Source organism: Gouania willdenowi, chromosome 12 (assembly GCF_900634775.1).
Source record: "Gouania willdenowi chromosome 12, fGouWil2.1, whole genome shotgun sequence".
Classification (NCBI taxonomy): domain Eukaryota; kingdom Metazoa; phylum Chordata; class Actinopteri; order Blenniiformes; family Gobiesocidae; genus Gouania; species Gouania willdenowi.
The window spans coordinates 21831509-21903597 of NC_041055.1; the positions used below are offsets into that span (position 1 = coordinate 21831509).

Genomic DNA, 72089 nt, shown 5'->3' on the forward strand with positions numbered 1-72089 from the left:
TGGGATGGATGCATTTCCGAGAAGGTACTGGTACATTTGTCCAGATGTGCACTAAAAAAGGCGGTGGAACACGAAAGGAAAGTGTCTCAAAGGACTGTAACAAAAAGGACCTGATAGAAAAAGCGGTTTTATTGTTTTTTCCAGGAGGTAAAAATGCAGAGGGGAGCCTCTCTGATTTTGACATTGATATAACTGACTTCCAGCAGCATCCTCTCGATGACAATATCTCAGTTGGGGAATGATACGAAAAGGTTAAGTTACCTTTGTTACGTTGCTACTTAACCACCAAGAAGAGAGAGGCAGTTGTAAACATATACATAAACATATAACACATTAATAAAGAGCTCAAACAGAGCATTGGTTAGAACAAGCAGGCAGTGAATGTGAATGGTAGGACTGTGTCAGGTGTGAAGGGCATCACAGTGGTTCACTGTGCACTAACAGGAACCTGTAAAGTACAACTAGAACAAGTTGTTCCACTGAATGAACTTAAGAAACATGGAAAAGAAAAAGGCCCTAATTATTTTTAGGCTATTTTTGAAGGATAATTTATTAACACTGTTGCCAGTGTTTAAAATGTTTGTGTTAATTTTAAGATATATTAAATAGGGATGTCCCGATACAACTTTTCCACTTCCGATACCGATACTGCAGCCTTGAGTGATGGCCGATAGTGATACGATACAATACCAGCACGAATCATGCATTCTTTTATGACTTATTTTGTAGCGTGGAATGTTTGAAAAGGCTTGATCAAGTGATGTTACTCAAACAGAGAACAATAGTCAACAATTCAAGTTCACTTCAGTTATTTTTCACTTTCAGTATGTGGTGGGGACAAAAACAACAAAAACTTATCGGAGAGCTTATATTGGAAATTTTAGATGCAGTCCGATTAAATCCGATATACGTTTTCTGGCTCATTTCTAGACTGATCTAAAAAATATTTTTTTGGAGTAATTTTGTGCATTGTCGTTTGTGGGTTTTTAGTATTATTTAGTTGTTTTTTTCTTCCACCTTCTGTGTGTACGTTGTAATTTTGTGTATTTTTGTTGTTTCTGTGCCTTTGATATAATTTACTATTCCCTTATTTTGTGCGTCTTTGTTGTTTGTGTGTTAACTTTTTTGGTATCATTTGGTATATTTTTTTTATTTGATCTTGTGCATGTTTGTTGTGATTTCGGTTTGGTTTATTTTCTCATTTTGTGTATTTTTGTTGTTGTTTTGGAGTAATTTTGTCAGTCACAATTCCGTTTAGCCAACATTTTTGGTACATCCATCTGTACCCATGGCACTGACCAGAAATCTCCATTTGATGTTCAATAAACTGAGCTACTTCAGCCACATCAGTTTTATTCTTTCGACGCCAGAGCCTCTTTTTGCTTAGTATCCTTTCAATGGTGCGTTTACTCAGCACAATTCCATGTGAATTTGCAAACAAACAAAGTATTTCATCATTTGAAAATCCCTGTATAAAGTAGTCTTTAATAGTCTTATCAGCCATCTCTCTGTGTCAGCTACTCACCACATGAACAAGCTGCTGTAAATGTGTTAAAGTATCTCATAATTATGACTTTACTAACTCATAATTATGACTTTCTTTCTCATAATTATGACTTTCTATCTCATAATTATGACTTTCTTAACTCATAATTATGACTTTCTATCTCATAATTATGACTTTCTTTCTTCATAATTATGACTTTCTAAACTCATAATTATGACTTTCTATCTCATAATTATGACCTTCTTTCTCATAATTATGACTTTCTAACTCATAATTATGACTTTCCTTGGTGATTTTTTTTTTTTTTAGTGGCGGAAACGGGCTTCCATAGAAGGGACATAATGGCTACAGAAGCTTAATTATTTTCATTGGTAGTCCCTTGGTGTGTCACTCACAAGAACACAACACCTGTACAGTGAGAAACAATTGTTGCCTGATGTGCTATTTTAAAATAATAAAGTGCTATTAAAAAGGTTGATTAAGAGTTGGGCCTATGAGCATGATATGTGACACCATAGTTTAGATTAAGCTAATTCTGGTCCAAAATTTAAAATCCGATATTTGTTTTCTGGCTGATATCGGATCGATGTCCGATATTAATATCGGATCGGGACACCTCTAGGACTATACAGTGAAGTACATTAGGCTACTAGGCAGGTAGTGTTTGTTCACACAATAACATTGCTAAAGTAGATTCCATATAAATGAACCTGTATTTAAAAGCTTTGCAGCCAGTGACTCGTTCAATAGAAATACTTTTTACTAATAAAAGTACTTTTGAGTACATTTCACTCTTGAGTAGATATTTGGATCAGTACTTTTTACTTTTACTCAAGTCATTTTTTTACACGGGTATTTTAAATCTACTGAAGTGAGGAATCTGGGTACTTTTGCCATCTCTGATGATGATGAGATATGAACAGCACTTCTTCTTTACAACCACAAGGGGGCAGAGCAATATTATGGAATAGAATTATGCCCCAATTGACAATATAACGTGAATGTTTTATGTGTTTTTGGAATTTGTAACAATTAAATAGAGTGGGGAAAAAAACACATGAATAGAATAAGAAAATCATGTTAAAACTGCAATAGAATAAAGTGATTTTTACAGTAAATCACCAGAAGGCGTCATCACTTAATGTCAGCTATTAAATGGAAGTTCATCTTTATGGAATGTCACCAGTCTGACGTGTGCACTGTCAGGAAGCATGCCATCAAACTTGTCATACATGTCATTAAATCATCTAGACGTGTTACTCACTGATATGTTTCTATCACTGCTGCCAATGCTGCAACTTAAAAATGACTCAAAATTGACAATAAATAAATAAATAAATAAATAAATTATGTATAGCTTGCCACGGTTCCCTTCATACAGTAAACATCTCATGTACAAACTTAAAAAGGAAGAGATCAAATCTTGCACAATTTTTATTTTCCGAAAATGCATCTGTATAAAATAAAAGGTTGAAAATTCTCAGGCTCTGACCTGAGGTCAGCAGTTTATGAAACTGAAATAAAAAGAATAATCACAATAAAATAAGAGTTTACTCAGTTAGGGCTAAAATAAAAGAGTTAGCGGGGTAGCTAAAAATAAAACTGACGGAGCTTTATGTCACGTGATGAACCTTATCACATGACCTAAGCTGGCCAATGAGGGGCGTTGTATGCATAGACTGGCCGTGGCTATTGATACGTTTCCGTATTATCAATAGCGACGGCCAGATTTATTACCAAAAATAAATGTTGGGTGGGTGGGTAAATTATAATTTGAGTACTATTTAATTGAGCAGAGCTACTTTTTACTTGTACTTGAGGACAATTTCAGTTGAGGACCAGTACTTCTACTTGAGTATGATATATTAGTACTCATTACACCTCTGGTTGAGGCCTTTTAAATGTTGTTTTAATTGACGTATGTTAGTTATTGTGGTGTGAATGAATACACTCACTCATCAGGGCGTAGTGGGACACGCCCATGCCTGCTGGTAGCACTGGTTGGGACGGTGTAGGGAGGAGGAGGAGGAGGTGGAGGTGGAGGTGGAGGTGTCGGTGTGTCGCCCCCAGTGGGCAGCTTCAGCTTCTTCCCACGCCTGCTATGAGCCCTCCTACCGGCGCAGACCGACCGGGGCTGGCTTATATGCGGAAGTCTCAGTTCCGTTCAGTCCATTATTTCTCCCACACGGAGACCACACGAGCTGAGGAAAGTGACGCTTCTTCCCCGTTAGACCTCTATAAACCCGGCTTCACACGGCGAGGTGAGTACCACGAACCACATATTAGAAATGCACCCCATTAAAGCACTTAGAAACACTGACACGGACGTTCAAATAATCCTGTTAATGATGCATTGAGGGACACATCGGAAATTGTAATTGTACTAATGTGCACGTGTGAACCTTTCCTTGTGATAGAATATACTTTTCACTGCGTTGTTGATAGAGCAACAGGTGATGTTTACAGGTACATATGTGATGTAAATCATTTACAAATACTGTTAGGCTAATGTTTGTGTCACACCCACTCAGTGAGCTTTAATCCCTTTCTAAAATAGACGCACTGCGAGTGTAACGGCGAAGGTCATGTTTACAATTTCCTAATGTCCGAGTGACAACAAACATGCTACGTTAGTGACGCTCTACGTGTTTTATTGAATTTACCTTCTGCCTCTTTAAAAAGCCTTTAAACCCCTACTGTGACAATAAAAGTCAACTTAAACAACACATTGTACAGTAATAACGTTTTTAAAGTGTTTTTTAAAAAGAGATGGATTTAATAAAGAGCTCAAACAGAGCATTGGTTAGAACAAGCAGGCAGTGAATGTGAATGGTAGGACTGTGTCAGGTGTGAAGGGCATCACAATGGTTCACTGTGCACTAACAGGAACCTGTAAAGTACAACGAGAACAAGTTGTTCCACTGAATGAACTTAAGAAACATGGAAAAGAAAAAAGGCCCTAGTTATTTTTAGGCTATTTTTTGAAGGATAATTTATTAACACTGTGTTGCCAATGTTTAAAATGTTTGTGTTAATTTTAAGATATATTAAATAGGGATGTCCCGATACAACTTTTCCACTTCCGATACTGATACCGCAGCCTTGAGTGATGGCCGATAGTGATACGATACAATACCAGCACGAATCATGCATTCTTTTATGACTTATTTTGTAGCGTGGAATGTTTGAAAAGGCTTGATCAAGTGATGTTACTCAAACAGAGAACAATAGTCAACAATTCAAGTTCACTTCAGTTATTTTTCACTTTCAGTATGTGGTGGGGACAAAAACAACAAAAACTTATCGGAGAGCTTATATTGGAAATTTTAGATGCAGTCCGATTAAATCCGATATACGTTTTCTGGCTCATTTCTAGACTGATCTAAAAAATATTTTTTTGGAGTAATTTTGTGCATTGTCGTTTGTGGGTTTTTAGTATTATTTAGTTGTTTTTTTTCTTACACCTTCTGTGTGTACGTTGTAATTTTGTGTATTTTTGTTGTTTCTGTGCCTTTGATATAATTTACTATTCCCTTATTTTGTGCGTCTTTGTTGTTTGTGTGTTAACTTTTTTGGTATCATTTGGTATATTTTTTTTCTTTGATCTTGTGCATGTTTGTTGTGATTTTGGTTTGGTTTATTTTCTCATTTTGTGTATTTTTGTTGTTGTTTTGGAGTAATTTTGTGTGCTTTATAATTGTCACGTGTTTTTTTTTTTTTTTTTTTTTTTTTTTGGAGCCATCTTGTTTTGTATATATTTTTATTTTGGTGTATTTTATGTAATCATCTTGTGTATCTTTCTGTCCTTTTCATTGTTGACTTTCGGGGGCTGCACAAATTTAGATCGAGGGCCACATGTGGCCCGCAGGCCTCCAGTTGCCCAACCATTCAAATCCTGTTTAACATAGCTTGACAACGTAGCCTGTATTGACTTTTCCAGGACAATGACGGACCCGGTACACACCCTGGACTTGTTTCCAGTCAATTGAATGGCGACAATCACAGTTAATACATAGTTACTCCTAATATTATTATTATTAACTCAATTTGACTCACTCTACACGTTTTTAAACTGTCTGCATGAACCACAGCGCTGCCTCCTCTCCCTCATACAGCCAGTTTTAACATCTATTTAAAACACTTTATATTACTTAATGACACCTTTTACGATGAATGAGTCAACACAAGTTGCAGTGACATCACTTGGTGACCGTTTCCCCTGAAACACCATGGGATGATGACGTGATAAGGAAATCTTTCAGGCTGTCGTCACCATGACTAGGTGGAGTTGTTTCATTTCCCAGCAGTCACGGATGAAGAAATCATGACTTCAGAGCAGTAATTTGACGTATGCAGTATAAAAGGGTGGAGGTCAGGGAGCGAATGCACACTAAAGCTGTGATCAATGCAGGCGCCTGAAGTAATAATATGTACAGTTATGAAACGTCGTTTTTTTACCAATCTTTCCTTCAATACTTTAGATTTGTTGGTTAAAAAGTAACAATTTCTCAGTTTTTTTGTGAGTTGTTAGTAATTACAATCTAATTCAGGGATGTCAAACTCATTTTAGTTCAGGGGCCAAATATGGAGTAGTTTGATCTCAAGAGGGCCACAGATTTTAAGCCGGAAAATGGGTAATTTCAACATTATTGTGCCTTAGTCTGCATTGGTACGCATACATAAAATACAAAATATGTAAGAAATTGACTATATTCAAGCAATAAGTGACAGATATCAGCCCCAACAAGGTTTTCACTTTAAATATCCTCGATTTGTGACCAATTTCTATTTAATTAAAGGAAATGTTACGTAATAATTTGAAGAAAATTAAAAGATTTTGTAAGAATTTGAAAGTTTTTTTTTTTTTTTTTTTTCACAGTTTAACATTAAAAATGACTGCAACCAGGCGATATGAGCACAAGGAAAACTGTGAGCCCCTACAAATGTTTTCTCTGTCATTTTTACTTTCTTCTGTGGACTGAATTGGATGTTCCTAAGGGCCAAATTTGGCCCCCGGGCCTTGAGTTTGACACATGTGGTCTAATTTACAGTTTACAAACAGTTATTTTATGCACACATTTTTATCCCACGAATCCATTCCACTTGCAATGGGCACATTGATACACATATACACAAATGAGTTTAATACACATAGAAATCAATCCCTTAAACAATAAATACATAATAGTAATAATAATTAAATAAAAACAAGAAAAGGAAAAAAAAAAAAACCTTGTCCCAATTCCCGCAACAAAGCAGATGCTGATTTTCTCCGCCAAAGACATCCACAGAAATATCAATATATACATAATAGCTATGTACAGTACACAGTAGTTGGCAAGGTATATGGTTATGTAATTAACTTTCTCCATTTTTCCTACAGTTTAAGGGCAAAATATATCAGCTGTTACACTGTGATTTAAATTAGTCTAATCAAGTACAGTTTTATTTAATAAATTAGACCAACAAGAGATATTTTCAGTCCTCCATTATGTTGATGAGAATATTTAACATGATTTTATGTTTTACCATGCTCTATTTTCATTTCTGCCTCGTCAGCGGGTTTTTAAAACCTCATAAGACATAACAGATGTCGGTCTATTTTTTTTTTACTGTTAAGCGGGCGTCGATCTCTTTAATACCAGTGGCTCGAGAACTCAAACCATATGTTTGTAAAACACATCAAGAAAGATTTTTAAAATGATCAACTCTAACCTTTTATTAAGCCACATGCTTTAGAGTGCGTGTGAAATAGGGGTGTGCTAAAATATCGATACGACGATATATCGCGAGGTTTCATCTTGTGATACGTTATCGATTCACAAACATGCTTTTTTTTTTAAATTCAAATTTTTTTTTATTTCATTTATTTTTTACATTTTTTTATTGCAACATACAAGACATGACGAAAACGATATATATGTACATGATACACAGTGATAATGCAGTACATACACAATGAGACAATAGGTGGATATTTACAAATGTACTGTGTGTGTAGAACAGCCACTGTGCAGTATACACTTTGTTCTACTTGGCTGTCATTCATGTGAAATTGACAATTTTTTGTAATTCCTTTGAATTTCGTCAGTGACACCGACATGGTGATGTATTGTGGATGAAATTCCCTGCGATATATTGATAATTGCGATAATATTGTTATCGTGGAAAAATAATAATAATAAAAAATATTGTGATATATTGTATCGTGAGATACCTGGCGATACCCAGGCCTAGTGTGAAATATCATTTACGTACTCGGGGAAAGTTGCTCTCCTGTTTTCCTCAGTGTGAGAACATTAAAAGGTGTGTCTGCTTGAGTCAATGCATGATATCATGGATTGCAAAACAAGCATTGACAAGAGATGAGTCGCAGTTTGCTTTCTCCATATTAGGAAATTTGACTGATCAGTTTGTCTTGCATGACTTGAATCTGTGAGAAGCATAATTTATCCATTTGTTATTCCCAATCCCAACACAAAAAATGGAGTTTGTTTTTCATCTTTTTTTTTCTTAAACTGTAGCTTTTATTTTATTATTAGTTTTGAGCCCTAGTTTGATATGAAGCACAAATGAGCTTCTCACTGTTTGTTTTCCCCACAGGGCTGTTTAACAAAGGCTGGTAAACCTTCAATGGAGACATTTTTTTTTGCTTGAGGACGTCTGCATGAAACCTGCTGTAATTCTATGTTTGCGTTATGTTTTAATCTATAAGAATCGCACATCTTAAAATGTTTTATTTCAGAATACCATCCTTGCTTTTGCATGAGTTATTATTATTATTATTATTATTATTATTACTAATAATAATAATAATCATGCTGGTAACGTATGAGAGCTTTCTCCGGTCACACTGAAAAAATAGCTCTTTCATATGGTCATAATTTAGTATTAAAATAGTCGGTTATACTGTCAAATAAATGAAGGTGATACAACTGTGTGCATGAACATGAAATTTGAAAACTTTGAGTCAAAATCTACATCTATAAACATTCATTCTGTTTATTGATTTATTAATGGTTTTTTGCAGATGAAAAGAAAACAGTTATAATGCTTAATGCAGAGCCCATAAAAGTATGACATGACTGTCATTATTAAAATGTTTTAGATCAAATGCTGTTTATTATTTATCTAACAAGATGTTCTGCTTTAACTCACCCCAAGGTGATCTTGCAAAGGCACGCAGCTGTCTCCTTTTTTTAAAGGGTGGTGACAGTGAACAAAGCCACACTACTTGGACATTATTACAGAAGGATTTCCGGACACTGATAATGTAGTCGTATGGTATATTTGGGCCTTCGCTTTCTCATTGTGATCATGGAAAATGGACGGAAAAAATGGAATTCACAAATTTCTCTCTTATTTATTTAAAATAGGTGCCCAACATGACATGAAAATCCCTCACATGCATGTTTTCATACAATATCCTATCACTCATTTGCGCAACATTTTTCACTGGAAAACGATTGACGAAAAATGTCTAAAAAGTGTGATAAATGGACAAACATGCCAATTTCTAATTAAAATCTTGTGCTATGTGTTAAGGTTAGAGTGATTAAAAAGAAACTTCAGATAAAGCTCTGCACACATTTTAAATGTGTTCTGATATCAGTTCAGATTATTATGACTTTATTCAAATCTTAAAAGGCATTAGTATAAATACAGGTTTAACCTTATTAGTTGAACTGGTGATGAGTCTCTCTTTGCGCTACATGACAGCATAACATCCTAATTTTGAAAAATCATCTCAAGCATATACAATGTAGAACTATTAATAACATGACCGGAGGTTGACTTTAATTATGCTATTTATTATGTTTACTATGATTTCAGGATGTTTAACAGCCAGTAGAGTCATCTGAACAAAGAAAGATGATGAAATGAAACTGTGGGAAAATGTGAAGTGACGCGGAAATGGTTAAACCCTGAAACAAAATTTGAGAAATTTTTAAATTGCCTTTCAGTTGTAGAAATAAAACAAACACATTCACATGGTTACATGTTTTTAGGCTCCATTTATCCTCACTTACCAGCTTGTGTGAGGAAAACAAAAAAGCGCGACTAAAAAAAACAAGTATTTGACCAAAATATGCATAAAAGAAAGTTGTGAGTGGTTGTGAGAATTTTATGCATTTCACTTAATAAATGACCTTAAATGTTCAGGCATGGACTGCTGAAGACAGAGCACACTGTGACCAGGTGTTCGTTCGCTCTCCATCAGCTTCATGTGTGATTCACATCTTCTCTCCACAACCTCGCTTTGTGACTCCTGCTTTGAAAGAACTTTTTTCTCTTCCAGACGCGAGGAAGAACTTCAAGGTGTTCACCAGAGTTTGTGATGGCAGCATGACTTACAGCCTTTAAAATGAAAAGGCATTCTTACTGTGAAAAAAAAACCCTCTTTCAGTTGTTTCATACTGTTAGTGATGTAATATTTAATTATACAAGGTCACTTTGTAAATGATTGCTAGTCACGGAGTTAGAGCAGATAGTGATCTCTCTCTTTCCTGCCAAATGCCAGACTTCTACTTGAATGTTTCAGACCTTATGTTGTTTCAAATTGGTTCAGATTCAGACACTCTTCTGAGTTACTGTAATAAAATGCCTCATGGATGGCATTTAAAGCCCATGGTATAGCTTTTAATGCCAAGTTTTCATATCATTCAACTCGTGTGTCAGGCCGCTCAAAGTTTAAATCACATTTTTAGTTTCTCCCTTGAAGCTGCCAGACATGTTGATGACAACCGATACGGCACCCTGTCCACACACACACACACCCACACAAAAGTATATTTTACAGACTTGTAATTGTATTTACTTAGCGGTAGCATATTGCTCAGTTTAACCTCATTCTTAGTTTCTTGAGAATGATTTCGAGTTTCAGGCTTCAAGGAATGCACAAAAATGCAGGTTTTTATCCAGTGAAACCCAATAATCCATGAAAGATTTGACTGCGGCCTGCAGCAAATAATCAGCACAGCATCTCCTCACTCCCGCTATCCTCACATATGCATATGATTTGGATATCATACATGTTTCAGTGCATTGGAGTTGCATTTTGCTTCTTACAGTGTCTAAAAAAATTGTGTATCTGCATCTTTCGTTGGTTTCTGGAGTTTTTCCACTTGTCCCTGAAGAGGCTACATTGTTGATCAGTCTGGGTTTCTTGAAGATTACAATGCATATCTCACAATTGCCAGTTCTAAACCCAAGGAATGAGCACTTCTGTTAAGCACGTCTTACTGGGCTAAAAGATAATAGGGCTTGGCTGGGGAAAAAAAGACATAATAATGCCTTTGAGTTGTTTTGTGAAAAAGCTTTGCTCGCCACAGAACTTTCAGATAAAAGCAGTTTGATTATATTATATTAATTTTGTTTGGTGCTACTGAATTAACTAACTTTCCTGTTTGGAGATTTTTCAGATTTTTCTTTCTTTATTTAAACTCTTAGAGGTGAACTGTGTGTGGGAAAGTTGTTATGGGGCTTTGTGGACTTCCCTTGGTAGCAGGAGGATAAAACCTGGTAATTAAAACTAAACAGGAGTAATTTTAGTTACCAAAACCCTTAACAACAGATTTAGTTGACTGTCATTGTAACTTTACTACTAGCAGTTAACTAATATTGAACTTGGAATCGATAAATAAAAAAAACTAAAATTAGGGATGTACGTAATTGAAATGTGGTGTCTAAACTAACACTCGTGGTGATGTTCTTCACTACATCTACCCATTGCAAAAATAAACACAAAACAATAACTCAGTGGCAGAATATCAAATCATGTGACAAAATGGATACATTTTATGAATAAAGTACTACTACTAGTAGTAGTGTGCATTGCCATGAATCTGATGATACGATTTGCACGTCACAGTACAATATATGCTGCTACTAAACAATGCGATATACATCGCGATAAAATGCAACATCAATGAATTTCACGTTTACAAGTACGAAATGGTATGGAATACAGTTTATTTCTTTTTTTCTTAAACTTGAGACTAAATGGAAACTGTAATTGGTACGATAATCGTGTGGTGAAATATTGCGATATATAGCCAAATCGATTTTTTCTTACACCCTTAACTACTAGACCTCACTGGTATATAGGTAGTAAGATTTTCTCGACAAAATCCACAGATAAGTCATTTGGGCCAACAAGTCACATGGCTTTAGCCAATATATAGAGTATCTTTTTTTTTTTTTTTTAAATTACGGTACTTGCTAAACATCTCCAATCAGGTCATGTCTGGGGGCGTGCTTTAGTTCCAGTTGTATTTTCTCTTGAAAAATAGATTTTCAATGCATTCTGTTACACCATTGTCCGCTTTATATATCGTCTTTTCACCATTTTAAGTTTGTTTTTTTGGATATTATGGTTTTTCTCTTCCTAAAGAAAATGTTTTTTTTTTTTTTTTTTTTTGTACAATATTGTGTAAACAATGTGTGACTCTCTGCAGGTGCATCATGAACAGCAACTACAGTGTTTCCCTGACTGGCCCCGCCCCCTGGGGCTTCAGATTACAAGGAGGCAAAGATTTCTGCATGCCCCTCACCATCTCACGAGTGAGTAGAACACACACACACACACACACACCCCGGTACCCTTCCCCCCCCCATTTGACCGTCACCTTTGAGGAATGCGTTCGTGCTCATCGTGCCGTCAGTCTTGGTGGTGATGAAAGCTCAAGTGTACATTGTCTCGTGTGTTTGACACTCGTGGCTAGTTTTAGACTGTTTTTAACAGTTCATGACCCTGTCTCTAAGCCCTCCCCCCAGTGGCCCTTAAAATATCTCCTGTCAAGGCTAAGCACATTGTCATTATATTGTTACATCACTTATATTTTGACCACAGTGCACAATCAGTGTATATAAATCCCTGTAATAGCCCGTCACCGTCGGGATAGATTTCTAGAAAGCAGTTGACGGCTGTTAATGGCTGGGGTCAGATGATATAGATATTGCCCTGTGTTCTGGCAGTTTTAAGTATTTAAAACACAAAAGAAACACAGTGGGTTTGGCCACAAGTTGAAGCATTAGGAACTGTCTCTGAAACTCTAGAAACGTGTAGCTCTGTAAAATCTTTTAGGTTTAGATAATTATTTGCTTCCTGTATTTGAAGCAATACTTCACATGTTTTACCCCACATTATCATACACCCGTTGTCACAACGGTGCTTTGCAATGGTCAAGGAAGTTTAGCTTCAGGTTGTTATCACCACATCCTGTTATGAACTGATTATCCCATGCCAAGGTCATGACTTTGGAAACCCATGTTTGTTGTTTGTTGGATTCCACTGACAGAAATCATGGTGGGAGTGTTTTTTTTCATGTGGTATCAGGACATCATATCTCAGATAGTATTAAAAGGCCAGCATAGTGTCCTTGACTATTTTGGTCTGTTACTATGTTAATTATGATGTCCGTTATGTGATGTTCTCTGAGGACCTCTTGCCAATGATTTTCAAAAGCAGTACATAAATGAAACTTAACACCCTTGTGACCTGATAAGTGATGACTACATTCTGTTCTCCCAGTGGAACTAATTTATCAAGTGCTTTGACTTTGCCTCTCGTCTATTACTAACACGTACTTGTTGGCACAGAATGTCTTTCAAGAGCTGGCAGTCAAGCTAAAGTAGTAGATAACTCTTACTTTAGCTACTTGTGTCAATCACATTGAGTGATTTCCTTACCTATGTCAACAGCTAGAGGTTAGTTATGGTGATTAGCGGTTCTTCTCATCAGGCGGCTGCCAAATCCATTCCTACCTATCACTGTCTGTGTGTTAGAATATCATTTTGCAGGAGGCATGGTAGCCAATGTTGTATGAATGTTACCTGACAGTTTAGGACTTTGAAACCACTCCAGAGGCAATAAAAGCACGAGGGGTGTCCCGTGACAACGTATTCCCCTTTAGATACGATTCAGATATTACAACCTTGAGTATTGGTTGACATATCAGTATTGACTTGATTTAATATCGGCAAGAATCATACATACTTTTATTACTTTTTTTTTCTGTCTTGTTATTGGCGTGTTAAAACCTACTTTAATAGGTACATATTGCCACCTACTGTACATGTTTTATTACATTACTTTTCACATTGAGGATTTACACTCAATATGCTTATATTGTCCTTTTAACTTTTATTACGTGTTTTGTATTGTGTAATGTTGGAAAATACTTGATCAAGTGAGGACAATAGTCAGCAATATTAAGTATGAGGAAAAAAACTGACCCATTTATCATTGACCAATGGGTTACATAAAATAAATACATTGGAAGACCCTGAACCTCAATAAATCAAATAAAAACACTATATATTATATCAGAGATTTTTGATGCAGGCTGATAGATCACCCCAAAAAATGTCTTGAATTGTGTGTGCTGATAATCAGGTCCATAATCTGACATCAATATGGAATCGGGATACTCTTAAAAAATTGTTTAAGTAGAATCATTGACATTCATGTGCAATAATATTTCAGGAGGTATTTTTTCTTCAGGTGCCTGTCAACTTTTTTATTTGTATCTTATCAACCGTAAAGTTTTTAATTTCTTCAGTATCATAAAGAATAAGAAAAAAAACACTTGTAAATGCATCGGGGGATTCTGTACTGTGTTGGAATAAAGTAACTAAAATTTGATTGCACGTCTGATACAACAAATTCATATAGTTCAGATTTATTTTCCAGTTTTGTTGTTCACATATCTTCAGTAGCCTTTTTTTATACTAATGTAATAATGTACCCGTAATACACAATGTATCGGTAATGTGCATCACAAAGGAAAAAGTCCGTCAATGGCCCGTCTGTGAAAACATCTGTCAACAGTTTTACTACGATTGTAGAAAAATGCGGTTGACCAGAATTCAGGCCTATTTTACGCCTCATTAGAGGCCAGCAATGCTAAAGACTCTTAATTTGGAGTAAAGAGTAAAGCATTTGTTTCTATCTTATCTATTAATGCTTAGATTCATTTTGGCATAAGAGGTGGAGACCAATTCAATGGATTGAACATGCTACTATTTGTTTACGTAATGCTTACCATGTGGAACTTGGATAATATTCTTCAGATTTTTGCTTGGATACACACCTTTCTGACTCACCCTGAAATTTCAACCATAACCCCTTTTTTTAAACAATAACTTTTTGTATAGAAAAACAAAGAACAAAACTGGCAAAATAGCCCAAAAAAAACCAAACATATTAATAAGCTCTTAGTTTTGAAGTCATATTCATAAATTGTTCAGCTCACCCAAAACTATATTTATGTAAGGACCAAATCATCTACATTATTTGTGTGGTTTCCTACCTCAGTTCCCCCAGACATTTTCCATCCTTAGTGGTTATTCTTTTCCATTTTTGGCATATATTTTATACTTTTCCCCTTTGGAAACCCTATTGAAATGTTTTTTATTTTGTGTGGAAAGAGTTTCATAGCATACTAACACGTGAAAGCCAGCTTTAACAAACAACAATAGATCTTGTAGACACATCTGTCTCTTTTTGAATCTGGTTAGTGGAGATCGGTCTGGAATGTTTTCCTTTCATTTTTCACTGACTCTTCACTTCCGCCTGTTGTCGTTGTGGTTCTTTGTTGTTTTAGTGGCCTGAGGAAGAAAAGAGAAGCTTTAGACAAGGTTGCGCTTGGCATCCTGCCTCACAGTTGTTTAAGTGTCGATAACTATGCACTCGTATTGTTGAAATGACCTTAGGAGGTGAGGAAATTAGGAAAGTCCTGCGTTTCAGTGCTCATAAATCAGCTACACAAATAAACTATTTTTTTAAAGACTTTTATGTGGCATGCTTTAAAGTTTTCAATGTGAAACTGCAAAATTAATTGTCTTTCAAAGTAATATTGGCTTATTTGGAAAAAGTAGGTTTATAGTCGTCTTTGATTTAACCATGTTTATGAAGCCTGTTTTAAACACTTCAAAGCTTTAAAGCTGTTTTGTTGTTTAAGTTTCGGTCTGTGTACTCGACACATGTTTAAACAGTTGCATACAGTATATTCTCTTGTTCGATACTGGAATCTAGGGTTATTAATGAAGAAAAAAGAAATGGAATAAAAGGTAAGGTATGGTGTAAGTATAGCCGTGTTTTATGAAAACTCATGATGGAAGACGAAAGAAAAGGGGGGGGAAATGAGAGACTGAGAGGGCGGGTGTGGGGATGGGGGTTTCAGGCCCCCTTGGGTGGCCGTCTGCTTGGGTCCGGGCTGGCGCATCTAAAAGTGGCTTTTACACGCTCATCTGCTTCCGTCTTTATTAGTTAGTGAATATTTTACGAGGATCTGTTGGTGTCCTCCTTACATGGGTTAAGTAGAGTCTGCCATCTTTCTGTGTTTGATGCCAAAACCATCCTTTTTGTGTCTGTCTTAAGCATTGTTAAATGGCTTCATTACATAAAAGAACTGAGTTGGAATTGGAGTGTGTTAGATGACTTGTACTCCAGCAGTAGAGCTGGGTATCATGGTCAATTTCCTGAATCAATTCGATTTCAATGAATGCGGTTTTGAATGAGTTGTGAATTAATCACAATTCAGTTTTGATTCAGTATTGATCTTTCAAATTTTACTTGGGTGTTAATAAGATTGTTTCAAACTTCTGACTTACGTTGGGGCGGCTTAGCCAGCAGAGCTTCATCTGCCATGTTTGCACTGAATTGAGTGTAGGGCTGCACAATTATGCGAATTGTAATCGTGATCACGATTTTGGTTGCCACAATTAAATGAACCTGATCGTCGGCAATATTTACATTTAAAATATGGGCTCTGTACTCTGTAAAGTATTCATTCTGTAGTGTATTTAGTTAGCCTTTGGCACATTTTAAATTCTTGTGTAAATGTTTTTTTAATTATCAATTTTAAAGCTTAACTTTGCATTGTACACATATTGTTTGTTTAAAAGTAGTGTAATAAGATACATTTTTACCTAATTTGTTAAATAATTGTGATTATAATCATGATTACAATAATGATCAAAATAATCATTAATTATAATATAATTATAATTATCATTATGGCCATAATCGTGCAGACTGTACTCTCGCGTTGAGCAGGCACAGTAGACGACTTTGCCAACACCAGACTAAAGTGTCAGACTGCTAAGGTTAGGGTGAAAAAAATGATTTCAGCACCTGTGAATCGATTCTGGAAATGTTAAATAAAATTGATTCAAGCTCGATTAAATGTTTTTTTTTCACTGGGCTCTATCCAGCAGTAAATTCTTATTGAAAAAGCTTATAGTATTTAGGGGTTTTATAAAGCAGATATCCGACATATCAACAGATAACCGATGAGTCGGTCAATAGCCAATATATCAGATAATATTTGAAATAAGAACATTGATATACACTATACAGATTATGTATTTTTCTATTAAAGTCTCTGGTCAGGGTTTGCCTTGTCCTTCAGCCTGAGGTCGGTCCCACCCCTCACAACTCATCAGTCTTGTTGCTTTTTAGACTTTATGTAAATTGAATCTACATTCTACCAATTCAAACTATGCTGAGTGTTGTTGGAGATAGAAAATACCCTAGGTCACTTTAGGAGGACGTCAGCAGGTCTAGAGAGTAAAGACCTCTTTCTATCATCTGGATTAGCAGCATTAGTCAGCCTGGTTCAATATAACCAGCGTGCATTCAGTATTCTGGGCAGGACTGGTACCACATTGTGTGTTTTGTTTGCGTTGTCATGACAACTCAACTAAGAGCTTTTTGCAGGTCTGCCTGGCATCTCGTGTTTTCTGGCATCCAGATTGATTTGAGCAACTGGGGTCAAACCATGACAACCGTTGGTCTGTTTCAGCTCAAGTGGCTTTAATGGGGATGCATGGCCTATGTGCTGCTGGTTCCCCACCCTAGTAACGTGTGTTTATATGCCATTATCTCTACACTTAGTCCACCATGTACGCAGTACTGTTTCAACAATTTGTGCAAGGTGTTGTAGTTCTGCCGCTTCAGAAGAAAAACCCACAAGTCTTTCACATTTGACACAATTAAACCCATTTGGAGCGTACGATCTAAGCTGGTTTATCTGAGTCAGCTTTTTATTAAAGAGCCTCTTTGTTTTTATGCCTTAGCTCTTTTCCATATAAGGTCCTCTGCTTTGTGAACTTTATTTCCATTGACCTCCACGATCTAACCACAACACACTTCCTGTGACAGGGCTACTCATATTTAAAATAACCACAACCCTCTCCCACAATCCATAATCCAAACCCAGCTGGTAAAGTGAATAATAATGACGGTAATAGAAACGGTAATTACGTCTATGGATGTTGAGTTGATTAGAATCTGTTTCATAACATGTATTATTACAAATTTCTGCTCGAAAACTGAAATCTGTGGTTGAAAAATACCTCGTTCTGTGTTATGAGGAATTCTAGCTATTATCGGTTTTGGCAGTGGCGTGGTGCTGCGGAGAGACAGCGTGTGTCATAAATCGGGTTAATTTAATGGCTTTATACAGCTTCTTACTATTTAAACAGAAACTCTTTTTTTTCCCCACTGACAATAAATGTTTAAAATACATTTGAGTTGTTTTATAACTTCCCTGTTAAAAATAATGTGTTTACTTAGTAAACACGGACACAGTTTGCTTCTTTTTACCTCTATTTTTATGCCTGTATTTGGTTATAGCTGTACGAAAGACTAATCCAACACATATGGAGGCAATGGACTGTGGTTTTTCTTTCTTTTTTTTTTTTTTTTACAGTTTGCTTGAACATGCTTCTCTTCGCTTTTTAACAAAGAGGGAGTTACATTTGCACTGAAATGTACTTACAAGAGAGATGATTATATTGTATTTCCCATAATGCCACATATATGATTACCAATTTTAATGTGGTTGAATACGGCCAAGCCAGCGGCACATCCCTCAAAACATTTTCAGTGCTTGACATATCATTATTACCAACCTCACAGCAGTTAAATTGCCTGTGTGGAAAGCACCACAGTGCGTTTCTTCAGTTAAACCCAATTGGGTCGTCGCTCATTCCAAATTCACTTTTTTTTTAGCAAAAACATACAAACTCTACACATCATTGGAAGCCGTGTCCTGCTTAACGTGTTTAGAATTGTAAATTTAGATTTGACTCATTACATAGGATGACATGGTCAAGAGGATTAAGCAAAGCGTGGCTGAAACCTGCTGCTGACTTTAGAGCATGCGGCCCGAGGTCCTATTCATTGCTTATCTGCTCTACGTCACGAGTGTCTAAACTCTCATGATTTATATTTTTAGACTCCACATGCCAGGAATTCTTACTGTAACATCTATTTGTTTTGGATCCATACGAGAATGGCGATGTTGAAGCGAAAGAAAGTTGGACGCTGTGAACTGTTTTCTGTTCACAATATGTCAAAACATTAAACAATTTACCTTACTTTTCATGTTGTTGCATGAGTTTTCATCCCATGTTTTATTTTTAGGAATTGCCATATATAGTGCGATATAGTATTATCTTTTCTCACATCCTTACAAGGAGTCCTCTTTCTGCTCTTCCTCTCAAACAAACAGAAACACACACACACACACACACAAGCATCTGCTAAGGCAAACCTGCACTTAAACAACCCCTCGGCATATTTTCAGAGCTACCGGAGTGCCAGTTCAAGGGTTTTCAATCTGGGGTCTGATGACATGTGGGGGGGGGATTGCAAGCCACACATTAGGCCATTTCCTCACATGCATTAGCTTTGGACTCAGATAAAAATCCTATACACTATAAGTATTTAATCCGTGTATCATTCGTTCATTCGTTTTTTCATTATGTAACAAAAACATGAAAAACAAAAAAAAACACTCATTATTTGATATTTGTTTTTAAAACCAAAATGAAAAAATGGAAAACGCCTTGTTTTTAAAATTCAAGCTCTTTTGCTTCGGTACAGAAAATGGAAAACGAACACCTTTATTCATTTTCTCCATTACTGATTTGCCAAAGTACGTCACCCGGAAGTGCACTCTCATCCGACGCTAACGGTAGTTCGTCATGACAAGATCGCTGCTTCCAACTGTGCATCCGAAACGTGTCCTTTTCGCTTTAGCTGGTGTTGGGCACAGAACCTCCTCACGGACATTTCAGAGGATTTAAAGACTCCTAAGTGTTGCAGAGCTAAAAATATCTCGGAATGTGTAACGCGTCACTTTCGGGTCACGTACTTTGTTAAATCAGTAATGGAGAAAACCAATAAAGGTGTTTGTTTTCCGTTTTTCAATTTCTGTACCGAAGCAAAAGAGCTTGAATTTGAAAAACAAGGCATTTTCCTTTTTTTCATTTTGGTTTTGGAAACAAATATCAAAAAATGAGTGTTTTTTTCGTGGATTTGATGGTTTTTTTTTTAAGAATTTTATATTTTCATAAGCACTTACAGATTACTATTGTTGTAATTTGCGCTATATAAATAAATAAATAAAATGATGTTTAAGTATGCCCAGAATTAGTGAAATAAAAGCCTGGCTTTAAATTTCACCCTTTCCAAAATAATTGTCTCCTAAAATATTAAAATATATCAGATCTCAAATGTTTTATTATCAAAGCGTGTGATAGAAGCTTTAAAACAAAAAAACAAAAAAAAAAAAAGACATCTTGGTGTGAAGATAATAAGGCTATGGATAGAATCTATAGATGGCCATTAAAATTTGAGAAACGTTTTTTTTTACTGAAGAACATGCGTCATAATTGAGTCAGAAACCTCCAACAGGTGTGTCTGCGAGTCGGTGCAACACATCGATGAGCTGAACAAGCTGGTGGAAGTTTTATGTGCATGCCTGTGCAGTGAGCACTCTGTCTTTTTGTGAGTAGCTCATAGCATTTATCTGCACTCAAGGTTTCTTAGACACTGGTATGCATACATCAGCTTTAGCATGTCCACTTCCTGCCTCTGATTCAGCTGTACAATGAGAGTTATTCACTGCCTTTAGATCTCCTCGCCATCACGTTTTCATTTCGCATTCTTTCCCTCTACTTCAGAGAAAGAATGTTCTCACAATAGTGCATTTCTTATTGTTGATTGGCTTCCTTTATGGTTACCTAACCTCTTTGGATTCTTGAGCTGTGGGAAAAGGAAACACCTTGTTATGTGCTTACATCACAGTATAAGGAGTATTTAAAAAATGAAATACTGGCCTATTTATCTGAAATGGGGCTTTTTTTAACAGAATATCATTTAGTGTCAACATACATGTTTACTATCTATATTCACCTGTGCTTCCAATCTTAGCTTTGGTGCTGCTTTGGTAGTTTTGAAGGAAAATCCTCGTTTTTGGCCCATTATTGCAGCCTCCCATGGTTCTAAGGGATGTGAGCGTGTTTAAGGGTGTGCTGAGTGATTCATGAGTTCAGCACAGTATACCTGGCAGCGGAGCAGTCGTCCCATCATCATCATTTTATTACGCTGAGTTGAACGTGTCGAAAAGCAAAGCATGCTGCTTACGATCAGAAAATCTGATAAATCTCATTCCGATAGTTTCCAGATTCGTCTGGTTTTTGAGCTTCTGGGTTTTTAAGCAGTTTCAAATCAGCCTGCAAGAAAAAACAAAACCTGTCTCCTTGGCTTCTAATGAAACACTTATATTTTCCATCCTTAGGATTTTAAATTAGAAACCTTTAAATACTTTAAAATGATTACCTACACGGTCTGTTGAACTTGGTAGATAAATTCAAATGCAAAGAAAAGAGTCCAAATTTGAAGACGAGTATCTGGATGACCTTAATAGACTAACCAACAGATTGGTTTCTGTTTCATGGTCAGCGATTCAGACTCTTAAGCATGTGGTTTTGATTTGTGGTCACTTGTCATCTGGCTTTCTGAGTCATTACTATGGGATCTTTGGTTTTTAATGGACGCTGGGAAGCCTGTTGGGTTAAACCCAACGCTTCTGTGTCATTGACACTGTCTGGAAAACAAGTTCACTCTTATCTGACTCTGGAATCTCACAGGAAATCTGAATGCCTTGTGATCATAAGAAATAAGTCGAGTTGTTCTTGATAGAAGACAAGTTTTTTTTTTTAGTTTTTTTTTATTTTATTTTTTTTCTAAACCTGTGTTTGACTTGTGTTTTCTTGAATTGTTGCAGCTGACTGATGGAGGCAAAGCTGCCAAAGCTAAGATGAACATTGGAGACATCATTCTGTCTATTAATGGCATCTCTGCAGACAGCATGAATCATCTCGAGGCCCAGAACAAAATTAAGGGATGCACGGACCTTCTCAGCCTCACTTTGCAGAGGTGACTGCTTTACACACACACACACACACACACACACACACACACACACACACACACCCCCCTCACTGGTGTGTTATGTTTCCACAGATTAACTTGCAGAACTGTGAATATCTTCTAAATGAGCATCATTTGATATATCCTGGGTTTTTAGTATTTGAAACACATGGGAGAAAAATATGCAGTGTGGGGATTTTTTGGTCAGATTCACCACCTGTTAAACACTTCAGGAGCAAACCGTACAAACGATATGTTTAATGTCCAAAATTAGCGTTTTGTGGCCGAGACCAGTGATTCTCAAACTTTTTTGTTTCAAGTACCCCCTTTATCTTTTTTCTAAATCCAAGTACCCCCCTTTGTCCTCTAGAGAATAATGATGGAATTATTGAGCGTTAAGACACATTTTAAAGAATCCAGTTTTGTAAATAATTGGAATAAAATGGTGTTTAGTGGCTCGTGAATAGATTTATTTCTATAGTTTTTATCATAGTTAGTTAATAGTTTTATCTGGTCATCTCCTGCCTTGTATTTTCAGTTCATGTTTTAATCAAGGTCATTTTCATCATCATTATTATGATTTGCATTTTTGACTAAAAATGAACACAATTTATTAACTATAACTAATAATTTGATAACTATCATTATTGAATAACTAATGTATTAACTATATAATAATTTTAACAATGTTATTAAACCTCATATTTTTTATTTTTTCATTTATTAATGTTCCACTCTGTAGTGCCATCGCAACCCCCATTTGAGAAACACTGGCCTAGACAAATAGACTTTGTAATTCTTCGAAAATTTACTTTTTTGGATTAATTTCAGAATGGCTGTTTCAGCAGAACTGAAACCCAGAGCTCTATTAGGCAGTTAGAAAATGAATAAATGTTTTTTAATATGTATTTTTAATTTTCTGTTCCAGATTTGCTGTCTGGGCTGTTCACTTTAATAGTTACAGTATATGATCATTGTTTTTCTTACCGAAATGGTTATTGGTTTAACTATTAATAATGAGCTATTTAATGTTGATTTTAAATATTCATGACTAACATAAACCTCTTCATCTTGATCTACCAATAAGTAAAATACAGTCGTGTTAATGACATTAGCATTAACAGTGTTTTTCAGATGTGACCAATATGGGTTTACTGTCAAAGCCAAAATCAAAGTGTAGTAAAACAGTCGCCTGTGTGTCACAGACAAACATATGAAGCCAAAGCACGCACTCTTTCTGGGCTGTAAAACATGTTGACGGTAGAAGGTTCCCATGTCCTGTCATTCCATCACCACATCAAAGGAGACGAGAGCGCCAGTGCAGTAAATCGCAGAAAAACAGCTCCGCCCCCGCAGCTGCAGTGTGGAAATATTAGGCATTTTGATTTCACTGCATGTACAGTACGGTAAACTACATTTCAACGAAACCAACAGCAGCAAACTCTGCCTCTGTACAGGAATATTAGATACACTCATTATTGCATCAAGAGGTGTATTATTTTTTGTCCTGATGGATTTTGGAACCTTTCAGTGTTTCTTTTAGCAAAGTAACATCACGTAACCAAAGATTGATATCTTTAATAAAAGCTAGCTAGTAAAGTTTAAACAAAGGGGTTCTTAAAAATATGATTATGATTAAATACAGTACCTGATAATGCATGTTGCAATGTGGCCTCGTCTTTCTTCTAATTCAATCCAGTTCAACTTTATTTATGTAGTGCAATTAACAACAATAGTCATCTGAAAGCACTATCAAAATAATACATTATTAAGAGAAATATTTAAAAACCTAACTTCTCTCTAGGTAAATATGTTCCTGCCCACAAACCTAAGACATGGATTATGACTTTTTATCTTGTTCATCCTCCCTGTTGCTGCTTTCACTGCTGTAGATGGGACTTCATATGTCACCGTTGCTCGTCCAATAACCGAAGGGTTAGGGGTTCGAATCCCGCTCTAGCCAAGTCATTGTCGTTGTGTCCTGTGTGGTGTGAGTGAGTGTTGGTGGTGGAGGGACCCATGGCGCACTATACGCTTCTGTCAGTGTGCCTCAGGGCAGCTGTGGCTACAATAGTAGCTTACCACCATTGTGCGCGGAGTGAAAGAATAATGTACATCCATATAAAGTGCTTTGAGTGTCTATGAAAAAGTGCTATATAAAATCCAATGCATTATTATTATTATTAATAAGAGTTTGTTTTACGGTGTTAAAAAAAATATTGGGACATCTTAAAGCAGTAAGAGGAGTTACAGGCATGCAGTCCTTTTTAAAGGTCCAGTATTATGCTATTTTTCATCCAGTCCCAGTTGTTCTAAGAACCCCAACTACATAGTATTTGAGGTTTATTTTCCCAAACTCGCCTGTTATCTGGAGTTTTAGCTCTCTGAAGTCACTTTCAGACCTTTCCTTAAAACAGGCTATTTTTTGGGTCTTCATGCATATGCATGAGTGGGCGTAAACACACACACTGCCTCAGCATGTGTGTTTATCACAGCAGCAGGAGAGTAAATGCATCAACAGTCGCTTTCTTCTCCACCTCACCTCTTCTGACCACAGAAATAGTCCATTAAAGTTGCATTGGGTCACAAACATGTCGGATCATCCAATAAAGGTGATACGAGGTGGTATAACAGCTCATGCTCACGATCAGTTTAACTGCGATATCAACCTGCCTTTGCGATGTTTGTTTTACCTTTGAGGGGGAGGAGCTCATATTCTTAAGTATGGTAGGAGGGGCCAGGATTGTCAGGAGGAGGAGTTTCCCCATTATGGAAATGTTAAACTTGTGCTACATTTACACAACATTGTCAAATAATATACTGGTACATTTTGTCAAAGGGTTTCAAGAGTGCCTTTTTTTTTTTTTAACCCAAACTTAATTTTGGCACAACATACTAATCGTCTGCAACATTTCTGTACTTATGATTTATAAGAGCATTCAGATACATATATCAAGTTCCTGTTGCCTGTTTTGTTCAGAGAGGAAATGGACTTTGGAAGTGCCCTCCTCATCCTGTTGTTGCACCAAACACTAAATCATACTGGACCAGATGGACTAGTGGTTTTGTATTATTTGGAGCCAGGGGAGATTAAAAGTAATCATGTTTAGTCTGTCTTCCTGTAGGTGATCTGTAGCTTAACTTTCATTAGTGTTCACATTTCCTACAGTTTTCACAATATTGATTAGCGCGTGTATTAAAGTCGACATGATGGACTGTTATTGTGTTGTCAATCATGCATCAAATCCTTTTGTTTTGGTATCATAGAGATGTTGTTTGAGAGAACTAAAGTCTTTGGCAGCCTGTGGGAAGCAGCTTTCAGAAAGAATGACAGTAATGTTTGTTTATCATCGCTGAAACACGCAGCACGGTGAAACGTTACACCCCGGCTGTAAACTCATTGGATGCAACACTTCAAAGGAACCGGTCAGATCAGCAACAGAACTTCTGCTTTCTGTTTCACTATTTGGCAAACATGCAGTTTCCCACCAGGTCTGATGGGAGGAAGGTGGAAAATTTCCCCGGGCCAATTTTCTGTTTCTTCAATAATTTCTCTCACTAAAACTGTCCTGAAATGTTTATCGATCCTCCTTTTCTAACTTTAAATATTGTTGCTAACCTAGCCTTGCAGCTTTCTTTGTTTAAAAACAGAAAAACTGAACCAAAAAGCGTTTGCTTTTTTCTTATTGAAACACGATTCAGCTACATGGTTGTTCTACAGTTGATTTTCTGTAATTTACTGCCAGTTCACCTATGGTGTCAAGATCAGTACAGTGTAAGTCAGTGTTTCTCAAATGGGGGTACGTGTACCCCTAGGGGTAAGCGAGGGCACTACAGTGGGTTCTTTAGAAAAAGAGAGGAAAATGAACAAATGAAAGCATTAAAAATATGGGGTTTTATAATGTTTATTTGTAGGTTAAAAAAAATAATCACACTACAATATTACCAGTAACTCACAAAATGGCAAGAAAAGCACACAAAATAAGAGAAAAATACACTGAAAAATAATTTTTAAAAAAAGACAAATAACTTGATACCCAAAGTGACACCAATAACACACACTAAGAGAGAAAAATTCTTCGGATTACCAGCAACACACAAAATGACAACAGACACAGTAAATGAGAGAAAAATACACAAGATCACTACAAAATACACAAAAACAACAGAGGAACATACCAAACAACATGAGAAATACCCAAACGACACCAAAAACACACACACACTAAGATAAAATAGTATAAGTAATACCAACAACCCACACTAACAACAACAAAAACATACAAAATAAGAGAAACACATACTGAATGAAAATAAAAGAACAGAAACAACAAAATGACACCAAAAATATACCAAAAACACACAAAATGATGATAGAAATGATTTTGATTAGAACATGAACTGAAAATACAAAGGTCAGTCTTGGTCGGCACATCACGAGGGAAATGACCGTAAATGATAAAAACTATAGAAATAAATCTATTCAGGAGGCACTACATACTGTTTCATTCCACTTATTTACAAAATGAGGTTTTTTAAAATGTTTATCATTTTCATTCATTCCATCATTATGCTCTATAATTTCTTTTTCACAGAATTCTGAGCAAAATGTAGTATTTGAAGGGGATACTTGGATTCAAAAGTAAGAGAAAGGGGAAACTTACCACTGGTGTAAAGCAAAGGAAAAACTAGGGAAAAAACTCATATGTGCTGCTGTTTGAGACAATAAATAAATACCTGTACTAAAGTTAAATAATTAATTTTGCACAGATGATGTTGAATTGTAGAATACATCCATTGAGGCATTGCATTAAAACCTGCGTTTATGGCCTTAACCTGTTTCATGGATTTATATTATGTGACCTTGATGACATGATAATCAGAGTGTGTATATATATATATATATTAGTTAATACATAATCTGGTTAATATCAGAAATAGAAAATGTTGTGTTGGACATTATCAGCTTTTTCGGATATTGGCAAAAAGGTAATAATATCAAGCAACTGTAATAAATATCCTTACATTTAATATCTTCACTTGGCCTCGTTCTTAGTGAATAACCTTTTTTTTTCTACTGTAATGTATTTAATTTCATTGTAATTGATCCTTATTTAATGAACAGTCTTTTACTTACTTATGTAAGTTTTTTCTTTCTTTCTTTGTTTAGTGTTTATTCTTTTTATTTGTAATATTTCTTGAGCCTCCGTAACAACAAGTACTTTCATCCGCCCCATCACTCTGGCTTTGGGGATTTCTCCTGTTCAGAGAACTACATGGAAATGATTGGTATTTATCAATACAACACACGTGACTTCTGATGTACGCAAGGTTTCTTTCCACGTGTGCACACACTTATACCTTCATATGGGCTATAATGTTGAAGTATTCACACAGTAGCAGGCAGCTGAGTGACGTACTGATGGGGTTTTATGAGAACAGTGAAGTGTTAGGAATTTCATCCATTGTTTCATTACTTTCCGTGAGCTAGCTACTCTGGTTTCTCCACTTCTGTTCAAGAATTCTCCAAAATTGGTACAATATGAGCAAAAGGAGTGTTTTGGTAAAATTGCTTTAACTAAAGAAAAAAGTAGACGAGCCTAAAAAGTAACTCATGCAACTATTTTTTTCCTCCCTGCTTTTCCTGCTTCTGAAGCCACATGAAACGAGTGTCGGGGGGGGGGGGATGATTTACTATTTCTATGTTTAAAAAATGTGATATGTGAGTCTGAAAGGTAGGAGGGCATGTGTGTTGGTTCGTGCTGAAACGAGCTACGTCTGTTAGTCTCCCCATCGTTCAGTCAAATGCCATATGCCAGACTGTTTCTCTTGGCTTTGTCAGACACTGAGGCTGGACGCGTGTTGGTCGACTTTGCCCTCATTCCTCCTTATTTTTCTACTTCTTTTAATGGAACATGTTTTATTTATGTGGAAGAAAAATATTATTTCTATCTCTTATTACAACTTAAAAAAAAAAAAAAAAAAAAGATGAAATTGGTTTATAGTAGAAGAATAAAAAGACTTGGTCACCAGTTGTGATTTGTATATCTCCAAAGCTTTGGAGAGTGTACTGGGTTTGTTGGCGCAACATTCTGTGAACTAATAACGTCAGAAGTGACACCTGCATTATGCAATCTAAAACATGACTCCAATTTCTATATTAATCAGCCTAAAGTTTCAAATATGTGGCCTAATCTGAGGAAGTCCTCTGCATTATCAGAGGACACCATGTAGAAACTGTTATTAAGTCAGTGATTCTCAACATGTGGTTCTTAATGCTTCAATTTTTATTATTTTTCCCCAGAAAACCTTACAATGGGGAAACTTTTTTACCCCTTTTTATCTATTTCCTTTGGCCATTTTGCAACTTTTATTGTCCCATTTTTGCTCCTTTTCAAAAAGTTTCAAAAGACAGTTTTTTCAGACTTTTTTTCCCTATTTTTTGTCCTTTTTTGCAAGTTCTTTGACACTTTGGCCACTTTTCATCCAAATAAGCAAACTTTTGCCCAGTAAATACCATTTGCTTCCTTTTCCCCTTTACATTTTGCCTCTTTTGGTTCCACATTTTTGATTGCCACATTTTGCTCATTTAAGCTGCCTTTTGTTATTACATACCACCTGGTTCATCATTTTTGCCCATATTTTTGGCCACTCTTGACAACTTTTGACCTATTTTGGACATTTTCACTATTTTCTTGCCACGTTTTTACCACTTTTGGACCATTTTTGCCCACCTGTTACCGTGTCTGCCTTCAGCTGACCGCACCGGCCCACGATGGGTCTATAGCACACTGGGACGATACCCGGTATGCCAGTCCACCCCTGCCTCTGTGTGTTTTAGTGATATCAATACTTGTTTTCATAGTTGGTCCTGTTTTACCTGTAGTGGACCATCATAGGGAATGAACCAAGCAGATGTTCACTGGCCCATCCAAGCCAGTGTTGGTTCAGCTCTGTTATAGACGAGCAGGGAATCCACCTCACAACCCAATGTGGGACACTGATGGCAAATGCATCCCTCAGCTCTATAAACAGGGTGGGTTCAGTCATGAACTGTGCCGTTTGATCCTGGACCTTTTGACGCTTTTCTTTGGTTCATTGATTCTCCATATGTGTGCTTGATAATACACTGGAAGTCTGCATTGGAAAGTATGCACGCTGAATATTAACTGGTAAGCAGGAGAATGTAAATGCAGGTAATGGGGGGAACAAATGACCTAACCATCTGGTTGAAGGGTGGGACTGTTAAATAGCCTGCTTTCATGCTCTGTGGCTGTGTCTGTGCGTCAGAAAGGAAGCGTGTCAGTTTGTTGACTGTTTTCCTAATAAGGCTCGGCAGCTACATGACATACCAGAGCTCACTCACTGTCTGTCTTCTGTTTGTCTTTCTATTTGACTTTTAGGAGAAATATTGACCGCGTGTCTAGACTAAAAAACGAGCATCTTGTTGATAAAGGCATCTATCAGTATTGAGCCACAGTATTCATCAAAGGTACCATATAGGTCTTTTTAGATCGACTGCTATTGTTTAAGATGGCCATTATCAAAGTGTTGTATTTTAGTAATGGCGTTTAATCATCTACAATGGTAAAGTTTTGTTTCTTTAGAACATTTAGGGCAACCACATTACTGTGAATCAAGACCGAAGCTAGATTTCACAGACGACACAGAAAAAGAATGTAAACAAAGATAGCAATGGCTGTTTACAGACACTGCCATAGTTAGAGCTCCAATTTTAGTTTATTTTAATGAATACTGATTATAAACATTGTTGGTGAATATTTGTAATACATTACATCTTTGTTCTTTTTTTTTTTTACTTTTTACCATAAACCAACTTGCCTCACTGCCCCTCACACAGGACTTTAAAACGCTGACAGCTGCTTCAGGCATGTCTGTAAATCAGATATATGCCACGCTTGAACAGCGGTGTACACGTGGATACATGCCTCAGTCTTTACACGCACAGTGGATTGTGCAGTGTTTAAATAAAATACTATGACATTTGTATTTACATTATGGCCCTTATTACAAGCTTTTCAATATGTTTATTATTTTTTTATTTTTTAGTATTTCATCATCTGCATAAGCAAATTTCCTGAGTATTTGTTGTCTTTCACGTTTCTCAAATTTTGTGTTTGTTGATTCTAGTAGTTTAGGTAAAAACAACCTCATTTCTAAACTGATATAGAAGCCAAACATCTTCCAAGACTACTCGCCTTTTTCTCAGCCGCTATAACCATTTAAAATATAGATTTGAATTGAAATTCAAATTAAAAGTGTTCCAAACACAGCAAAGAATTTGGCCAAGGCTTACTTGTGTGTCTGAATAAAACATATACAATTATAGTAATAATATTTGTTTGGAGTTTTATACATAATTATACATTACATACATTTATAAACGTACACCTATGTTTTGAAATCATATTTTATTTGCACTGATGAAGCTTGCAGAGTTCAGTTTCTCCAAAAGGTTACTGTACTGGCAGTAAAATATTTGAGATAATATTTGAACTACATTTTTGCTGATTTCTGAAAATGGCATTATTACTATTATTATTACTATGTAATTTCACAAATTTAAAGAGAAGCCTGGTTAAAATATTTTTCTTATATTTGTTTTTCACATTTATTTTTTCAGAAAACTGAAATAAGACAACTTTGATCATGCAATTGAGATTTGATTTAATTGAATGCAATTGGTCCTTTTAAAAAAAAAATTAATTCTCTTTTTTTAACAGAGCTCCTAAAGACAGCGTGTCAAAGGTAAGATGTGAAACATTTCTTTTCTATACAGTTTATTAGATTATATTTATCAGCTGTCCTTTGGTTTACTCTGTGGAGTAAGTTTATTTAGCAGCGAGCATGCTCACATTGTCCTGGAATGTGCACCTGATTTCATTTTGTGTCACAATTAAAGCTTTTTCTTACACTTCAGTGTGTGAGCAAAGCTTATTTTGGTTCGATTGTTGTGTGGCACTGACTTCCATGCATGTGTTTTGGGTGGATTTGGTATTTGTGCATGTTGTCTTCACCCTATTCTAGGACGAGCCCCAAGAAATCATTAAGCCGGTCCCAATCACTCACCCAGCTCCCAGCACCACATACACCAAGCCCATCAATCAGCCCAGTCCTGCACAGAACAAGACGGCGCGGCCATTTGGGGGCGACAGCAGCGGGGTCGCAGCTTCTCCAAAAGTAGCCTCCATACCCTCAGAGTCGTCGGCTTTTACACCAGCAGCTCCATCTCAACCACAGCAGCCTCCGTTTCTGCTCAAGTCGAGCCTGGCAGGATCAGACTCGTCAGCGGCCAGTTCAGCTCCCAGAATCAGCAGCGGTCGTTCTGCTTTCACCTCCCCATCAGCTTCTTCCTCTTCATCCAACTCTTCGTCTCCAGCAAGGATGACTGTGTCCTCCTCTTCCTCCTCCCATACAAATGTCCCTCAGCCTTCTGTCTATAACACACCAATCAACCTGTACTCCAATACCAATGCTTGTGAAGTGGCTATTGGGCAGAGGCGAGGGCTTTTGGAGAGCCAAGGGTTGTCGGAGTGTATCAACGGGTAGGTCCTGTTTTGTTTTGTTTTTTTTACCTGGGCCATTTTTCTATAAAGGAAACAAACATGGTGGTAAATCACATTCTAATAAGTTCTTTTTGAACAATATGTTAAGGTTTCATTTATTCAGACAACTGTTTTTCAGGAAATGTACTTTGATCTCGTCTGTTGAGAAATTTGATGTTTCCTTGATTACACGGAAGTCAAGGAAACATCAAAGTCAGAGATCAAAGTGCATTTCTTGAAAAATAGTTGTTTGAATACATGAAACAGTCGCATAATACAAAAACAACTTGCTGGAATTATTACGCGAAAGTAAAGGAAACATCAAAGCAATCAGCAGACTCCTCTGAAGAAGACTGTGCAGTTGACTGTTGAAACATGTCAGGAGATCAAAGTAAATTTCCTGAAAAATAGTTGTCTGAATAAATGAAACCTTCTCATGTTATACAAAAAGAACTTACTGGAATTTATACGCGAAAGTAATGGAAACATCAAAGCAATCAGCAGACGCGTCTATCGAAACATGTCATCGATCAGTCAACTTCCAGTCTTCTTCAAAGTAAATTTCCTGAAAAAATGTTGTCTGAATAGATGAAACCTTAACATGAAACTGAGCTTCACAATGTCTGCTCTGAACGGTCCGGCCCGTGGTGAAACGTAGTTAACAACCCTTGGTTAGTGTGGGTTACTTTTTGAAAGTTAAGCCATGATTTCCCCAAGTTGCGTACAGTGTTCATAATTACCGCCTTTCTGATGTCACGGCCAGCTTATAGTACGTGTAGTATTTGCGTCCCATCATGAACTTCGCTAAAGATTTCGAGAGCTTTATGCTTTTTGTCACGGCCAAAGCTCACTGTGGTTCTTCAAGGTTTTCATTGGCATGATTGTAGGTTACAGCGAGGTTTGCCTTTTACTTTTAATTATCGTCAAGAAAATGACAGATCTGTATTTGTTGGCTCTAAGTTTTTGGTCTTTTGACGCTGACCCCTGTCGTTTTTTTTTTGATTTAGTGGAAAAATGATCCCCTCAGGAAACATCAGAGATTTTACCATGAGCCATAACTAAATACGAGGCCCTTCTGATGTCAAATAAACACATTGCATGAAGATGTTCATGATTTTTTTTGCACTGTGTGTTCCATCTTTCTCATGCATGCTTCTCGTGTGTGGTCTCGGTGGTTTTGCTTCAGAAAGGTGTTTCCCACCTCCCGTTTCGCCAAGTGGTTTGTTGTCTTTTTGCTTAAATTGTTTCCATGTCCATATTCTCTGTCCACAGGATGAAGAAGAGACAAATGCAAAGTTAGTAGAATGAGTAGTAACGCTAGTGTTGCAGGTTTCTAACAGTGTGGAGTGTGATTACAGCTTTCAATCACACTGGTTTATATTCATTATCAAAGGCATGCTTACATCATCTGCAGTCAATCCCATTGGTTTAATCACTCTGGATTTACTTTTGTTGCATTTCCACCAAAGTCAGCCCTGGCTGCGAGCACACCCAGCTTTGCATCATTCGGGCTCTTTTTAAGTTTTTACGACATGTGTGCTGGCATGTTTTGTTTTCTTTTTGGGGCTTGGACTTTGTGCATTGGCCTGTTGGAGCTTAGTGTGAACTCCCGTCACTTAGCACATTTAAAAGCACACGCAAACTCTTTACACCGCTAAATTTTTAGCAACGTTTGCTGTGAGGCAATGCTTACACTCACTTGCATGAAAGCAAGTATATTGTTGTCAACATTAGGCAGTGTGCAGCAGCGTTGGGGTCAATTATAATTGTAACTGGTAATTAATTACAAGTATGATGTAACTGTAATTGAAAAAAATCTCTTGCTGTTTTAATCATAATTTAATTGTAATTGCATTCAGATAATTGACTTTGTAATTGTAATTGACAAGGAAATTCTATAAAAAAAACTGTCGATTACAATTTAATTAAATGCAAAACTGGAGAACCATGTTACAATTCTATGGCTTACACATGTGTAATTATTAAAATATGTTTCAGATCAAGTTTTCCCATTAACTCTCACTTCTCTTGAGGATCATTTTACCATTTTTGACATAAAAAAGCCTCACACGCCAACACCAAAAATATTAATGCCAATGTTTTCACGAATAAGGAAGTTTAACAAGGTAAGAAATGGAAAACTAATTAGATAATGGATAATATATTTACAGCTGATTTAAGACACGGGTCAAACTGACCCATTATCATAAGGGATGCTCACAGAAAGCTAATGGTTATTTATTTCAGGTTAGGTAATTGTGATTATTGAAATTGAACTTTAGTAATTGAGAACATAATTGTAATAACTTTCAGGGGGAAATGATAATTATATTTTAATTGTAATTGGAAAAATAATGCCGGCCATCATATTTGTAATTGAGTTGTAATTGAACATGTCTAATTGAAGATGTAATTGCACTTGAAAAAAGTAATTGACCCCAACCCTGGTGTGTAGACATTTTACTTTGAAAGAATCTTGCCTCCACCATGTGGTGAGATGTGGCCAGTGTCATAGTGGTCTTGTAATAATTTTTTCTCTTGTAGATTTTATTTTCTACTTATTTTTTATTATTATTATTTACTTATTTTCAACTTAACCCCATAAAACTCACCTGGACATTTACTTGATTTTTTTTTTTTTTTTTTTTTTAAACCTTTAAAAAATAGTTTTACTGCTTATAATAAACTAGGAAGAGTATTTAGGCTTAAGTCTTGTGCCTAATAGTGTGTACAATCTCACACGCCTCATTTGCAGCAAGGTTTAATTATAGATATGAGTGTATTTACCTGCTTGTGTAATAATGATTCTAATTTTTTATTTTTTTTTACATACAGTGAGTATGTTTTTTTTAAATGTCTCACCTGTGGTTGTTTGGTTTGACTCAATAGGAAAGCTGCTGTAGATGATGAAAATGTAGCATCACCCCTCTTTGATGCAAGTAAGAAGCGTGTGATTGAGGACACAGAAGACTGGCATCCTCGGACAGGGACGTCCCAGTCCCGCTCCTTCCGTATTCTGGCTCAGCTGACGGGCACGGAGGCTGGTACGTAACAAACTTTGTATACGTTCAGAGAACATTATTATCTTTACAAGTTATTAAGATTTAATAGTGAAGCAATTTATGTTAATAGATAAAACCTAATTAAACAGATTAATAATGGATAAATAATAGATTCATAACCGCAAGGTAGCTTGGTCTTGTTTCCTCAAGCCCTCACACACAATGTTGTTTTATAGTTTTTGTTTAGGGTTTGCATGTTCTCATGTTCAAGGGTAAAGTTTATGAATAAATCATATGAAATCAATACTAAAATAAATAATAAAATTAATAATTATTCAAAATAATAGACTAATTTGATTTATTTTTAAAGAATGATTTGAGTTAGGTTCATAAATGTGTGTGTAGAAAAACAAACATTCAAAAAAAAAACAACCCATTGTCCTAAAACAAGCTGTGTGATGGGATGTAATAAATGTTATTGTTAAACATGTAACATGATTTAAATTTCTAAATTAAGACAAAAAAAGTACAACAGAATAGGTATCAAGGAAATTCAGAGTTCAACATAAATGGCACATTGGTTTAAAACCTTTTTTTATTGTGTTAGTCGCTTCTAAATTATCTTTTACAAGTGGAATATGACAAAGTGGGAAGAAGTCTTTGCTTTGCTGTTTTAGCCTCATTTCTATCCTTTAATAACAGATGTGAACCTTTTAAAACTGTTTTTTCTTTTTTCTTTTTCTATTGCAGAACAAAACCCAGAGATGGCTGGAAAGAAGTAAGTGCTGCTGCTTTGTGATTTAATTTATATTATTATGTTTTTGTCCCCGTTTTTCCTACAGTCTTGTCTTAAGTGCTATAACAGGAAGTGGTTTGGCACTGGTATGATAATTGAGAGGTCCAAAATTCCTTTGACTCCCTAAAATGGTCATAAAATTACATCTCAGACTCTGAGTTTTAGAGTTAAACCTTTGTTTCCTGATCTCGTGTCACAGTTAATTTAAAGCCTTGATGTGAAGGAAGCGTATTTCATAGCTCTCAGAGGAGGAGGAAGAGGACGGATCTGTGCTAACAACCTTAAATCCTGCCTCGCTGTGCTGTGGTGCCTTTCTGCTGTTCTGGGTTGATTTATTCAACAGGAAACAGTTTTCCTTTTGTACCACATCCTCACCAAATCACTGCTTAACTCTCCTGAAGCAGACAAAACCAAACGGACGACATTTTGAAAACAAGTTGCATCAATTTTTCAGTGCCATAAAATCTGTTAAAAACCAAAAAGCTGTTAAATTTTACCATTCATTCACTTGATACCTGAAAACCACTAAATGTTTTACTTTTATTCTTAGTTATTGAGTGTTACCTTATTTCTGTTATCTGTGTAGATGTGAATTTTTGTATCAATAATTTAATGATTTATGTTGCAATTTATTGTAAAAATAAAAAATTCAAATAAAGCTAGCGGAAGGTAAGTGACGCAATGATAACTTTAAAAATAAATGGTGAAAACGCTAAGAAAAAAAAGGACGTGATCGCATCGACATGGTTTATTCACATCAAAGCTTTCTGTGTTTTCTGTCATTTCCTGTTTATTTTCTGCTTCCTCTTTTACTTTCTCTCTCTCATCATATCCTTCCCATGTTTCCCTTTTTCTCCTTTCCTCTCCTCGTCTGTCACACGGGGGCAAATCAGAACGAACAAGTTGGACCCAGAAGTTATTGGACAAATGTACAACAAGCTGAGAGACTGGCATCATGACGTATCAGCAAGCGTGCTAAATGTGCATTAGAAAGTCACTTATGTGGGATGTTTTGTTTTGATGGGGTGATACATAATCAACAAGGTACAAATGACTGCTGTCATAGTGTGAACAACACCTGCTGCTGTGCAACCTAACCTGCACACTGCATTGTAGCATATACTCATATCAATACTGTAGTGGCACAAGTCAAAGGGTAATGTAATGGTTTTTTTACACAGATGTAACCCCTTAAGAACAATACCAACAATAATAAATCAATAGTTTTCTATATATTTAATATAATGTAAATATATCAGTTTTCTTTTGACCTTTGGAAAAGTACACTGACTAACTTTACATCAAAAGTGAAATAAGTGTTTTTCTTCTAAAATGTAAAGTATGTATGTATTATTATTATTATTATTATTATTATTATATAATAATTGCAGAGTCTAAATTATGAATGTTAACAATATAGTGTGGTGTCATTTCTGGAGTGTTTATTTGTGTGTTTATCCAGCCAATTGTTTGTGTCTGAGCCTCAACTTTCCTCTCTGACTTCTGAGCATGCCTCGCTTTCTTTTCTAGTACATAAGCTGTGAACTCATTGACCTTAATAAACGGTTTGCTTTACTGCTTTTGCCTTCATCTCATTCTTTTCTCCCTCCTTCTGCCTGTGGAAGCACAATTTCCCTTTTTTTCTCTGAAGGTGTGAAGTTAAAGATAATTTAACAGATTTCAATCTTCTAATTTACGATTAAGGAAATGAGTCATCAGTTCATTAAGTTAAGCGTTAGTATTTACCACGAGTCAGATTTTACTGATCTGTAAGCACAGTGGTTGCAAAACAGTGTTTTCACTACAATATTTTGTCTGCATTGTCAATCACCGGCTAAAACACATTGACCCTCATTTATCAAACCTGTGTGAAAACAGATCTGACCAACCCCAGCGTACAAAGGATTGGGTGTTGATAAATGCGCCGGCTGAAGTTGATTGTCATTATCATGTTACGCCCTTAAGTCTTCCTGGTTCAGAGGCGCCGCCCACTGAGGTCAAATAAACACTGGCAAGAAAAGAGAGGAAATCCTCACATCTGTGGTGGAGAAAAACAAAGATGTGCTTTTTGACAGTGTGAAAACTGGACTTGAAGGCATAGTTTTGCAGCATTCCTGGTGACGTCTGCCCCCCTGTGCGCGCTGCATACAACTTCACAGTAGAGATCCTGGAGAGATGGAAATATCTTGTTTACATCAGCATCAGTTGTCCACACGCTTTAGGTAATAAATAACACATTAAATGAAACCCTTTGTCTTATGCCTTTAGCCAATTTCAGCTTCATCATATTACTGATGAAGTTTAAGATGAAGATATTTAAGATATTTAAGACACTTGAACTGATATTGCTCGGAAGGTAGCAGAGTTTATTAGCGGGGTGATACGTATTCCATAGAGGAAAAACCCATAAAGTGGCAATGGTAATAATGTGGGTTTTTTGGAAATTCTATTTATTTTGTTTAATTTGTTTTAATAATCCTTTTAGATCAGTTCTGAGTGTGTGTCTGCTTGTGCTTAAATGACAGCTGAGGTTAGTTGAATACTTTATTTTCAGTCTCAGATTTGGATGTGCTGCACCACAAATCCACACTCAAATTTGTATACACGAGGTCAGACCTGACGTGAGATATGATTGTAGTGTACGCTCGCGTGTATTTGGTTGACAGCACGTTGTACGCTCCGATCTGAATGTACGAACGGTTGATAAATGAGGACCATTGTTTGCAGACAGTGAGAAAATACCGGTAATTGCCCCTCAAATATGAACCAAACCTCAAGTATATAAGGTTGGTTGTAGGTTATACATATTTTTTTTTTCTCGTAGTGTTATTATAATTGTGCAAACTTGTAACTCTTGTGAGTAACCCTTAAGAAATGCTTAATTATCAACTGTAGTTATGTTATTTAAACCAAATTATTACCCAATAATGGTTTTGGAAGAGGCCACGATCCATGTTTAATATGTACAGAATGTATCCAGCGTTGTTTTTTTCTGTTTTTGTCTTTTCCAGTGAGCCCCTCGACATACACACTCCCGCCGTGCACACGTCGCCTGCTGCCAAAACCTTCTCTAAATCTCCAGCAGCGCCCAGGAACGGCAACGTTGCTCCTGGTTCCACATTTCGAAGCCCTGCAGGCCAGAACCAGCCCTCATACCAAGGTTGGTTTGGGTAGAAATTCTAAAACTGATAGTGTGTGTAGTAACAGCTTTAGGCCTACAGAGGGCAGGCTTGGTTTCCTAAACCTCTTGCAACACATGAAATGCCTTGCACTGTAAGCTCCTGTGCTCTTCAAAAACCACAGCTATTTATCTAATTAGCTTTTCCCAACATTCTCTCAGGCAAGCCTTTGTGAGTTAACCAACTATTTATTTTTTAATCTTTTATGTGAAAACTTCCCTTTTTAAAGACCGACATACCAGCCTCAAGTTAGTCAAGATAAATATCTGCCCGGGGGACTGAGTTAGGGTCGGGACGACATCATTAGTGTTTCCACTGTTGGACACAAGCACGCGCTCACTTATGAACACATGCACTATGTGCACTTCTAAAAAAGCTCCTGCTGAAAGGACCCACAGTTGGCGCTCTGTTTACTTGGTTTTATCAGATTAGCATACACATCTGAGCGTGTGCGTAAACAACCTCAGAGAAGCATGAAGACTATGTTGTAAAAGTTTAGGATTTGTTTACAGAAAGATTATAACATTTGAGACGATGATTACTAATCCTGCAAAGTCCCGTAAGGCTAGTTAAGTAAGTACAAATCTGTGTTTGTATTTGGTTTGTGTATTTATCTAAAATAAAAAATAATCCTAAAATGAAAGGATAATAAACAGTTAAATAGAATGAACTATTTTAAGGCTTTTTTCCTATAGAACATTAGGCCTTGTGTTTTATTTTTGCAATTTTATTAAAAAAAAAAAGTTCTTTTTTGAACCTCTGATGTTTGGGAATTCAATTAAACATAATTCTGCATTGGTGAAACTGGTAAACTTAAGAATAAAAAAAATGGCATAAAACTGTCATTATTGAGCAAATCATTCCTTTAGAGGCTAATTATTTGCGTAATATATTACTTTTGAGTGAATCCAGCAACAATTTAGCTCCTATTCTGCAGCCACACACCTCCAAATTTTTGCTCTGATTTTAGGGATTTTTATCAAGTTGCCAAAATAGAATAAAAGCAGTATACTTGTACTTTGACCACTCTAGGCCTCGGATATCAATGCACAGGGAGCGAGCATGCATTTCTCATCGCTATAATCAGGTTTAACGGTTCTTATTTCTTTAGACTGATTCAGATGACTCAATGATTGGTTTAACCACTGATGCAGTTTCATTTTACACCACGCCTGATTCTTGCTTAACCATATTAGCTCGTTTATATTAGAACAGGATTGACTAAGGCTCTTATTGCTTTAGGTTTTCCAAAGGGCGGTGCGGGCCCATCCTTTGGCAGTGTTTCCAGTCCCGCTCCCAAAGGTCCGGATCGCCCCACCCCACAGCCTCATCCACAGGACCTGAACTCTGTGGTGCAGCGTGCTGAGCATATCCCTGCGGGCACACGCACCCCAATGTGCAGCAAATGCAACAATGTCATCAGGTACGTCAGGAAAGTTCAACAGGAGGAGTTTTAAAAGGCTTGGACTTCTGTAGAAATGTCTCTTATTAAACAGACTCACGCCATCGTCAAACTTGCTGTGGCTACAGATGTATTTACCTGCAACCTCATTCATTTATTCATTCCTTCATGCACATATTACATTAAATAATTAATAATGTTGAATAAATTATCTTTAAAAACTTTCCTTTTTTATTTTACAACCTAACAGACAGACAAAATCACAAAATATACACTGCACCTCTCCATGAAAGCAAGGCAGAACAAAAAAACGACAACAAAAGAAAAGGAATAAAACAGACATAAAACACGTAGCTCTTCTACCTCCATCAGACCAAATCTACCCCCCCCCCCCCCCCCCCCCAATCTTTATTCATGAAAAGAAAGAGTCAATTACTCAACAAGTAGTGAACATTTGCAAACAATCAGGTTACATCCAACCATAAACCAGAAAAAGTAATAACAAACATTTTAAATCAAGTAATTGGTATTCCAATGGAAGCAAAGTTATGTTTACTCTATATTTACCCTGAAGGCTTCTCTGCAAATATAAAGAAATGCAAACTTATTCATTTCTCTTCGTTGCAAGCCAAACGTGTGATTGCTTTAAAGTGGAAAGATGTTGAGGGACCTAATTACAGTCAGTGGATTATGGAAATGTGTTTCCATCTAGCGTTAGAAAAACTGATTCATATAGTCAGATGCAAAGCTGAGGAATTTCATGAGATGTGGACTCCTTTCTTACACTTTGTGAATGACCTAAACGTACAATTGCCTGCAACTAGACAATGGCTGGTGCCACCACCGTCATCGTAACAAGAATGCCTGTGATTAAATCTTTTACCTTTCGTTAAGTTTTTTTTTTCTTTTCTTTCTTTCTTATTTATTTATGTTTTTATTTTAGTTGTTTCATTTATTTATTTTGTGTGTATTCCTTCTTATCTATGATCACTTCCTTTTTTTATGTGATTTTATTTCACTATTATTATAATAAAAAATAAAGTAGTAGGTCAAAAAGGAGCCACCTTGCAGATTGAGACAAAAAACATTTTGCAAAAGTAAAGTGAAACTTGAATGATGATGTGTATATATATATATATATATATATATATATTTAAAAATCTTCCTTAAATCTTTAATTCTTTTGTTCTCTTCCTATCAGGGGCCCGTTCCTCGTAGCCATGGGCATGTCATGGCACCCCGAGGAGTTCAACTGTGCCCACTGCCACTCGTCGCTGGTGGAGCGTGGCTTTGTGGAGGAGAAAGACCACGTCTACTGTGAGATCTGCTACGAGCAGTTCTTCGCCCCCACCTGTGCTCGGTGCAGCCAGAAGATTTTAGGGGTGTGTATAAAAAAAACACACACAAAAATCCAAACAAAGGGCCTGTTGTTGACTTTGTGTTATCGTTGTAGAAATTGGGTCCTTTAATGTTTTCCCTGTAATTACCGGTAGTCTTGTATGTTTTCATTCACTTGCATTTCATTCGTACTGCAGGATTGGCATCATTAAATAATTACTTTATATTATTATAATCTCAGAATTACATTTCTGAGCTGTTTACGTTTTTTCATATGCGCACAAAGTCCTATTATGATTTTTTTTTTTTTTATATTATTTTATTTTATTTATTTAATCAGTGCAACTTGACATCATGTTTAAAAATATCGTATTTCCTCTTTTAGGAAGTAATGAATGCCCTGAAAAACACCTGGCATATTTCTTGTTTTGTCTGCGTGGCCTGCCAACAGCCAATCAGAGGCAACATGTTCCACTTGGAAGATGGACAACCATATTGTGAAATGGGTACAAAACCTGCTGTCATAATATATAACCAGACCTTTAAAGACATAACATGATATAAATATATTCCCTGTGTGGTTTTATTCCAGACTACTACAGACTGTTTGGTACCAACTGCCACGGCTGTGACTTCCCCATCGAGGCGGGGGATAAGTTCCTGGAGGCCCTGGGATACACCTGGCATGACACTTGCTTTGTGTGTGTGGTACGTCCACAACACATAGACGCTCACAAATGGACAAGATATGACTAAAATCTGTGTACCCTTCATTCTTTGGTTATTCTGTTTAAAAACAAAATCAAAATAACAAATAAACAGTGTAGTTATTTTGTATTACTGACTTCAAAACTGAATCTGTTGTTTTAATACCCCTCTTTTCTTGTAAAATACCTCCTCTTGTCTTGCAAATATCCACTGGGGACTGTACAGATTTTTTTCAGATTATAATGTCCTGCACTATTCTATTCTATTTTGCAGTTTTTACAGACTTTGATTCAATGTTTTTTGCACTAATTATCTTTGCTGCTCAGACTTCTTTTTATGAGAGCTGCTGTTTTTTAATTTCGTTGTGCTTCTAAAGAGTAACAATGACAATAAAAGGATTCTGATTCTGACTTTTGCAAAAACAATTACACAGCTTCATTGAGGGCAGTAAAAACATATTTTGCACGTTATAATACCGCTAGCCACTAACGGCAGACATCAACACACACGGAAGTTGATCACAACAAACAAGGAGCACCAGTAGATTAATTACACCACCTCTGGCTCCTTTAATCACATCACATTGATGCTTTTCGTAACATCCATTTTTAGTTTGTATTTATTGATGTATTAATGTTTCTATTCACCAGTTAAAACATGAAGCGCTCGTCCAAAATTTCCCCTAAATATCTAAATATCACACAAATATCACCCGGCCGCGGGGGGGTTTCCTGGGGCTCCCTGGCCTCCGCTCTTTCTGCTGGCCTGGCTGCATCTGCGGGCCCAGGGCAGTTCCTGGGCTTGCAGTAGCGTTTTTTTTTTTTTGCACATATACTGGTATACGATGCACTGGCACGCCTTGGGATGTGGGATAAAACTCATACTGGGCTTAACCTTAGACACGTTAATCCCAAATACCTGCTTTAGGTACTACCATTCACTTATTCCCCCTGTTCACAGCCACCACCATTATAGCTAAGCTTCACACTTGTCACCATACTGGCTGGATTACACAACATAATAAGCACAATATATTCTACAACCTCACATCTCACCCTCACTGCAAAACAGTCTATTCTTCCCCACCTTTTCTATTTCCTGCCTTGAGTCTCTCCTCCCTGCTCCCTTTCCCCTCCCCTTCCCTCCCCCCCTCCACTTAGGTGTAACACTGCTCTCCCTTTTTATATCCTCCCTATAATAAAAGATTTCTTACCCTTCCTTAGGGAGGGCTGGTGATGGTAAAAAAAATAAATAAATATCACACAAACAGAACAAGCTTTAATTTTAAAAAAGAAAAACGCTGCTCATCTGGTTTTTGATTTTTCTTCATTTCTGTTTTGGTTTTAAGTCAGTAAAACAAAAATAACCACACCGTTTATTTGTTATCTTTGATTTGGTTTTAAAACGGAATAACCATGAACACAAATTGACTAATGACTTTGGATTTCTCACCCTTTACACAGGTGTGCTCCACTAATCTGGAGGGTCAGGCATTCTTCTCCAAAAAGGACAAACCTCTGTGCAAGAAACACGCTCACGCTGTCAACGTTTGACCTGAATCAAGCTGCAGAAAAACAACGAAGCTAGTTGGAATCAACAAAATCTGATGTTGATTATTTTTATAGTAAAAAAAAAAAAAAAAAGATCTGTTTATGTTCTATTAGTGTTGTATTTGGTAATTTTTTTCAACTATCGGCTTTTTTTTTGCCTCTTTTTTGTAGCAAAAGCTATTCTCAGATAGATATTTAATGTCCTTATTTTAATGCACTGTTTACCAGTTCAGCCTCTGTCCTTTATGGTATAAATAGCACAGAAGGGTGGGTGACATTTCTGTATATGTAAATCCATCATTCTGCTCTTGATTTAGATATTAGTTAAAAATACTGAAAAAATGTAAACAACTGCGGCCTACCCGAGACCCCTGGAAGTTATACATCCGATAAAAACGACTGACTTACAAAGTCCATTGACTGATAATCAGAACGAATATAAGATGTGAAAATAAAAAGGTTATTTAACTTCAAGGGAAAGTATTTATTTATGAGCAGGGAAACTTCCTGTCACAATGGAAAGGGTTTTAGTTTCAATATTGTCTTAAAGCTATGTAGCGATGATCATTCCCACTGAGAAATTGCAATCGTGTGCAAATGATTGGTTTTAAATTACTGTTACGCTATAAAACAAGCTCTGTAATGACCAAACGGATCCAGTAGCAATGTTACGTTGTCTGTGTTTACTTTGTGATCTTTAACTCTGGGGCAAAAACGTGCTTCTTTATTGAAAATGTATACATTTTAGTCTTATGTTTGTACTGAGCTCAAAACTTGGACATGGTTGTTCACATATTTGCTCTCATCATTTTAGTTTTTTGATGGAAATTGTATTAACACAAAGAAAATGTTAATATATGCTTGCAAAAAAAAAAAAAAAATCTGTGCAATTATTTATTTTTAGTCAGAAAGTCCTACACATACCGTTTTTATCTTCCATCCCTGTGATGATTTAATTGACCCTCCATGTAACACAATAATCATAAATAAACACACAACACTACTAGTTGCAAGTTGACCAAATAATGTTTAGATTGAAGCCTATGTTTATGAAAAGCTAAACAAAAGTCCAGCCTTTAATCCAGGGGTGTCAAACTAATTTTAGTTCAGGGGCCAAATACAGACCAGTTTGAGTTTAAGTGGGCCACTGATTATAGGTGAAAAAAGAGCAAGTTCAACATTATTTTGTGCCCTGGTTTGCACTTCCACATATACATGAGATATACCAGTTTATGATAAAGTATGTGAGTATCAGTCCCTGCGGGTTCTTCTTTTAAATGTCCCTGATTTTGAGAATTTGGGGACATTTTGTGGATAGTTTGAGGAAAATTTGCCAGATTTTGTAAAATAAAAAAATAGATGTTGAGGATTAAAAATGATTGCCGTCATGTGATATAAGAAGCAACAAACTGAGCTCTGCAAATATTGTGGATTTAAATTTTTAGAAATTGTATTTAGAGGGGCTGAAATATCTACACCTGAATTAGTTGGTAATTTACAAACTGCTTGATGTTTTTTCTGTCATTTTTACTTTTTCGAGCGGGCCAAATTTGATGCTCTAAAGGGTCGGATTTGGCCCCTGGGCCTTGAGTTTGACACACGTGATTTAGGTCAAACTTGGACACAACTCAGGGACGGTTTGATAAGTTGCTCTAATGACATAAACCAGCAGGTAATCGTGAAATAACGATAAATGGCAGGACAAATTGTCGTACATACACTATATAAAATTTTGCGGTCCTCAAATATGGAACTCTTGACAAATCCTTAATAAATCATTCCACATTAAAAACATTTAGGGCTAACCTAATTCAGTATTTTTTGTTTAAGCAATAACAATTTTTTATTAGTTTCTTTTTAAGAATATTTTGTAAATTGTGTTTTTGAGGGGAGGATATTTGTCAAGCCCTTAGGCTTCATTCTTTTACTGCACAATCCTTTGTCATCTTGACATCATGTATCTTCATATATGTGCAAATAAATTAATAAATAAAAAGTTATATCTAATGTAGGGCTGGGTGATATGGACCAAAACTCATATCTCAATATCTTTTCTCAAAATGGTGATAAACTATATACGTTAATATTTTTAACTCTGGGTTAAATTTGCCAATGTAAAATGCCACAAAGGTACATTTATTTACAGCTGCACAATGTGTGCCACTTTTGGATTTTTTTTCTCCTATAAGGGACAGCACGTGTGAGTGAGTTCTGTAGTGTGGCTTGTTTAGAAGAAAGTCTGGGTTAGAACGCACTCAGTGATCCATTTAACTGTGCTGTTCTCAGGAAGTAGTGAAAACGACGCCTAAAACAAGTATTTTATAACAATAAGCTATAAAATAAATACATATAGGCAATGTTGTTTTCTATATTGCCAAAATAGAAAACTCATATCTTGAATCTCGATATATCGCCCAGCTCTACTCTAACCTAGGACATTTATTTTTTAGAACACGTGTCAAACTCAGTCCAAAGCAAATCTGTTCCTTTAGAGCAGTGATTCTCAACTGGTGGGTCAGGACCCAAAAGTGGGTCGCAGACAGCTGGTCAATAATAAATAATGTCTCTCATGTTGGACTTGTCTTTTATTTTGAAAGAAACTTCTTTTGACAGACATGCTGTGAAATGCATGGTGAACAAGAAAATATATAGATTTATAAAAATAAAAAAAAGATTATATTTGTGTTTTAAAACAGCTTTTTTTGAAAAACTGAATTTGGTTGGTTCTAAAAAAAAAAAAAAAAAAAAAAAAGTGAGTCCCGGTTTAATGACTGCGGATAAATGTGAGTCCCAGAGTGAGAGTAGTTGAGAACTCCTGGTTTAGAGCTTCCAAATTGCCCAGCATGTAAAAAATGACATGAATCATTGTGTAAATAACAAACTAATTCAGTTGTAGCTTTCTCAGCATCTCTAAATACACAGAGTCAATAAAACACTACAATATTTCCAGGACTTCATACATCATTAATATGTGGAAGTGCAAACTAGGACACATTAATGTTGAAAATTGCTCATTTTTCCAGCTAAAATCTGCAGCCCACTGCTCTGTATCTGGCCCCTAAACTAAAATAAGTCCTTGTAGGATCTTCTCTTAAATGTCCCCGGTTTTGAGAATTTGGGGACATTCTGTGGAATATTTTGAGGAAAATTTGCCAGATTTTGTAAAAAATGGATGTTGAGCATTAAAAATAATTGCAGTCATGTGATATAAGAAGTTGAAAACTGAGCTCTGCAAATATTGTGGATTTTAATTAAAAAAAAATTATTTGGAGGGGCTGAAATATCTACAACTGAATTAGTTGGTAATTTACAAACTGCTTCATGTTTATTTATTTTTTTATATAATTTTTACTTTTTCGAGCGGGCCAAATTTGATGCTCTAAAGGGCCGGATTTGGCCCCTGGGCCTTGAGTTTGACACACGGGCTTTAGGTCAAACTTGGACACAACTCAGGGACGGTTTGATAAGTTGCTCTAATGACACAAACCAGCAGGTAATCGTGAAATAACAATAAATGGCAGGACAAATTGTCGTACATACACTATATAAAATTTTGCGGTCCTCAAATATGGAACTCTCTTGACAAATCCTTAATAAATCAGTCCACAAACAAAATATTTAGGCCGATACGCAAGGCTGCAATATCAGTATTATATCGGAAATGAAAAAAAGTTGTATCGGGACATCCCTACTTCATACATCATTAATATTTGGAAGTTTTAAACTAGGACACATTAATGTTGAAAATTGCTCATTTTTCCAACTAAAATCTGCAGCCCACTGCTCTGTATCTGGCCCCTAAACTGAAATAAGGTAAATGATCCATTCAATGACTGTTGGGTAAATTTTGGCCCTTTGGTAAACCTAGATGATGACCTGAAGGATTGGCTTTAATGAGAGTCGATCAAGTTCTTCCTGGTTGACATTGCACTGCATAATTAAACAGAACCTGACCCACTTGAGAGTCTGATGAGTTTGTCGATACTTTGGAGGCTTTTGCAGCTCTGAGGTGTTGCATCCCTGCCAGCTTTATGTGTCATAAATCTGCAGCTGTGACAGTAATTATTCAAGGCAGGCAAACAGGCACCAGCATGTGATTCTTTAATGGATTCAAACACTTTTGAGGTAGAAATACATACATCTCCATGCAATTAAAGATCCAAATCCTCCACTTTTATGTCATTTAGATCAGGGGTCACCAACATGGTGCCCTCAGGGCTGTTTAGACAGCAGATAGTCATCAATGAGCTTAATCTAAAATCTAATTTCCTCAAACTCAGATGATAGATGTTAAATACTGCTGCTGCAGATAGGATTCTGTTAATGATGCTGCAGTTTTGGTGATGGATTGTGATAAGATACGGGTTTAAAAAAAAAAAAACAAAATAAAAGAAACAAAGTGGATTTCCACAAAATATTTTAAAACTGCTAAATTGTACAAATGATGATTTTCTATCAAATGTAGCAAACATGAAAAAATATGAATAAATTAAGAAAATAGAAAGTGTTGTACATTGAAATGTAAACATTTCCTACATTTTGAAGTGAAATTTAAGTCTTCTTTTATTATCTTAGCCACTAATACAAGGATTTTTACTTGTCTTTCGTGCACATGCGAACATGTACAGAACCAAATTCTGTCCCTGATTTTAACTGCATGATTTTTCATAAAATGGGCATCATTGAGCAAAGCTTGTATGAATATCATGATGGAAAAAAATACTTACACATAACCATAATATAACTCTAATAGGGCTGAAAATAAATGTTAATTTAGACTTAGAGTAAAGAGTAGAAATTGTTTCAAAACCGCAGTTGCACCACATGATATTGTGACACTTTGAATAACAAGACATTTCAGATGAGTAATGTGTTTTTTATATATATATAAAAATCAAATGGTAACTTATATATACAAAGGTAGTACATAGGCCTATATGGTTTTAAATATGGAAACACATTTCCACCAGTAAAAGACAAAAAAACAGTAATAAAAAAAATCATTCTTAAGCAATAATTATGAGATACTAACTCATACGATAGTATCTATAAGATTGTAGACACTATCTCATACTATAGTTTATCATACTCATGAGATAGTATCACATAACTATCTCATAATAATGGGATAGTTTTGTATATATATGAGTTACTTTTTAATAAATATGACTTGCTATCTCATAATTATGAGTTACTTTTTTCATACATATGACTTAGTTTTGTATATATATATATGTATGAGTTACTTTTTTCATAAATATGACTTGGTATGTCATAATTATGAGTTACTTTTTCATAAATATGACTTGGTATCTCATAATTATGAGTTACTTTTTTCATACATATGACTTAGTTTTGTATATATATGAGTTACTTTTCCATAAATATGACTTGGTGTCTCATAATTATGAGTTACTTTTTCATAAATATGACTTGGTGTCTCATAATTATGAGTTACTTTTTCATAAATATGACTTAGTTTCATATAATTATGAGTTACTTTTTCTTAAATATGACTTAGTAACTCATAAATTTGACTATTTTTTTCCTGTTTCTTTTTTTGGGCCACCATAATTTAATTTTTTTCCCATACATTAAAAAATATATATAGAATATTTTGTTGTGACCCATATACAAATAGCAAGTATCAAGGTATCGCAGCAGCAGAATGTAATAAAGTTAAATGGTTAAAAAAAAAAAAAAAAAAAAACCTTTCAAAAGCCAACTAAATACCCATTTATTTCTGCTACTTTTGGGTTGCTATGGTTTTATGTTGTCTCGGCCTTTTATAATGTGTGTACCTTTTTGATTCTAACCTGTGTATTTGGTTTACTTTGTGTTGTGTGAAGCAAGTAGTGGCTTTTTTTTTTTTTGGCTGTGAAAGGAAAGGTCGCCATACAAATCCATGTTACTAATCTACTTACTATTAATGTATATGTGTATATTAAACTTGTTGCACTTTGGATTGATCAGCAACTGTTGAGGTAACTTTTTAGAACGTTTTAGAAAAGTTGCTGATGCCATTGATACAGTAGCTGTTTGTGTGAGTGTGATGCACTTCTTAACGTCGCCTGTAGTGGGCGCTGTGCGCGGGATGAAGCACGGCAGAGTTTAAGCCGACACACACACACAGATACACTCTCACACACACACACACACACACACACACACACACACACACACACACACACACACACACACACACACACACACACACACACACACACACACACACACACACACACATTAACACACATAGCGATACTTGGCTGTGCTGCTTCCATGCTGAACGGAAGACAGAGGTGAGTCTCAGAACTGTTTAACTCCTGTCAGAGGAAAACAAACATGCTCCGTACTGTGTCTGTCATTATTGTGACAATGATGGTTCCACTTCACCTTAAAGTAGGACTTTAACATTCCGGTGCAGCTGGATGTTAGACACCAGTCTGTGATGATGCGGATGCTTATCAGTGGTAGTTTGTGTTTACATGACAGGAAGTTGAGAAAGAGCAGCAGGCTGTGGTCCGGTTGTGTTCTGTGATTAGAAATAAGCTTGAGGAACTCATGGAGGCTTACTATGACTAAGCACTTTCCAGATATCATTTCCATATGCATGCATGGTCATTGGTGACTCAGCTTCTACGCAAACAAAGTTGGGAGCTTGAAATTGTTGTGGTGGAGTCCATTTGATAGTGTAAAGGTGTCACCAAGCTTTCTGAAACTGAGCTAACTCAAAGCTAGTGAACAGTCTGAAGGGCTACCACTTCTAAAATATTTAACAATTAAATACTTCACGTTTTTAATTTAGGTTTCAAAATGCAGAACTTTATTTCTCCTAATTTATGCAGTGGTTTCATTTTCGTTCCTGTTTCACAAGCCAATAACAACTTTAAATAATCGCAAAAACATGTAACGTGTTTATTAGGGGTGTCCCGATCCGATATTGATATCTGTTATCGGTCCGATATCAACCAGAAAATGAATATCGGATTTTATTGGACTGCATCTAAAATCTCCGATATATATTATATAGGGCCGAACGATTTTGGAAAATAATATAGTTGCATTTTTTTTTTTCCCTCAATATAGCGATTTATTTTTTTTCAAGGGCTTGTCATGTATTTTTCAATGAACACAAGCAATACATTTAATATTAAACAATTTCAAATTTATTTAAACTTTAAATAAATGTAAAATATACATTTTAAAGCACAAATTACAACAATAAAGCAAACAAATCTGTAAACATGTGGACTGCTCTTCTTAAACACTCTCTGAACGTAACAGGACGGTACAAGACAGGACAAGGAAAAATAAAATTGCGTTTTATGATATTGCGATAATATCGCAAATGCAATTAATCATTTAGCCCTAATATTATATTACGTTTATTCAATTGTAGAACACTGTAGATATTATGTTGAAGGTTAAAATGTATGTAACTAATTGGTTAATAATAAATGGGTCAGTTTTTCTCATAGCTACTAGGGGTGGGAAACTCTGGGTACCTCACGATACGATACACGATACAACACTCACGATGACTATTGTCTCACGATATGGCGATACTGCGATTATCAATATATTGGTCAGAAATCAATCTACGATAATCCATGAAAAAGAAAAAAAAAGATTAAGTGAAAAAATATTTTTTTAATTTTATATCTCTGAAAGATAATACAGTAAAGTGTCCTATGAACAGTGACACTATTTTAGTGCAACATTTCTGTAAATAAGTGTCAACATACCAATGTAAACGAATAAGTATCTCCAATAGTGCTTTCTGTAAAGAAAAAATAGCATCGCTAGTGTTTGTACAATTTAACCATTGTCATATTTTTCAAAGATCCACTTTGCTTTTTTTTTTTTTTTAAACACATCTTATCACAACCCATATACCAACTCTGCAACAAGTGTTAATGTTTTAGTGAAAATAAACATTTAAAGATGGTTAATTTAATATAGAAACGGATAAAGTGCTGCAGTATGTAAATCTACTAATGCACCGACTACATCTGTCATCTGTATTTATCTGTGTGGGTTTGATTTTAGATGGAGCTCATTGGTGACACGATAATCCGTGTATCATTCGTTCATTTGTTTTTCATTATGTAACAAAAACATGAAAAATGAAAAAAAAACCCTCATTATTTGATATTTGTTTCCAAAACCAAAATGAAAAAATGGAAAACGCCTTGTTTTTCAAATTCAAGCTCTTTTGCTTCAGTATAAAAAACGGAAAACGAACACCTGCATTTGTTTTCTCCATTACCGATTTGCCAAAGTACGTGACCCGGAAGTGACGCGTTACACATTCCGTGATATCTTTAGCTCTGCAACACTTAGGAGTCTCTTAGTCCTCCAAAATGTCCGTGAGGAGGTTCTGTGCCCAACACCAGCTAAAGCGAAAAGGACACATTTCAGATGCACAGTTGGAAGCAGCGATCTTGCCATGCCGAACTGCCGTTACCACAGCCGTTAGCGTCGAATGAGAGTGCACTTCCGGGTCACGTACTTTTGCAAATTGGTAATGGAGAAAACAAATAAAGGTGTTCGTTTTCCGTTTTCTGTACCAAACCAGAACAGGCCTGAGCAATTGTGAAAGTGGCATTAACATTGGGAGGATGGACATGTTGCAAATGAGATGCAAAATTGATTTCCTCGAATCGACACGAGGGGTGTTGAAAAAAAAAAAAAAACGATTCACCGATATAGCGTGATATTACGTTGCGCGATTCTCGGATCGGTTCAAAATGCATCCATATCGATTTAAAAAAAATAATAATAGTTTTTTAAAATTAGATTACAAAGAAGTGCACTGAAACCTGGGCATGTTGACCAGAGTGTCATTTTTCAATAAAATCTAAAAAGAAAGTACTAAATTTCTGCATTTTTTATTTGTTATTCTAGGCATTTACCTCAGTTAAGTTGCACTAAAGTCATGTTGCACTAAAGTCAAAGTTGGTTTAAAAGCCACAAGCAGATTGTGTTATTTCAATGCCAATAAAATATATTTCATACATAATGTTCTCACGAAGGTGTACAAATTTACAGATTAGCTGTTTCTTAAGTCACATATTAAGAAAAAAATTGCAAAAATTGCCTAATACTTTAATATCAGGATATATCGCATCGTCTCGTATTGTATCGTGACGTATGTATCGGGATACGCATCGTATCGCCAGATGCCAGGCAATACATACCCCTATAGGACACTATGTTTTGTGCTGCTGCTGTAGCACAAATAAATGTAGATGTTTGTTTGTGCTGTGCGTCATAAAATACATTTTAATGACATTCATCATCTTAACCATGAATGTTTCTATAACCCAAACTGTGAATGAAGTGTTTGCGATAAGACGCAACTGCCCAAAAAAACCTCCAATCGAAACTCATTGAGTTTGAAAGTCGTGTTGCGCAGCATGAAAGGCGGAATACGCGAAAAGTGAAACCGTTATTTTCATGACATCGTGTTGTCACCGGGGCATCTATCTAAGAAAATATTGAATTTTCTTGCTTGGTTATAATTATAAACACTACTTGAATTGAGTATAACAGTACATTACATCTAACTTTAAAATGACAATACAACCATATAGTTTAACCATTCCGTAATAAGTTTTCAACGTTAAATATGAATCGTCTGATTTAAAAATGTGCTCTCATTGGTGTAAACAAATAAAAATAATCCTGAGTCTCAAAGACAAACTGAGACCTCACCTTGTAAAGAGCCTGTTATTCCATTTCCAGCTACTTAGTGGAACCTGCTGGCAGCTCCTGTGATTGATACAGTTTCATGCTGTGTTCGCTTTAGGCAACGTGTCAGTCTCACATGCAGCCCAATTACAGCCTTGTTTAATGAGGCCTATTCACCGTACGGATTAAAAAAAAAAAACCTCAGCTCATGCTACACATGCAAACCAAATTCTAAGTATCTGATCAGATCTGTTGTGTATTTAATAACTAGGACTCATGGAAAAAGCAAACACTTGTGATGCTTTCTGGTATGACGGGCGATATTATTGACCCATTGATTTTAACCATAAAATGTTCGATATTGGTTGACATCGGTATCGGTTTTTCCACCGATATTTGAAAAACCTATATGTGCTGTTGTTAAATAGGAATGAATAAGTATTCCGATTTTACAATGATGATGTTTATTTGTTTTAATACATCCAGTGTAGGGCTGGGCGATATATCGAATATACTCGATATATCGCAGCTTGTAGTCTGTGCGGTGTCTGTGAAAATGACCATACCGTTAAACTCGCGGACTTTTTTTTTTTTTTTTTTTTTTTTTAAATGTCATCTTAATGACAACATGCACAAAAGGGCACTATTTGTTTTAAAATATTGTAGTGGCATTATGTACAAAAAGTGCACTTTAATTTTGTGTTTTGAAATGCCATGTGAGTTGCATCCTGCACTAATGTCTTGTTTTGAAATGTCTCTGTGACAATTTTGCACAGAACGTGCACTTTCTGTTGACAATTTTATGTTTGAGCCACTCACTGTTTAATAAATACAGTTATGTCAACTTTGACTTAGTTGTGATATCCCCTTTTTTGCATGAAAGTTTAAAATTGGCATATAATAATGCAGTATGATCAAGAATGTTTTAATGTAGACATATAGAATCATCATACTGGTGTGATTTTGTGCATCAAAATGTTAATTCAAGGGTAATGCAAAATATCGAGATATATATCGTGTATCGTGACATGGCCTAAAAATATCGCGGTATTTATAAAAGGCCATATCGCCCAGCCCTAATCCAGTGAGTCACATTAGAGCAGGGGTTCTCAACTGGTCTCACCCTGGGACCCACAATTTGTCACGGTCATTAAGTCGCGACCCACTTTTTTTTTTAGAATTCAACCAACCAAAAGTAAAATGGCTGTTGAAAACACACACATATAATCTTTTATTTTAAACATAAATATATAAATTTTCCTGTGCAACATGCATTTTTACAGCATGCCTGTCAAGCAAAGTTTTCTTACAAAATAAAAGTCAAGTCCAACATGAGAGACATTAAGTATTTATTTATTTTTGACCAGCTGTCCGCGACCCACCCAGTACAGGTCCGCGACCCACTTTTGGGTCCAGACCCACCAGTTGAGAATCACTGCATTAGAGTGTAGCCTTAAAATGTTATTTACATAGAGAGATATATTTTTATGTTAGGACCTAAATATAAGTTGGTGGGAGGCGGTCGGTGTATATATTGGTAAATATCCAAATAATAATAATAATCCAAAATTTAGTGTTGGGCTCTATCAACATATTGAATATTGGCAAAAAGTTAATATCGAACATTTCTGTTTTCTTAGACGATGCAGAACCTGCTATACCTCATCATGAGACATAGAGCACATAGAACAGGGGTCTAAACTTATTTTAGTTTTTTTAATCTTAAATAGGTTGCAGGAAAACAAGCAATTTCAACATTAATGTCACCATTTTTACACTTTACACATCGTATACATGACAATATCCAGACAATAAGTGACAGATATCACTCCCTGCAGGATTTTCTCTTTTAAATTTCATTGATTTTTTTGACCAATTTTTTATTTAATATGGGGAAACTATGTGAAATAATTTCAGAAAAATTTAGTTCTTTGAATAATTTCAGATTTAAAATGACTTCAGCCATGGGAGAATTGTGATTCTCTCTCTTTAGAAGGGCTGAGATAGCTACAACTGATTTATTTGGTCATTTAGACAATAATTTACGTTTTCACTTTCTCCTGTGAGTAGATTGTCTAAAGCAGTGTTTCCCAACCAGGGGTACGCGTACCCCTAGGGGTACATGAGTACATTGCAGGGGGTACGTGGAAAAATTAAGATTTTATTTCCAAGATAATAAAATATTCTCATCCACAAGTCCACAAAATAAAATGGTACGGGTGCGCAATGACTTGTTTTTAAAGTTTAAATGCCTGTTTAAAGGAGACATTTTGAAGCTCCTTTTGTGGTAAATGTCATAAAACTTATATATAACACATTATATTACTTATTTTTATTTATTCTTATTTTTTTCCATTTTTTCAACTTTACCATTTTTCTTTAAAAACAATATAATCATAATATATTAATATTAATAATACAGTATTAATACAAACGTTTACTATAATATTTTTTCTCATATTTATAATTTTTATTGCCTTGAAGGCAACATCATTTTATGTTTAATTTGAGTTAAATAAGAAGATAATGCCTGAATATTCATTGTTCAATTTAAGAAAATGAAATAAAATGACTTGCGTTGAATATTCAGTTGTTATGTTCTACTTTTGGGGAATCATGAACACGTATGAGTGAGGGGGTACACAAGACAAGAAAGGTTGGGAACCACTAGTCTCAAGGGCCAGATTTGGCCCCTGGACCATGAGTTTGACACAAGTGACATAGAAGCTCATGTAATATGACGTGTGATGGATGGCAGCACAAAAGTCTTTTAAAACAATGAGTAAAATGTCTGTTTACTTTTTATTGTTGTTGCAGATATGGAACAAATTATAATCTAATCTCATTCAATATAAGGATGAAACATCACGTATCCCAATAAAGGAGCTTGTGTAAATGTAGTTGTAAAAACGGTCATCAAAAAATAGCCTTGCAGATAATTATTATTAGTTTTCTTTAACAGTTGGACAAATGTTCCACTCTTCCTCTGAGCAAAGCTGCTGAATCCAGCACGCACTCAGTCATCACCCCGACACGCAAACAAACACTCGTGATCTTCCTAGACAGACACTGGCCTCACTCTGGGTTTGTCCACACGACTAAACTTAGCAAGCTGTGACCCCCTCACCCCCAGTTTCCTCCCTCGTAATTACAGGAAGTAAGTCCAGCCAATCCTGGCCTGGCACTGCGATGCATATTAACAAGCTCAATAGAACTTACTTACTTTGTGGAGTAGACATGTAATGAGCAGTTATGTGGGAGGAGGGGGATTTTTGTATTTTTTTTTGAGTCTGATGTTTGTTGAGGCTTACAGAGAAGAAGAAAAGTAAGGCAAAAAGATTTGACATTATCACCTCACACTGATGTAACTGGAGCACAGTGTGTTTCAGACAGAGCAAACAGAGGATCAGGAGGCAGACTGTCAAAGATTTAATCCCAGACTTACTTTGTTCAAATGTCTTTTCCAGCTGCCAGGAGCTTGTTTTTCTAAACCCTCCTGTTTTTCAAGCTCTGCACTGAGTCTGATTACTTTCACTTCTTGACATTCTGTTTTATTTTCCTTAAAACCTTTCTGCTTACGCCGTGGTCAAAGTAACACATTACAAGTGCTATATGTTACTGTAATTAAGTTGCTTGTAAGGGTATTTGTACTTTAAGTATATTTCTAAATCAGTCATTTTACTTGTACTTAAGTAGGTTTTAAAAGAAGTAAAGTGATTTATTACATTTATACACCCAGCCGTTATTCAGTAAATTATTATTGTTTTGTTTTGAAATGATCAACAGACATTGTGAAACAAAAAAAAAATGAAATGACCAGTCATCAATCAAATTCATCACATCATCGCCGACCAATCAGATTAAACGTAATGTACCGCGTTAAAACAGCATTGAATGCTGTTTATTTTCTCAGTTCGATTTTTAATCTATTTATTTATTTATTTTTTTTAACCTTTATTTAACCAGGAACGTCTTTTCCACTGCAGGAGACGTAACTGCACAAAGAAGTGCACTGAAACCTTGGCATGTTGACCTGCTTGTGTTTTTTCAATAAAATCTAAAAAGTACTAACTTTCTGCATTTATTTGTTGTTCTAAACATATACCTCAGTTAAGTTGCACTAAAGTCAAAGTTGGTTTAAAAGCCTCAGGCAGATTGTATGTTATTTTAAGTTGCTGACACATGGCACGTTAAAGCCAATGTTTTGAGTGTAAAATATGCCAATAAAATATATTTCATACTTCTCATGAAGGTGTACACATTTCCAGATTAATTGTTTCTTAAGTCATATACTAAAAACAAATCGGGATACAGTGGTTGGGAAACACTGCTTTAGACAATCTACTTCAGCTCACAGGAGAAAGTTAAAAAGACAGAGAAAACGTAAATTATTGTCTAAATGAACAAATAAATCAGTTGTAGCTATCTCAGCCCTTCTAAAGAGAGAGAATCACAATTCTCCCAGGCGATACACACCCCTAGTATGTATATAAATAAACATGCATGTAAGGCAGGGGTGTTAAACTCATTTTAGAGCAGGGGGCCAAATACAGAGCAGGTTGATCTCAAGAGGGCCACAGATTTTAAGCAGGGAAACGAGTAATTTCAACATTATTGTCCCCTAGTTTGCATTTCTACGTATACATAAATGACAAAATATGGTCGAAACCGACTCAAGCAATAAGTGATAGATATCAGTCCCAACAGGATCTGCACTTTAAATTTCCTACATTTTGTGACCAACTTCTAGTTAATTAAGTTCAATATTATCTTATCATTTGACTGCAATTAAAGCACCAGGAATCCTGTGAACCCTGACAAATGGTTCTATTTACACAATGATACATATTTTCTCTGTCATTTTTACTTCTCCTGCGGGCCGAATTGGATGCTCCAAAGTGCCGGATTTGTCGATGTAGGGTGTTCCCTGGTTCCCCTTGGTGCTGTAGGCTGATGGGATTTGGAAGAGATGGTAAATTGTTGCTAAAAGCTGTATGTATTGATCAACCCTGAGTGTTGATTCACCGCCAGTAGCAGAAGAATTAGACTGAGTTCATCTTGTGTTTGTGATTTGAGCTGAGAATTTCATCTCTGTCGCATTTTCTCTACATTTTCTCTCCCTAAGTGGTGAGCTAATTGCCTTTCTGCTGAGCATGTAAATAGGCTATGTAAGCTAAACCACATTGTATCCTGTTTATCTGCAGATGGGACCGCAGTGTACAAATGAGATCAGCATCTTTTAAACTGTGGTCAATTGAATAAAAACTTAGAAACTTGCATTTGTTGACTTTATTTCTTTTATAATTAAAGCTCTAAATTTGGTAAGGGAATTTATATTAATATATATATATATATGTTTAGAAGGGCTGTGTGGTATAATAGTAATTAGTCAAAAGTGACCAAAATTATCTGTGTTAGTATTAGTAAGCTGGTGTTATGCTATCCATCTTCTCCCATTCACTTTTCTCCCAAGATGAGAGTACATTTATAGTGTTAGCAACAGCTTTCATTTTGAAATATCAGCACATACATTACATTCAAAATTATTGAATAATAAAAAAAACACCACTTTTTTTATTCATCATGTTTATATAACAACTGGCTGTAGTTGATTTGTCAAGCATTACCGTGTTTACCTCCGTACTGAGATTATATCCCTAACCTAATCCAATAAACAAATAAAACGTGTGTATGTTCACAAAAATAAACAAAAACGAGTAATTTTTTTTTTTAAGCAAAAGTTCATTTTCCGGTAGTACGCATGCACATACATGCGCATATACAATCTCAGTACGTGACACCGGAAGAAATAAATCTTTCAAAATAATTTTTTTTAATTTTTTGAATTCTTACTTTTGCATCTCATCGGTGTTTATCTGCTTATTAAAACAAAAAAAAAGTTGTCTAATACATGTAGGAAGTCTTCAAATCCAATCCACCTGTATAATTACTTTTGATCTCTATCTGGTGGAAAGGACAACCTATATATATATATATATATAGAACATCTCACAGCCCACCTGCAGCACTGGTTGTGCATTGCTACTTAAAGACATCCTTGTGAGGCAGTGAAACTAAACACTGCTCCATGGAGCAGTCTCCATGGTTACTTTCTTACTCAATTTGTTGGCATGCTTTGCTGTATTCAAGGACGAGCATTCCTTTTGCACCAGGCCATGAACTTGCCACTACAGGACTCATCATAAACAGCAAACAGTGGCTGCTGACACAGTTCCAGTGTGCAGCCTGTGCGTCGTAGAGATGAAGCTTCAGTGGAGCTGTAAGGAAACCCACGTTGCCATATGTGTAGAGGACAATAGTAGCCTGTATGCGAGGGAGAGTCGTTCTGTGACAGCGACCTGTCGACCGGAAAGCTCCCAGAACCAAGCACCGGTTTGAGATGGAGAGTAACTCACACCCGTAAAGAATTTCAAGAATCTTTGTGTTAAAGTTCACACTGTATCATCATTTGGGACTATCCTGGCAAATAAAAGACAGCTGTGTGAGTTAGTTTGTGAGCGACAATTCTTTGAAAGCGCAAAGATAAAGAGAGTTACTGTGTTACGAGTCCTTCTCCCCTGAAGGTCGTTGGGACACTATCTCTGTATTTTATTTGGATGGAGTAAATATGAAATAACTCACTCTGTCCCACTCACACACAGGCACATTATGAACAGGACAACCTAGAATCAGTTCCCTGTTTCAGTTGAAAGTCTCTGTTACTACCTATCACTGCAGCTAGCGTTTTGGGCCTATGCTACGAAGCTAGATAGTTATAGGCAGTGGCTATCCGTATGGTTTCCATATCAATATACCGACATTCTATCCATACGCAGCGCCCCTATTTGGCCAGTTTAGGTCACGTGATAGGTCAGTCATTGGCCAGTTTAGGTCACGTGACTAAGACTAACCCTAAAAATTGTTTTGATATTGGGTTATACCCTACACCTAACCTTAAGACGCTACGTACTTGTACTTCGGTAACCGTACCAATAGCACTGGGTGTTGCCCGTACGGCAACCGTACAAATAGACATTTTTTTTTTTTTTTTTTTTTTAATCTATTTGTGTGTTTTTTTTTACTTAATGTTACTTTGTGCACTTTAGTTGACATTTTGTTCGTTTCCTGTCATTTTTGGAGTTATTTTGTCTATTTTTTGTGGAATCTTTGTGTTTTTTGTTGTTGTTTCTTTGCATACTTTATTTGACATTTTGTGCATTTTGCCGTCTTTTGTGTATTTTTTTTTTATTTCCCTTCTGTTTTCTTTGTTGTGACTTTGTGTTTTTGAATTGACATTTTGTGAATTTTGCTGCTGTTTGTGTGTTTTTGGAGTTATTTTGTGTGTTACATTGGGCTTCATATGACTTTCAACTTCATGGATTACAATATTTTTTGCTGGGGGGGTCACACCAACCTATATCGAGGGCCAATTGTGGCCCTCGGGCGTACAGTTGCCCATATCTGCTCTAATATAGCGTTTGTTTTGGTACTTGTCTTTTCTTCACAGCTTCGCATTTTTTTTAAGAGCATGATTATCACCAACTTATTTTTTCCCCACACAGAATAATCTGCAAAGTTTCTTCATACATTGTTACTTTTCCAGATACCTTACCCAACACTTTATGTTATTCTGCGATTGAACCTTATGCTTGTCCACTAAATACTAAGCGACAGCTAGTCCCACTCAGACTGAGCGGAGATAGAGCAACAGATGAAATCAATTTTGTGTTGTTGGTGTATTTTCTCAGTTTCTCAGCTCTTGATGACAGTTTGCTGAATGAGTTTCACATGTGCTCTTTTCATCCACAGATTCAGGAGAGGGCAAAGGGCATTTTGAGTTGTTCACGTGTGGCAGTGTGTGGAGACATGAGATGACGGTGAAGCTTGAACTCGGATGACAGAGGAACAGGACGAGAGAAAATGAGTGTGCACTGATTATATCAGGTAAGTTTACCCACTAATTATTTGTCTTATTAGCCAGGAATGTTTATTCAGTGCTGAGGTGATTGGTTTGAGGGTGAAATTTAATTGAATTTAAACTTGTCACCTTTTTTTGTGTGTATGTTTTTGTTGGGGTACCTGTACTGGAAATGCATTTCACATATAATGTGTTCAATATGTCACCAATAAACAAAATGTCAACATTTATTTATATATATATATAAGTAAAAAAAAAAAAACCTCAACAACAACAAAAAAACAATCACATACATACATACTGTACATATAAATAGATTTCGGTGCAGTGTTTACATTACTTTGATTTTTACTCTTGATTTACATATTTGTAGTGTTTTTCTTCACATTTCTACAATATTGTCTTATTTATTACAACGGACAACACAAGGATGTGTTGGAGCTACGTCTGATCAGTCTGAAACTGTTATTGTGAGCTTCTGTTGTGCATTGGAGCAACCACAGCCGGCAATCAGATGCAATGTTTACATATGAGATGCAATGGAGATTGCACTATGCAGTCAGTATGCGAGATAGTGGACTTAACAGTGGACGGGTCATACAGAAGGACATTGAAGTGATTTAGAGGACAAAAATCAACTAGGGAAATACTTGCGGGGCGCTAACAGTGAGCTAAAAGGCTGCCACTGCGTCGCTGTTTATTTTCCTCCAGGCTGGTCTACATGGACCTTTAAGGGGTATGCTATGAATCTAGATTGGATTAAGCTCCGTTAGCTGGCTTGAACTAACCAAACATTCCTTTCCAGATATGTGCTGGACTACGAACGTCGATCAAAACATTCTAATTTAAGCCAAGTGATTTCACCCTTGTACGTGCGCGCTCACGTGAAAGAGGTGGTGATCCAATCAATGGAGAAAACTGGCAGAGTGTCTTAACAGGAGGAACAGCTCATGATCTTAAATATAATGAATAAAAATCCATGATGACAGGGAAGAGCAACAGTAGTGCAGGAGACGGAGCTTTTATACTCACCATCATATCTGATCCATTTCATAACCTGGTCCCGATCGGTTAGGTGTTGCTTAAGTTTAAAAGTATGAACAATTAAAATTCATAATTCAGACCAAAAACACCACTAGTGCTGCAGTAAAAGCAGAAAGTTATGAACGCAGGAACTGATGAGTGTTAATGTTAACATTAGTGAGATTATAAACGGACATTCTGATAAGTTTCACTTTCTCTTTGCTTTTTAACGTGTCTACTGTGGCTGTGATCCTACGAGAGGGAGGAGCTCACATTCTTATATAGGGTGGGAGGAGCCAGGACTGTCAGGAGGACAAGTTTTCGCTACGTGACGTCACATGGCGAGGAAAATCCAATTCGCCCGTTCGGAGCTGACTTTTTACAAAATGTGGAATAACGAGGGAGGAAACAGAACTTTTTTCACTTTGGCCCTCTGAATGAGGCTAAAGGAATGTATATCACTGTAGCAAAACCATTATAAAGTGATTTTTTTCATAATTCTTCCCTTTAAAGAGGAAACCAGAACAGGTGGCAGGTGACAAACTCATGTCAACACTTGATGAGACCAACAGTAATGCTGGATTAACCAAGACTGCAAACAGTGTGTGTCAGTTTGCAGGCACACAGTATGTGTGTGCTTTGGTATATCCAACTTGTAGCAGCTGAAGTTTATTGCGGAGCTTTGTGATGGTTTCCAAGGGGAATGTTTGTTTCTTTTTGTGTATGACTATATCTCTCTGCATGTGTGCACGTTACACTTAAAGATGCAAAACCCCAATCTAGACACGTGAAAGCTCTGTCTGCTTTTTGAATTAACTTTTAAGGGGGGGAAAAAACAATCAGCCACAGCGATCACTCATTCGTCCTTTATCTTTAGTCACGGCTTTGTCCAGCCCTGAGAAGGATTCAGACTCTCCTTTCCGAGCCTCTTCTTGTGGCTCTGAGAACTTGACATGGTGGAGAAGCTGGATCGGATTACTAGGAAAAGAGAAAGAGAGTGAGTAGCTGCCAGCTAACCTGCTACACCCTGGATTGTTATTGCAGGTGTTTCAAGAGCAGTTGCAGCTGTTCATTTCCTCCGCTCAGCAACACTTGTGAAGCCGCAGTCACACATGAATGGCTGCACACAAGTGCATGTTGACATGCCAGGAACACGAGTTACAATTTGAGGATCAGAGGTTAGTTTCAGCATATGAAATGGATTCACGTCTCAATGATCCACTGGCTTAACCCATTTACGGCAGTAGTATTCTGCGTACTCAGCAGAAATGACCCAGTTTTATCAAGTTATGGATAATTAGGGTGACCATATTTTGATTTCCGAAAAACAGGACACTTGGGCCAACCTCTGCATACTCAAAGTACTCTGTTTTTTTTTTTTAAATCTACCTTAAAACGGCAAATAATGTTAGATCAATAAGTTATTGTCCATAAGTTTAAGAATGCATTTGTCTCTTTATAACAAAGACTTTATTCTGCATTATAACAATCTGTCTTTGAAAAATGTCATGTATACCTTCTTAACATCTCTCAATCATTGAAACAATGACAAACTTCTTAGAAATGAATAAAAAAAAAAAAACAACTCAAGGCTTACAGCAGACATAGGAAACTGGTGGCCCGTGGTCTGATTTTGTGCAGCCCCCAAAACAAATCCCCAAATAATTTATTTTAGGAAGTTGGAAGGAACATAAAGCCCAACATAATACACAAAATAACTCCCAAAACACACAAATTGACAGCAAATTGCAGAAAGTACACAAAAACACTCCTAAAATACACTATGACTCAAAACACAGGCAGACACAACAAAATGACTACGAAAACACAAAAAACAACACATTACAGAATAGCTCCAAAGACACACAAACTGCCATTAAAATTACACAAAATGACAGGAAAATACAGAAACCAAAAAATACAGAAAGTGACCACAAGAATGCACAAATCGACAACATTAATGCCGAAAATGACAGAAGAATGCACAAAATTACAACAAAATCACACAAAATAACTAAAAACTCACAAAACCACAGACAAATGTTTATAATGTGGCCCTTGGATCAGATACAGTCATATTTTTGGGCCCCCCGCTGTGATAGAGCTGCCCATCCCTGGCTTACAGAACAGTAAATATTCATTAAAGATACACTTGAATAAATAACTGAAAGTTGACATCCCATGGTCTCATACTGAGTGTGAGCTTTATTCTGTCTGTTGTCTGTGGAGACAGGGAGGTGATGAAGTGATGAGGTCTAGAACCAGATGATGGAAACTTTACCTTCATTTTCTATAGGCTAAGTTTCTAAGATCTTCCTGCTGATGTTTTTCATTAAACCCACCAGTATTTGGTCTCTTTCAATCCATCTTAGACTTTAGTCCCTCTTCTTTTTTCCTTGTTAGTGACAATTTCGTCAAAACAAAGCGGCGTCTTTAATGATTCCATCACGTGTGAGTAAAATTACTGCAATGACACTATGGCTGTAAACAAATCAGTAGCTTTAAGAAACTGCTGAAATTTCTCACATAGTGCAAATATTAGCTCCGTTACAGTGTCACGGACTGAGTTTACCTCGTTCTGAGATCGATTATGAGCATGCCCACTACCGAAAATGAAATTTTTGCTAGTTCCGCTGTGAATTTTGTTACTTCCGCCGTGCTGAGTGAGTGACAGTCTCAGTCAGCAACTTCAGTAAAGTAATAGTGGTCTCATGCAGCAATCTCAATACGAATAGGAATAGTTTATTCTCCAAAAAAACATGATTATAATAAAACTCAATACGAAAGGTATAATTTGTTTTCCAAAACAAATTATTAAAATATACATTGCAATAAATAACAGTTAATCTAATGCAACTTACATTAATAAGCTGTTGTGTTCATATAATTTAGCAATCATATTTTCGTTACCATTGGTCGATTTTTTTAAATTTTTTAATTTTTTTATTGAGGGTCGACAGATGTGATGTTTTAAGCATTTTTTAAAATGAGTACAGCAATCTCTGTATGACATTGCGCATGGCAAGTCCAGCACGGCTACATGTGACTGCTACGTACTGAGATTGTCTTACAATAGTAGGAGTTGAAGTAGGAAGGTGGCACAATGTGATTTATTTTTAGGTTAACCAATTGTTTTATCATCATTTTATTTGACATTAATGTCATTAATCATCAGCACCCTCTGTAAGAAATAACAATTCATTATTTATTTATTCATTTTTAAAACTACAAAGAGCCATTGCAAAAGAGTCAAAGAGCCACATGAGGCTCCAGAGCCGCAGGTTGCAGACCCCTGCCCTAGATGCCTTCAGGGTCCCTGGAAAACCCGGACATTTTGATGAGTTTGTCAAATCCGGCCGGACGTAAATTCGTACGTATGGTCACCCTTGCATAATATATAATTTTCTTGTAAAAATGCAATTATAAAATAGAAGTTACTGGATTGTATTATAACTATTATAAATTCAGACTCAGTGAATACTTTTTCTCCCAAATATGGCCAGGAGCTACGTAAACTTGTATAAGATGCAGTCATCTGTGTGTGTCTTTGTGTCTTTCCTTTCCACTTGTGTACTGGGACACAACTGAAGTAGTGTTGTACATAAGATGAATTCAAATTCATGAATGTACATACGTTTGCAAGAAACACTTGCAGCATTAATGCTGAAGATCATTGATGTTGCTTTTTTTTTAGTTTTAAAAAAATCTGAATGTTTGGTGCCACTGTTTTTTTTTTTTTTTTGATTTTTATTTAATTACCAACTAATCTGCCTCTCAATGTAAGGTGGTCAACATACTGGGTGTTCCCTACTTTTTAAACATGTTTGTTTAACTTTAAAAAAAATATGAAATAAATGCTCCACATTAAGCAGTGAGGAAGCGGGAAAGTTAGAGAAAGGAAGCCGAAATCCTCCCACCCCACCAAATGTAAAATTAGCTGGAGCTCCGAGGGTTTTCATAACAAAACCTAAGATTTTACGATACATACCTGGATGAGTGACCGCATGGAAACACACCTCACATTTATGGAGGCGAAGCTGGTTCAGGAGGAGAAATGAAAAGAATAATATGAGCTCAATAGAACAAAGGTGACTCTTGGCCAACATGGGCAGCACGCGTCAACTTCAGAAATATGTAGAGCCTTGGTCATTAATCACAGACACAAGTCAGTCATGCTGACAGCTTTGGATGGAGCAGGGAGTGCTGTGGCTGCTCTGTGTGGGGATAGGCTGTTCCCACACCAGACTGCTGCTCTAACATTGGTCTGACTGGGATTTATCCAAAGCTTTTAGGCTGGAGTGATGATGAGCCATGACATCAAACCAAAATTAAAAGTTAATGGTCCATGCTTGTCAATATGATCCTTTAGTAGAGCTTGCTTTGGCTCTCTTTAGTGTTTTTTTTTTTTTAATATATCATATTTCAGTGTTGTGTATGCTTTGGATCATGATAGCCAGCTATGAGAGTGTGCGATGGGAATATTGTCATGGTGGCTTGACAGAGTAATGGTAAGATTATAGCTACAGGGTCTCTACCCTGCAAAGCATAGCAAAAGAGACAGACGTCTTAAGGGGCCCTGGTGGTTTTAGTCCCCAAAATTAAAGCCGAGTTCACCAGGACACGGAATGATACTGGGATATAATGATAGAATGAAGGGTTTGGGGCAGGGGTTTCATACTGATTTTAGTTCAGGGGCCAAATATGGAGCAGTTTGATCTCAAGTGGGCCACAGATTTTTTGTGGGACAACAAGTAATTTCAACATTATTGTGCTCTAATTTGCACTTCTATGTATACATTAAATACAAAATATGTAATAAACCGACAATATGCAAGCAATAAGTTATAGCTATCAGTCCCAACAGGATATTCACATTGAATTTCCTAGATTTTGTGACCAATTTTTATTTAATTAAGGGAAATATGTAATAATTGAGGAAAATTGAAGGATTTTGTAAGTTTTTTGTTTCAACTCGTTAACATTAAAAATGTGATATAAGCACCAGGAAAACTGTGAGCCCCTGCAAATATTGTTGAATTTAATTTACACAGTGATTCATGTTTCTCCTGTGAGCCAAATTGGATGTTTCAAAGGGCCGGACTTGGCCCCCGGGCCATGAGTTTGACGCATCTGGTTTAGGGGATCCATGTGCATGTGCTGGCCAACATACATCTAGTAAATGTACTCATTGTATAGAATGAGGGTCATTATTTTACCTTTACCCTTTAACTCACATATATATCATAAAGTTCTCTGTATGCCACTAATCTCTAATGGGCTAAATGATCCCATTGATATGAGGAAGAAGTGCACACTTGAGATCACTTGAGATTTTACGAGAGAAACGTGAGCAGTCTGCACTTCTCTTCTCTGCAGATATAGGTTAATACTGTGATCCCAGTGTGAACAATGGCCGTCATCGTCCCCTGTGACTTGAAAGGATGGCTCACTGCATCCAATCGGTTCTTCACCCACTGTCTGTGTGGATTAGACACAGGGTGACAGCACAGCTGTTTCTGCACATGTGTCTCAGCTACAGATCTGACAGGGAAAATGTATGTTATGTGGCTGGTTTAAGGAACTATGCAGCGTCTCTGGTCAAGTCTCTGATTCGGACCTTTGACTTAAAGGAGGATCATCGCTTAAGAATTTCACAGACTTTGATCCCAGGCCATAAACCCAGTGCACGATTTATGTGCAGTGGGAAAAAGAAAGCATGACGTACAGTCTAATGTACATTTCATACTGTAAGTTTCTGTTGTTTTTGAATGGGGTAAATTGTAAAAAGAACAAGTTTTAACAGCCCAATCTGCACCATAAACAGGGAATGTGGTTCATCAGCCATTACGGAATAATTATTAAAGATCCTTGTATTTTATATATGCTGTTTGCTTTATTACAGTAAAGAACAAAGTTTTTTGTGTGCTTTCTGCTGTTATTGTGTGTGTGTTTTGGGTACCATTTTGTGGATTCCTCCACTCATTTTTGTTGTTATTTTGTCATTTTCTTGTGACTTTTTGCAGAATTTTTGTTGTCCTCTTGTGTTTTATGTCATTTTTTAAATTTGCGCATTTACTTTGCGGGCAACTCAAAATTAGAGAGAGGGCCACATTTGGCCCCCAGGCCGCTAGTTGCCCATGCCCATGTCCTGTATAGATTGTTTTAAAATACTGTATAGCTTTGGTACATTCACTTAAGCAGTGTTTCCTCAAAGGGATTTTTTTTTTGTTGTTCTTTGTCTGCACATGCTGTCTAAGGTCAACGCTATAGGAAGTGCAATCTTTTTAAGACAGCAATGCATGTTTTGTTATTGCAATTAAATACACTAATTTATTTTATTGCATAATTGTGACCGTCACCAGCCCTCCCTAATGAAGGGTAAGAAACACTTTATTAAAGGGAGGATATAAAAAGAGAGCACTGTTACACCTGGCTGGTGATGGTCACAATTATGTAATAAAAGAAATTCATTTATTTAATTGCAATAACAAAACATGCATGGCAGTCTTTCAAAGATTGCACTTCTTGTAGAAAAAAATAGAGGAAAAAAAAATGTAAGTGTTTTGCTATTTGTATATACAGTATGTATATATATATATATACATTTTTAGATAATTATATATATTTGTTTTCAAAATTGTAAAATTGTTGTGGTATTTGTTTATGTGTTTTGCACTTCTCAGCCACCGTACATAACCACTATTCACAAAAGGAGAAGCCTTTTTAATTATTCTTTTATTACAAATTCATTTGACCTTAATTTTTGGCTACAAAATATCTTTTTTTCCCCACTGCTCCTATTTAGAATACAATATTTCATTTAATAAGTAATTAATGATTATAGATAAATAATAGTAGTGGGAAACATTAGCATACTACGAGACAGCTGATTTTAACTCAAAGTTTACTGCAAAAATAATGCAAAATCTGTACATGTTAATCCCACTACGAACCTCTGAGCACATTGGTCTCTGTTGTACTTGTAAAGCATGAGTGGTAGTCTGCCTCAGCTCATTAAATAAAGTTATACTGTATATTTAATCAAGGACAAAGATAAACACCCAAAGAAAGCCAATTTGTGTTTTGCCAGTCACGTGTGTAATGCTTGTCCAGGCCATATTAAACCTGACAACTGTGCTGAGTGAATGAGGTTTCATGGTCATCTTGATGCATGTACGGTACTTTTGTTGTTGAAATCCGTAATCCACCACAGCTGCTTCACTGTAAATACAATTAACCCCTCCAATCGTGTGAGGTTGACTTTGGATTCTGTGCACTTTCTCACCAAAAGGATGACATCACTGGGGTGTCAAGTTGCCCGCTGTGGCGTGGAGCTCCCAGGAGGTGGTGAGGGCCTGAGTGTGGACCTGCAGAGCAGATCCGTGCCGCCTGCCCCCCCTGTCCTCCTTCACAGCAACGCACACACACACACACACACACACACACACAGCTCTCTGACCTCCCTGCCACCTCGGCTGAGCTCACAGTTTGTTATTGGCTTGGTTGGGATGTGTTGACAGATGAGGCAGATGTGTGTTCCTTTCGGTGGATGGTTTGTCAGTGAGGATTTTAAAAGATGAAATGCTCTTAGATTTAGCTTATTAAACGCTGCTATTTGGCGCTCTGGTTTTAAATCATGTGCATGACTTTTTAATCTTTTTTTAATGAGAGAAAATGTTTTCGTCTGTATTAGGCCTGGGCAATATATTGAGATTCAACATATATGGAGTTATATTAGAGCTGAGCGTTATGGACCAAAACTCGTCACAATATTTTTTCTCATAAAAGCGATATCTAATATAATACTGATAATATTATTTCAAATAAAGTCTGACCAGAAATAATTAAATTTGCTGATGCAAAATATCACACAGGCAACATTTATTAACAAACAGTTGCACATTATGTGACAATTTGGCTTTTTCTCCCATAAGGGACAGCACGTGTGAGTGAGTTTTGTTGTGTGGCTTGTTTAGAGGAAGGTCTGGGTAAGGACGCACTCAGCGATCCATCAAACTGTGCTTTTCATGCTGATTTGACCAGTAGCAAAAAGCAGAGTTAGAGAGTAACAAGTATTTTAAACAAAACAAGCTATAATATATACAGTTTACTGTATATATATATAGTATATCGATCTAGGCATATTGGAATTTTATGTATCACCAAATAGAAACCTGATAAATCTTGAATCTCGATATATCGCCCAGCCCTAGCCTATATTGATATATTTTTATTTTATAGCTTATTTTGTATTAGAATAGTTGTTTTAGGAGTTGCTGTTTTCACTACGTTTGAGAAACTTTCCAGAACAGAATGAAAAGCACAGTTGGATGGATTTCTCAGACCTTCCTCTAAACAAGCTGCACTACAGAACTCACTCACACATGCTGTCCCTTATAGGAGAAAAAGCCAAAAGTGAGACATATTGTGCAGCTGTTTGTTAATAAATATGCCTGTGTGGCATTTTTCATCAGCGAATTTAACCCATATATGGTTTTTTGGTCAGACTTTATCGAGTTAAAAATATCAATATTTATATAATATTTTGCCATTTTGAGAGAAATATCGAGATATGAGTTTTGGTCCATGCCGCCCAGCTCTAGTCTGTGTTATTTTTGCATGAGAAGTGTGTGCGTGTATGTGAAGCCTTATAAAACTGTATATACATGTGTAAGTTATTGTGTGTGTGAGGTTTGCATTTGATTTGGGTAAAGCGTAGCCACATTTAAAGCTCTCGGAGTTTCTTTATCTTTATCTCTGCAGCTCAGACACATTTGGAATGAAAGTCGGCTGCAGAAACACAATGCCTGCATTTATTTTTGTGAAGGTTTTTAAAAACCACCGAACTGGTCAGGCATGCATTTATTCATTTGGATCAGTTCAGTTTTGTGCATTGAGTCGATGCACGGACAGAATCTTTTTTTTTCAGTGATTCTTTGCAGCTTCTGTTAATCTAAAATAGTTCCACCCCCGATGGCTGCTGTCAATCTGCAACCAACCTCTCCAATAGTGTCACTACACTGGTGAACTTGGAGTTTATTCACGTGGCCACTCCTGAGTTGTGTCAAATCTTAAAGATCTGCATTCTCTGATTAACTTTGGAACAACAGCCCCTCGATTGTTTCCTCGTCTGTTTTCATTGTTGCCATGGCTACATAGTTACACCATTCTGAACTTTGACACTGGAAACAAACAAGCACATGCGTTCAAAGCAGCAGCTGCCCTTCATCTCCTCCTGCTGTCTAAAAGTACCTTTGTTTACGCTGAAAACAGAGGAGCTCTGCACGCAAAATATCAAAATGTATCGCCGGGGTCGTTGTCATGAAGACATCAGGTAGTATTTATGATCAAAAAGATTTTGTGGAAATAAGGCATCAGAAAGTATTTATAATAAAAAAAAATTTGAATATTAGTATTTGGTAGTTTAAAAAAATTTATTAATTACATATCAATAAACCAAGTGTGTAGTTTAAACAGGTGGAACAATTTTCTTTTCTTTTCTGGCCGAATGGTGATAATTACAATAAAATCATACAAAAGATTGAAAATTGAGGCATTTTTTTAGTTTTAAAAAAACTTTTAAAAGGAGATTGTTCTTTTTTATTAACTTTCAATGACAAGAAAACTGCATTAAAACCATTATTTCTAAAAGACAAATGCAGACACCGTTATTTTGGAATCAACAGATGACTTTCCTAATTCCTTCTTAATAAAGAATACATCACAATATTGATTCATTCATTGTAAAAAAAATAAAATAAAAAATGAATACAACAAAATTGCAATGTGTAATTATCAATAAGTCTACAATAGTATTAGTTATATACACATCATTGTTGTCATACATTATGTATCATTAGTTTCAGGAGTATGTCTTTCTTAAAGGGATCTTCCACTGTTTTTACAGATCTTTGAAATGTCCTTATTAGAAGATCTATGGCTGACAAAATGCATTATTTTTGCACCGTATTTGTTTATTTAACTTTTAAAAATGAGATTTTTTACCTTGTTGTAAAACCTCTATTATGCCATCTTGAAATCCAAACGGTAATTTACAATTTAAATGGAGTCCCAGTATCCCATATAGACGTGTAGTTTTAACACGGGTAACCCTTTTCTTTTCTGGCCTGATTGTGACAAAATTACGCTAAAATCACACAAAAGATTGACAATT

General features: G+C 36.2%; 2 protein-coding genes across 3 annotated transcripts in view; both read left to right on the plus strand.

Annotated features, from left to right (window-relative positions):
• The first annotated feature begins 3541 nt into the window (after positions 1-3541).
• On the plus strand, positions 3542-44197 carry pdlim5b (PDZ and LIM domain 5b). Of its 2 annotated transcripts, none has more exons than XM_028462133.1 (13): positions 3542-3768; positions 11965-12070; positions 21592-21743; positions 30482-30506; positions 30786-31303; positions 34193-34347; positions 35056-35083; positions 38113-38261; positions 39523-39703; positions 40884-41064; positions 41406-41526; positions 41613-41728; positions 43192-44197. In XM_028462133.1, exons 2-13 carry the CDS (start codon positions 11972-11974, stop codon positions 43279-43281), a joined length of 1815 nt encoding a protein of 604 aa, XP_028317934.1. In that variant the 5' UTR covers positions 3542-3768; positions 11965-11971; the 3' UTR covers positions 43282-44197. The 2 variants fall into 2 exon arrangements, with proteins under 2 accessions (XP_028317934.1, XP_028317935.1); XM_028462134.1 differs by lacking the exon at positions 30786-31303 and adding an exon at positions 32576-32598 and having other exon boundaries at positions 3545-3768.
• Positions 44198-49444: 5247 nt separating this feature from the next.
• Positions 49445-72089, plus strand: part of bmpr1bb (bone morphogenetic protein receptor, type IBb) — an 81210-nt gene continuing 58565 nt past the window's right edge. Inside the window, exons 1-2 of the mRNA XM_028462135.1 lie at positions 49445-49580; positions 60784-60918. The gene's annotated coding sequence lies outside the window, so the exon portion shown is untranslated. The remainder of the gene's footprint in view (positions 49581-60783; positions 60919-72089) is intronic.

What these genes read in the sequence shown, in the direction of transcription:
- pdlim5b (XM_028462133.1), top strand. Translation starts at nt 11,972, where the DNA reads ATGAACAGCAACTACAGTGTTTCCCTGACTGGCCCCGCCCCCTGGGGC. An exon ending in CTAAAGACAGCGTGTCAAAG is followed by an intron (nt 30,507 to 30,785) that starts GTAAGATGTGAA and finishes ACCCTATTCTAG; the next exon opens with GACGAGCCCCAAGAAATCAT. An exon ending in GCAGCCAGAAGATTTTAGGG is followed by an intron (nt 41,065 to 41,405) that starts GTGTGTATAAAA and finishes TTCCTCTTTTAG; the next exon opens with GAAGTAATGAATGCCCTGAA.